Source organism: Cricetulus griseus, chromosome 3 (assembly GCF_003668045.3).
Source record: "Cricetulus griseus strain 17A/GY chromosome 3, alternate assembly CriGri-PICRH-1.0, whole genome shotgun sequence".
Classification (NCBI taxonomy): domain Eukaryota; kingdom Metazoa; phylum Chordata; class Mammalia; order Rodentia; family Cricetidae; genus Cricetulus; species Cricetulus griseus.
The window spans coordinates 59,068,562-59,122,737 of NC_048596.1; the positions used below are offsets into that span (position 1 = coordinate 59,068,562).

At 49.1% G+C, this 54,176-nt stretch overlaps 1 protein-coding gene and 1 non-coding gene across 2 annotated transcripts; both read left to right on the top strand.

Annotated features, from left to right (window-relative positions):
• The first annotated feature begins 21,413 nt into the window (after positions 1-21,413).
• Positions 21,414-38,372, top strand: Dusp8 (dual specificity phosphatase 8). Its single transcript, XM_027408901.2, has 7 exons — positions 21,414-21,755; positions 26,526-26,848; positions 28,314-28,452; positions 33,414-33,580; positions 34,176-34,335; positions 34,556-34,679; positions 34,886-38,372. The coding sequence occupies exons 2-7, from the start codon at positions 26,618-26,620 to the stop codon at positions 35,949-35,951; spliced, it is 1,887 nt and encodes a 628-aa protein (XP_027264702.1). The 5' UTR covers positions 21,414-21,755; positions 26,526-26,617; the 3' UTR covers positions 35,952-38,372.
• Positions 38,373-39,104: 732 nt separating this feature from the next.
• Positions 39,105-39,210, top strand: LOC113834982. The gene has a single exon (XR_003484047.1). It is a non-coding gene; the product is annotated as a U6 spliceosomal RNA (small nuclear RNA).
• Positions 39,211-54,176: the final 14,966 nt, after the last annotated feature.

Genomic DNA, 54,176 nt, shown 5'->3' on the forward strand with positions numbered 1-54,176 from the left:
AAACATATATTCACAGCACACAGAAGGACTTCCCCCATCTATCATCTAGGAGTCAGGCCTCCAGGCACACTTGTAAGGGACTGTTGAGATTGAGATTAACTTCTGTAAATGTCTGTTGGACTTCCTTTAACACTGTATTGATGTGGAGGACCCATCTTAATTGCTTGTGAGACCATTCTACGTGCAGGACATTCTGAGCTGTATAAAAGGTGTGTGTGTGTGTGTGTGTGTGTGTGTGTTTGTGTGTGTAACTTCTGAGTAAGTCTCAGAAAGAGAAAGCAAGACCACCACCACCAAAAAAATGCATGCCTTTATTCCCAGCACTCTCAGGAGGCAGAGGCAGGAATCTATGAGATCAAGGCCAGCCTGGTTTACAGAGCCAGTTCTAGGACAGCCAAGGTTACACCGAGAAACAGTGTCTCAAAACAAAGTCTTGAAGGGACCAGCTCCCCATTTCAGCAGCCATTACAGCCTGACCTTGCCTTGGTCACTAGGAGGTCACATGCCTGCCTCATGGCAAGGAACCAATCAGAATTTAGCTATTGTGCTATTCTTTAGGGCTCTGGTTGTGCTTTACGGACAAGTACACAGCAATGATGGGCAGAGCATAGCAACTGCCCTGGGAGGGCCCATTGGCAAAAACAACCAGTAGGCCAGTCAACACAGGAAAAGTCCTTCAAGCCCGGATGCACACCAGTCCTGAGCTTGTGTGTATCACTAGACACTCCCCTTACCCTGCCCTACAAGGCCCCTATCACGTGGCTTCTCAGCATCTTTTCTCTGCCATGATGAATGGATGAAAGGCCCGACCTAACACGGGGTTACCTCAATAAACAACTGCAATAAAAGACTCATTGTTTTTGCATCGAAATGGGCCTCTTGATGATTCCGGGATTCTGAATTTGGCCACAACAGTCTCTGAAGATCCATCTAAGAGAATGGGAAAGTAGAATCTGGTAGCACATGAGTGTAAAACTAGCATGGGCTACAAGAGAAGACCCTGACTCATAAAAGAAAACAAACAAACAAAAAAAGCAGAAAAGGGGTGGGGGTTCTGAAGAAATGGCTAAGTGGTTAAGAGTGCCTACAGATCTTCCCCAAGAACCCACGTTTGGTTCCTAGCATCCACCCTGAGCAGCTCACAATTGCCTGCAGTTCTAAGGGATCCAATGTCTCAAGCTAAGGGGCACACACACACACACACACACACACACACACACACTTAGAAATGAAAAAGGCTGCAGATAATGCCCAGTTGGTACAGTGTTGGCCTAGCATGTATGAAGAAGCCCTGGGTTCAATACCCATCACCTCATAAATTGGGTAGAGTAGGTCACACCTGTACCCCCAATAGAGGCAAGAGGATCAGGAGTTCAAGGTCATCCTCCACTACACAACAAGGTCAGAGCCTGGGACAAATTTGATCCAGTAGACAGACTGGGAGAGATGGGGAAGAAGAGACAAAGGCCAAGGGAAGGAAAAAGTTAGGGGTTGAAACTGAAATAGGACAGTTAAATGCAAAGAACTGTAAGGACAAATTGAATAGGGTCCAAAGGCCTCAGCTCACCAGGTAATCAGCAGAGACCCCAGCAGAGAGGTGAATTTTGCATAGCAGCTCTACCTGAGTCAGCTGAGGAGAAGCAAAGGCACAGGAATGAGGATGGGGCCGGGGTTGGGTGGACCAAAACACGTACAGCTTCACAGAATTCATCCACCCATCAACACAGCTCCAGGGAAGAATAAAGCTACAGGCATCACCTGAAAAGAGGACAAGGACATACTAAGTTTATATGTACATACTAACAGAGCCTTAAATTCCAGAATTAAAGCCATTTTTGTTTGTTTTGTGAAACAGGATCTTGCTATGTGGTTCAGGTAGCCTTGAACTCATCCTCTTCTAACTGTACTCTTCTTTTTAGATTTATTTTATTTTTTATTTATGTGTGCATACACACATAGGTGCAGGTGTCTTTGGGACTGGAAGAAGGTGTCAAACCTTTGGAGTTAGAGTTACAGGCAGATGTGAGCACCTAACATTGGTTGGGAAAACTAAACTCAAGTCTTCTTCAAGAGCAGCAAGTGCTCTTCACCACTGAGCCATCTTTCCAGTCCCTGAGATATGTTTCTAACTACTGCTATAACAAGTAACCACCAATTCCCTGAAAGTTGTTCTTCCTACTCCTCCACATAATGTGCTATGCTACACACATACACTGAAGGGACCAGCTCCCCATTTCAGCAGCCATAACAGCCGAACACTTGCATGCCATGTCCTTGCCTTGGTCACTAGGTCAGATGCCTGCCTCGTGGCAAAGAACCAATCAGAAGTTAGCTGGTGGTGCTATACTTTACGGCTCTGGTGTGCTTTTCAGACAAGTGCACAGCAATGACGCACAGAGCATAGCAACCACCCTGGCAGGGCCTATGGACCATAACAACCAGTTGACCAAACAACACAGGGCAAACCCTCCAAGCCTGGAGCCACACCAATCCTGAGCCTGTGCATACCCCTAGACACTCCCCTTATGCTACCCTATAAGATCTCTATGCAGACGGTTCCAGCTGTCTTTTCTAGCCATCCGCCATGGTGGATGAATGGAAGGCCCAAGCATGGGGTCAGCTCGTTAAACAACTGCAATAAAGCCTCATGCAGTTTGCATCAAGCTTTCGAATCCACCTGGTGATTGGGGTGACCTCGGTCCTGGGCTGAGATCCTGGAAGCCTGAGCTTCCAGGTGTCTTACAGTACCAGGATAGGCTCCAAAGCTAAACAGAGAAACCATGTCTTGAAAAACCAAAATACGAAAAAAAGAAAATTAGAATAAACAGTATTTAATCTTTAAAAGAAACAAATCAGGGGCTGGAGTAATAGCTCAGAAGTTAAGAGCACTTGCTGATCTTGCAGAAAACCCAGGTTCAGATCCCAGAACCCACATGTTAGATTACAACCATCCCTATCCCTTCTCCAGCTCCTGGGAACCAGAAACTCTCTTCTGAACTCTACAGGCACCAGGCATACATGTTAGTCACATACATACATGTAGGCTGACTATTCTTGGTTATCAACTTGATTACATTAGGAATTAGCTAAAACCCAAGCAATTGGATGCATCTGTGAGGAATTTTTCTTGACTGAAACAGTTGAGGTTAAATCTGGAGCCACATCTTTTGGTGGTAGCTTATATAAAAGACACAGAGGAAGGAAGTACTTGCTCTTGGCCAGCTTGTCCTTGCTCTCAATTGAAAGGTTCAGGTAGATACCTAGCCAGCTCAAAGGGCCCTGTGTTGCATGGCCGCATGACTACATCACTAATTATAGGGCTGGGTAGGGACTCTGCACAAGCATGAGCTCCCCCCCTTTTGGGGGGGGGTTTCCAAACAGGGTTTTTCTGTGTAGCTTTGGAGCCTATCCTGGCACTAGCTCTGTAGACCAGGCTGTCCTCGAACTCACAGAGATCCGCCTGCCTCTGCCTCCCTAGTGCTGGGATTACAGGCGTGCACCACCACCACCCAGCGAGCTCCCCTTTTAACCTGCACCCACATCCCTCTGCTCTTCACTGTTTCCAGTGGTCGACCACTAATTCTTCTCTCTTATTCTCTTCCCTGCTCTGTTCTTCCATTTCTCCCTCTCCCCCTCTCACTCTCCTGCCTGGTAATAAAACTATGATTAATGTACTCTATGGTTAGTGTTCCATCATGACAGTTTCCATCTCACAGATTCTTTCTATTTTCTAATTTTTAAACTTTTACAGAATTACAACATGGATGGCAAATCCATTCCTCTGCTGGTATTAGAACCTACTTCTTCAGGATTCCAGCATAAACTACAGACTGGTTGAGACATCCTGCCTTGCAGACTGAACAAATACTGGATTTTTAGACTTTCTGTTGGGAGACAGTCATTGTTGGACTAGCCAGACCACTATATATAGATTCATTTTATCAGATCTGCTTTTCTAGAAAACCCTGACTAATACACAGGTAAGATGCTTATACATATAAAATAAATAATAAAACCAAGAAAAGCAAAACGAAACAGAGCACGCTGGGAGATGACTCAGTAGTTGGTAAAGTGCTCACACACAAGCATGAGGATCAGAGTTCAGTCCCCAGAAACTACAAACAAAAGCCAAGCACCATGTCAGGTACCTGCAATCCTGGTGCTGGTGGGTTTTAGATGGGCAGGTCCCTGGAGCTCACTGGCCAATCTGCCTAGTTGAATCATCAAGCTCCAAGCATGTGAGAGACCCGATCTCAAAGGTGGGTGGCACCTGAGGAACAACACCTAAGTTGTCCTCTGGCCTCCACAGGCACATGTACATGCATGTGCACTCACAGCATGGGGGTGGGGGAAGAAAGAGAGGGAGAAAGAGAGAGGTGGAATCTTAGTTTAAGATATGTCACATTTGTTTATGCTGTGAAACATTTGTTTAATGATGCAGAGATGTATTGCATTCTTTATATTGCATTTAACTCTGTAAGGCTGTGTTACTTTGTCTGCCTAAAACACCTGATTGGTCTAATAAACAGCTAAGCAGCCAATAGCTAAGCAAGAGAAATAGGCTGGCAGGCAGAAAGAGTAAATAGGAGGAGAAATCTAGAGAAGTGAGTGAGGAACAAGAAAAAGAGAGGAGGACACCAGGGACAGCCACACAGTCACACAGCCAGCCACAGAGTAAAAAGGAAAGAAAGATATAGAATAAAGCCCAGAGACAAAACATAATTAAAGAAAAATGGGGTAACTTAAGTTAGAGAAGCTGGCTAGAAACAAGCCAAGCTAACTCTGGGCATTCATAAGTAAGAATAAGTCTCTGTGTATTTATTTGGGAGCAGGGTGGCAGCCCCCAAAAAAGAAAAAAAAAACTGTAAGAGACAAACAGAGAGAGAGAGAGAGAGAGAAGACAGACAGAGTGACACAGAGAGAGAGAGAGACAGCAAAATAAGAAAAGATTTGCTAACAACACTTAATGGAAAGTGTCACCCCCAATATATAGTCTGCTAGACACAAGACCCAAGAATAAGTTTCCCAAAATAACCCAGGACTGAGTAATTCCTGTCATGTAGAAACTTTTCCAGAAGTAGACAATTTGAGAGCAGGACCATCTTACCTGACTGGGAACTTGAGTGCACTGCACACTGAAAATGGCAGGAGAAACAGGAGGGATTAGAACGATAAAGCCCCCTGATATAGATGGCTACTCAAAAACCTGTATGCCATCAAAGCCAGTTTGAAATGTGTGAAGCAAAGCAAAACACCCTCAAGCAGTATGTAGTGCACACAAATAATGCCTGCACTCTGGAGGTGGAGGCAAGTAGACCACAAGTTTGAGGCAAGCCTAAGCTATATAGGGAGGCCTCTCAAAAAACTTACTGACAAATTATACAACATGCAAGTTATAATAACCTCAGTACCATGTGCCTCAGTAGGACTAGGGTTGTCCACATTTTAAAGTCTACCTATATTTCACCATACTGATTAAAGGGGGATACCAGAGTATAGAAAGCCATCCAGTCAAGTTGTCACCTCTTGAGGACAAAGTAAAATGATCAGCAAGTCAGAGACAAAAGGACCTTCCTTAAACTGATCAAAATTCCCACCCAAAAGGTATAATACTCATTTCACCTGATAAAGATTAGAAAATAAAAAATAAAAATCTGGAAGAAGGCAAAGCTGTCATTATGTGGGGAGGACACTGTCCAGGTCAACCACAAGCAAATGCTACAAAGATTTAAAGGGAACAGATGCTTTCCAATTTTCACTTTAAAAAGTGTCGACACAAAAATAGACTCTGCAGATAAATTGCTAATATTAAAAGTAAAACTTGAAGCTTTGGAGATAACTCTATTGCTAAAGTGCTTGCCTCACAAGCATGAAGACTGAAGTTTGATTCCCAAAACCACCTAAAAAGCCTGGTATGGTGATATGCACATACAGCCACAGCACAGGGGAGATGGAAGCAGCAAGATTTCAGGGCTCATTCAGCTAACCTAGCCTAATAGCAGAGTCCAAGGCTAGTGAGAGACCCTGTCTCAAAAACAAGGTAGACAGCTCCTGATGAATGCTACCTAGGTTGACCTCTGGTCTCTACATACACACACATACATACATACTCCTACACACACACACACACACACACACACACAAATAGAACTTTGAAGGGTGAACCTGGCAGCTCACCTAGAATCCCAGCAGGCCAAAGGCAGAGACAGAGAATCCCCAGCAAGCTGGCTAGATGCACTAGCCAGGATAGCAAACTCTGGTTGCCACAGGAGATATTAACTCAAAATATGCAGCAGAATGATTGAGGAAGACACTTTGGAGCAGCCACTGGCCATCACAAGTATGCAGACACCTGAATGCACTCCCACACGTGTTAACATGCATACACATACACGAATACATTGCATGCACATACGTGGTAATTTGAATGTGATTGACCCCTATAATCTCATAGGGAATGGCACTATTAGGAGATATGGCTTGTTTTAGTGGGAATGCCTTGTTGGAGAAAGTGTGTCACTGTGGGGCAGGCTATGAAGTTTCCTATGCTCAAGATACTTTCCAGTGTGTCAGTTGACTTCCTGCTGCCTGTAAGATGTGGCATTTTCAGCTCCAATGCCACATCTGTCTGTATGCCACCATGCTCCCCGTCATGATGATAATGGACTGAAGCTCTGAAACTGTAAACGAGTCACCCCAATTAAATGTTTTCCTTATAAGAGTTGCTGTGGTCAAGCCGGGCGTTGGTGGCCCACGCCTTTAATCCCAGCACTCAGGAGACAGAGGCAGGGGGATCTCTGTGAGTTTGAGACCAGCCTGCTCTCCAGAGCCAGTGCCAGGATGGGCTGGAAAGCTACACAGAGAAACCTCGTCTCGACAAACCAAAAAAAAAAAAAACAAAAAAAAACAAAAAAAAAAAACAAAAAAAAAAAAAAAGAGTTTCTGTGGTCATGGTGTTTCTTCACAGCACTAAAAATCTAAACTAAGACACATACACAAACAAAAAAAAAACTTAATTATTCAAATTTAAGTCAGTATTTTACCAAAATTAGCTAAGCCCTTGGAACTTAGCCAGTGTGCTGCTGCAAGCCTGTGTGCTGCTGCAAGCCTGTGTGCTGCTGCAAGCCTGTGTGCTGCTGTGTGCCTGCCTGTTCCTGCTCCAGCTGTGGAGGCTGCAAGGGAGGCTCTGGCTCCTGGGGACCTTGATCTACTCTGGAAACAAATTCAGCAATAGAGTTGGACTTATCAGGAACAAAATCAAAGACCAATGGATGGTACATGAGGGGATCACGACTGCAGGAAAACAAGAGAAGTGGCTCTAAAAATGGCACAAACAGGAACCAGGAAGTGACCATGTGCAGCCTCCCACCTGACTCTGGACAGGGATATAAAGGCCCCAGGCTCAGGGGACTCCACACCTGCACACTTCTCTCTACACCTGCTCCTCTGACTACTCCATCCTCAACCCAACACCAGAACCATGAGCTGCTGTGGCTGTTCAGGAGGCTGTGGCTCCTGCTGTGGGGGCTGTGGCTCCAGCTGCTGCAAGCCTGCGTGCTGCTGCAAGCCTGTATGCTGCTGTGTGCCTGCCTGTTCCTGCTCCAGCTGTGGGGGCTGCAAGGGAGGATGTAGTTCCTGTGGGGGCTGCAAGGGAGGCTGTGGCTCCTGTGGGGGCTGCAAGGGAGGATGTAGTTCCTGTGGGGGCTGCAAGGGTGGCTGCTGCCAATCCAGCTGCTGCAAACCCTGCTGCTGTCAGTCCAGCTGCTGCAAACCCTGCTGCTCTTCAGGCTGTGGGTCATCTTGCTGTCAGTCCAGCTGCTGCAAGCCCTGCTGCTGCCAGTCCAGCTGCTGTAAGCCCTGCTGCTGTGAGTCCAGCTGCTGCAAACCCTGCTGCTGTCAGTCCAGCTGCTGCAAACCCTGCTGCTCTTCAGGCTGTGGGTCATCTTGCTGTCAGTCCAGCTGCTGCAAGCCCTGCTGCTGCCAGTCCAGCTGCTGTAAGCCCTGCTGCTGTGAGTCCAGCTGTTGCAAGCCCTGCTGCTGCCAGTCCAGCTGTTGCAAGCCTTGCTGCTGCCAGTCTAGCTGCTGCAAGCCCTGCTGCTGTCAGTCCAGCTGTTGCAAGCCCTGCTGTTGCCAGTCTAGTTGCTGTGCCCCTGTGTGCTGTCAGTGCAAGATCTGATTTTTGGCTTTGCAGGGCTATTATCAGGTTCTATCCTTGCCCTAAGTTCTAGCCCAGGCTTTGCCTGTGTTTCCCAGTATACTGAGTCGGTCTCCTCCACTAGCTCCCTCTCTCATCACCCTTCCTTCCCAACATGAAAATTTTCTTTAGATTTCTTATTGGTCCACCTGCTACAAGTGTAGTTTTGGTTCCTGTAGTGGCTACCAGGCCAGCTTTTGCAAGCCTAGTTGCCATAGGCCTTGGGATCAAGAAGAATGACTTCCAAGGCTCCCCTGCCACCTCTTCACATCATCCTTGGTCATTTCTTCAGGTATCCGTCTCACCCTTTAGCATAGGGCTACCCCTGCAGTAAAGGCCTTCCTCAACCCACTCACCCTGAAGCCACCAGAGCTCTTACCTCTCTCTGCCTTTTAGACATCTAATAAAGTCATTGCTCCAGCACTCTGTTTCTGTGTTGTGTCTGTTTTTTTCTGGTTGGAGAAGGGAACTTTGGGATAGCATCTGTGACCACACTGCATTTCCAGTTACACCATGGGCCAATGGGCCAAGTGTCCCACCTTTCACAGCTCAGCCATTACTGTGTAACCCCGCCCCCCCCAGGCATCTGGGAAAACCAGAAAGAATTAAGGGGCCACATCACCATCTTTGCCAATTATCTCAGCTAATGCTGCTATCAAAAAATGTCCCAGACTCAGTGGCTTATCAACAAGAGAAGTAAATTCTTCTTATACATGGACAGTAATTAAAGTATGGTAGAATCAGTGCTCCTAGGTCTCTCTTTGAGATGTGTGTGTGTGTGTGTGTGTGTGTGTGTGTGTGTGTGTGCACAAGAATGCACATTTGTACTCAGGTGAACGTGCAGATGTATGTATATGCAGAGGCCAATGCCAGGTATCTTCCTTGATTTCTCTCCAACTTATCTTTTGAGCCAGGGTCTCTCTCCCTGAATCTGGAGCTCCCCAATTCCACTAGGCCCCAGCAAGCTCCAGAGATCCATGCTCATCCATATCCCAGTGCTAGAATCATAGGTGTCACAGCTACCACACCTGGCTTCTACATGGTTGCTGGGGATTGAACTCAGAACCTCATGCTTGTACAGCAAAAACATTTTACTGACTGAGCCATATCCCCAGTCCCAGGGGTTATCTCTGGTAAGATATAACCATCTGAGAGGCTCCGACTTCATGATCTAATGGCCAACAATGGTACTGTCTTCTGATACCATCACTCTGGGGAAAGTTCTCAACATACAGTTTTCAGGAACAAACCATTCAGACCTGATTCACCAGGGAAAATCCTGGCTTGGTATATTCATGCTGCTCTGCCCCTCCCTGCAGTGGCTTGAATGCCAAATATCTCCTCCTGCTCAGGAGTTTGAACACTGGGCCCTTAGTTGCTGGCACTGTTCTGGAAGGTTAGGCATGGAGCCTAGTTGGAGGAAATAAGTCCCTGGAGGTGTGCCTTGAGATATTACAGCCAGGCTCCACCTTCTGTCTGCTTTCTGCTTCTTGATGAGACACAGTGTGACCTCACACCTCTGCCAGCATGCTGGCCCCGCCCCTAGACTGGGAGTTAAAATAAGTCCTTCCTCCCTTAAGTTGCTTTGTATTAGTATTTGCTCACAGGAACATGTAAAGTAACACACTCCCAGTCCTGGAAACTTCCACTTCATTCTGCCGATTCTGGGAATGATATATAAAGGGTATTTAGTTATTTGGGATGTGGGAGAGAGAAGGTCAGAAGGATTAGTGAGGACGGTGGACCAGGAGTCCATTTGTAAGAGGGGGACCAGAAGACAAAGCTGAGAGGAGTTTGGGGGCAAAAGAGGGTCTGCTTTCTGGGACTGATCAGACTCCACTCTTGGTTCTGTCTCATGGTTTCTCTGTAGAATGTTAGAAATAACATGTGAGGAACCTTGGCAGATCCCACGGCAGGCAAGGGTGACCGAGACGGAGGGACAAACATGCCAGGCAGACAGGGCTTAAGTGAGTTTTGTTAGAAAGGGAAAGGGTGTGGGGAGAGGGGGAGAGAGAGAAAAGAGAAAAGAGGTAAAGAGACAGAGACAGAAAGAGGACAGAAGAGAAGGGGGAGATGGAAAAAGTCCTGTCTTCCCCAGGGGAACAGCAGGAAAGAGAATGTAAGTGGGCAGGGGTCTTTCTTTTAAAGGGGCTCTTTGGGGCTGGAGAGATTGCTCAGAGGTTAAGAGCACTGACTGCTCCTCCGAAGGTCCTGAGTTCAATTCCCGGCAACCACATGGTGGCTCACAACCATTTGTAATGAGATTTGGTGCCCTCTTCTGTCATGCAGGCATACATATAGGCTGAACACTGTATACATAATAAATAAATCTTTTAAAAAAGGAGGAGGTCCTTTGCACCTGTGTGCAAACTAAACAACCATGGAACCCTGGGCTGACCAGGACACTGCCTGAGTGCATTCTGCCAGGTGACAGGCAGACCAGCATAATGACTGAGTCCTTCAGAATGTCAAATCTCAACTGCCTCCATGAAGAACAGACTCTTATAATGTGTTCTATTCATGGTCCAGAGGATCTTTGCCAGGCAACTCTGTCTTTGCACCAAGTCCAGTCCTTAGAGGCTGTGTTCTCAACCTGTGGATTGTAACCTCTTTGGGGGTTACATATCAGATATCCTGCATATCAGATATTTGCATTATAATTCATAATAGTAGGAAAATTAAAGTTATGAGGTAGCAATGAAATAGTTTTATGTTACCACCACTGTCTGGTCCCCCAAGAAAGTTTTTTTCCCAAGGTCTGGCTTTTAGAGAAAAGCCACTATTCCCTCAGGGACTTGAAGAAAGTTCCTGCTTGCTTAAAAGTGACTCATTCTCCTTATCTCTGACAATAGGAACAAGTGGCTGTTCCCTTAACATTTGACTGTGGTTCCTATTACCTTGTCAAGGTCAATACTAGCCTCTAGGCTCCCTCAGTCCCTTCTCTCAAGCCTCACCCCAGCTCACAAGCCCCTGAACCCTGGAAATCTTTTCCTTGTTGCTTCTCCTTGCTTTCCTGGGAAATGGCCTTAGCAGTTGGAAATAAACCTTTCCCCTTTCACCCACTGAGAAGCCAATTTGGTTTCTTTACCTATTTTCATTTAGTAGGAGTCCACCTGTCCAAGATTCTCTCAACCCACAAATACCCGGGGCCACTGAAATCTGCTTTTCTGGAGGTCAGCTCCAAAAATCTACTGCCCCCAGGGGATTGATTTGGTTCTGTTTGTTTGCTTGTTTTGTGAGACAGGGTCTGGCCTGGAACTTGCTATGTAGACCAGGCTAGCCTCAAATTCATAGAGATCTGCTTGCTTCTGACTCCAGAGTGCTATAATCAAAAGCATACCAGTTTGTTTTTTTAAGATTTATTTATTTATCATGTATACAGTGTTCTGTCTGCATGTACCCCTGCAGGCCAGAAGAGGGTATCAGACCTCATTACAGATGGTTGTGAGCCACCATGTGGTTGCTGGGAATTGAACTCAGAATCTCTGGAAGACCAGCTAGTGCTCTTAACCACTGAGCCATCTCTCTAGCCCCCACACAAGTTTTGTTTTTGTTTTTGTTTTTTTAACTGAAAACATAAACTGGGTGTGGTGGTGCACACTTTTAATCTCAGCAATCAGGGGGCAAAGGCAGGTGGATCTCTGAGTTCAAGGCCACCCTGGTCCATCTACCGACTAAGTTCCATGATAGCCAGGACTACACAGAGAAACCCTCTCTCAAAAATAAAATAAAATAAATGTAAATGACTGAGCCTGGTGTGACTCCAGATATGGTTTTCTTTAGTAATAGTTTATACATGGGAAAATGTTAAAAAAAAATCAGGCAATGACTTTGGATCTATCACTTGTCATCATAACTAGCTACTACTTGTCATCCACACAATGCCAAAACTTAAGACAAACAGAACTGATGTCATCTTGAGTTCTTCTGTTTTGACAAGAATTTATTTAGAATGGAGGCATTAGTTCCTTAAAGAAAAGAATTCTTATGAATTGTCTAAAAATAGGGGCTGGAGAGGTGGCTCAGAGGTTAAGAGCACTAACTGCTCTTCCAGAGGTCCTAAGTTCAATTCCCAGCAACTACATGATGGCTCACAACCATCCATTATGAGATCTGGTGCCCTCTTCTGGTGTGCAGATATACATGGAAGCTGAATGTTGTATACATAATAAATAAGTAAAATCTTTAAAAAAAATAAAAATAAAGAGTATTTAAGCAATATAAACGAGAATACCTTAGTTGGGCAGTGGTGGTTCATAACTTTAATACCAGCACTCAGGAAGCAGAGGTAGGCAGATACCTGTGAGTTCAATGCCAGCCTGTCTACAGAGTGAATTCCAGGATAGCCAGAACTACACAGAGAAACCCTGTCTCTAAAAACAAAACAGAAAGTGAATATCTTAAGAAAATCATATACTGTGGCACAAATTTGGCTCCATACAAGAATGTGAGATTGGTTAAACATGCACAAAGCAACAATTATAAGAAGGAAAGATACAAATTATATGATCATCCCAGTAGACACAAAAGTGATTTTGAGTTCACTTTGATTGAATTCAACATCTCTTCATGATAAAAATCCCAAAGAAACTAAGAAGACCCTGAACATGATAAAGATTACATGAGACAGATCTGTAGCCAAGATTATATGAAAAGAGGTGAGGGGGAACAAAAGTATTTCCTCTAAAATTAGTAACGAGGTGAGGATGCCCAATTTCCACCTTATTTAATATAGTGTTCAAAATCTTGCCTAGAGCATTAAGACAAGGAACTACCCAGGGCTAGTGAAGTCTCGGATCTCAAAGAGAACCTATAACCACCAGTTTACTAAAAAAGCATAATGCCTAACTACAACCTAAATATCTGACCTTATACCCACAGAAAAGTGTAGTTGTCACCCTTCATCAAAAAAACTTCTCTTTGCAACAGATGGAGAACATTACAGAAAACCATAACTAATCAAAATGCAGAGTTGTAGAGTATAATCCTACCTAACTGATACATCTACAGAACAACTCCTGTACCTAAGACTTAAGGATAATTGAGGAAAGAGGGCAGTGAAATGGAATTTGCTATGAAACTGTGTCTCCTAGAAATATAAGAAGCTATGCCCAGGGAGGCAGATCCCTGTGAGTTTGAGGCCAGCCTGGTCTACAGAGTGAGTTCCAGGACAACCTCCAAAGCAATACAGAGAAACCCTGTCTTGAGAAAAGGAGAAGAAGAAGAAGAAGAAGAAGAAGAAGAAGAAGAAGAAGAAGAAGAAGAAGAAGAAGAAGAAGAAGAATCTAGGCCCATGAAGTTTTAGCCAACATGGCTACCTAAACATGACCTGAACAAGGATGACACTAATAGATGTGCTAATGTGGACAGTAAAAATCTCATAAGGCCTTAACCCTAGACAAAGACAAGAACTATAGACAATTATGGAATGCTGAGAGTGCCACAAATGGCCTTCCTCAGGAAACAGCACACAATCAGTTATCCAATATCAAATGCTCAGTCCTGAAAACATACATACAAGTAACATTATACAAAATGAGCAGGTTTTAGTTATTTAGGAATATGTACATATATGTTGGTCATGTATTTGAGAGAGAATAAGAAGAATGCCTGGGAGGGTTTGAAGAGAGGAAAGGGGAAATGATGTCATTATTTTGTGTCCTAGTTAGGGTTACAGTCAAAGAATCATGGCAGGAACCATAGAGGAATAGCTTGCTGGTTGGCAGGCAAGCAGGCATGCTCATGCTTCCTAGTTTTCTCTCTCTCTCTTTCTTTCTCTCTTTCTTTCTCTCTTTCTTTCTTTCTTTCTTTCTTTCTTTCTTTCTTTCTTTCTTTCTTTCTAGATAGGGTTTCATTGTGTAGCCCAAGAGCCTGAGCGGTCCTGGAACTTGCTCTGTAGACCAGGCTGGCTTCGAACTCACAGATATCCATTTGCCTCTGCCTCCTTAGTACTAAGATTAAAGGATTGTATCACCACTGTCTATAGACCAGTCCGATCTAGGCAATTCTTCAGTTGAAGTATTCTTCTCAGATGAATCTAGATTGTGTCAAGTTGACAGCTAAAGCTAATCAGGACACCTAGATAGCAACTGCCTCTGGACACCGTAGACTTGAGTGGTAGGGGGTAGTGGGGATGAGATCCTTCCTAATTGCTTTTCTAATCTGAAACAACAACAAAATAAAGAACCCAGAGTCAGATATTGGGGTACAAGCTTCAACCTGAATATCAGAAAAGCAAAGTAGCCAGCACTTAGCTCTCACTCTACCTCAGACTGAAAGGCGACCTGGCTCCACCAAACCTCAGACTGCGGCCTCTCCTCAACATTGCTGGAGAATCCTAAGACTTCAAAGTCTTCCTATTCTCAATGTGGCTGGAGAATGAATCCCTGATACTGACTGCTGAAGACCCTGCTCCTATCTTTTATACCCCTCTAGTGCTGGGATTAAAGGCATGTGATCCCAGGTGCTGAGATCATCTTTGTGTGAGCTGTTTCTCTTTAGAACTGGATCAGTCTTGTATAGATAGGGGTGGCCTTGGACTCACAGAGATCCGTCTACCTCTTAATCCTGAGTCCTAGGATTAAAGGTGTGTACCACCACCTCCTAGCTTCTGGCTGCTAGGATTAAAGGTGTGTATCACCACTGCCTGATCTCTATAGCTTGAGACTTACTTTGCTTTCTGAATCCTCAGGCAAGCTTTGATAAATCATAAATAATATATCACCACACAGGACAGTTTTGAAATTGCTGCATCTGGCAGCTAGATATTTGTTATTTTGTTCCCCGTGTTTATTTACAATTTTAATTGTGTCATAATTTAAAAAGAAATAGTCTAAAATGTGTACTAAGGGCACATGAAGGAATGACACTCACCATGCTGTATATACTAACCAAAATATGAATATAATCTAATATATAAAAATAGAAGGGGCCTGGGAAGGTGATTCAGTGGGTAAATTGCTTACTGTGCAAACTTGAGGACTGAATCCCCAGCATCCACACAAATGCCAGGGAGGCAATAGTAGCCTGGCTTATAATCCCAGCATGCAGGGGACAGAGACAAGGGTTCCCTGGAATAATCTGGTGAGTTAAACTAGCTAAAACAGAGAGTTCTATGTTCAAATGAGAGACCCTAGTCCAATATAAGTTGGCAAGCAACCAAAGAAGACACCAGATAATAACTTCTAGCTTTATGCATGCACTGCTACACATATATGTTCAAGCAACTATACACATGCAAACATGCATACACATGTACTAAGAAAAAATGTCTTAAATAGATAACCCAGAATTGTAAGCCAAATAAATCCCTTCTCCCACAAAGTTGCTTTTAGTCAGAGTATTTTTCATATCAACAGAAACTAGAATACCCGGTTTGTGGGTGTCCTCCTGTCCTGTGTTTGTAGTTTCACTGCATCTATAAGTCCTTGTGTGGAGTAGGTGTGGTGAGAGAAGCCTGTAATCTCAGCACTCAGAAGGCTGAGGCGGTAGGATTACCATGAACTCCATAGTGAGTTCAAGTCTAATGTGGGCTACAGACCAACATCTTGTCTCAGAAGGGGGAAGGTAGGGACAAATACTTATTCAAATACCACTGCAAACCTCCTGAAAATACAACACTCAGCCCTTGTTGTGGGAGAGCAACAACAAGAAAGCATTTCCCCAGCTCGAAGAAGCCAAACAGCAGAACACAGACCATGTTTCCATATTTGTGTCTGAGCACCAATGACATGAACCCATCAGAACAAGTCAGGGGCTGGTCTAGAAGGGAGTCTGGTTTCCTAGAAATATATACAGTTTTCAACGTATCAATTTTGACAGTGACTGTAGCAGTCTGCTTTCCCACCAGCAGAGAATAAGGGTTCCCTTTCCCTACGTTCTCATTACCATCTGTTGCTATTTGTTTTGTTTTGTTTTTAATTCGGACTGGGGTGAGATGGAATTTCATTCAAAGTGGTTTTAATTAACATTTCCTTAATGTATGGGTGTTTTCAAGCAAATAAAAATAGAACTATCATATAACCCAATGGTGACACTCAGTGCCATATACCCAATGGACTAGGTCCACATTCCACAGAGATACTTGCATATGCACTAGCTAGGAAATGGGACCACCCTAGATGTACATCAACAGATGAATGGCTAAAGAAAATACACACAAAAAAGTGGATGAAACTATAACACAAAGTGAACCATGTCAGACTCAGAAAAACAAATACTGCATGTTTCCTCTTATAAAGAACTATCTAGCTATTTTTAATAGTGGTGATGGTAGTTATGTGAAGAACATGAATCTAGAAGAGCTGGCTCAGGTGTTAAGGATGCTACCTGCCTGTGGTAGTTTGAATGTAATTGGCCCCCATAATCTCACAGGGAGTGGCACTACAAGGAGCTGTAGCTTTGTTGGAGTGGGTATGGCCTTGTTGGAGGAAGTGTGGCACTGTTGGGGTGGGCTTTGAGGTATCCCATGCTCAGGATAGCACCCAGTGTCTCAGTTGATTTCCTGATGCCTACTAGATGTATGTAGGACTCTCATCTACCCCTCCATCATTACACCTGCCTGCATGTCTCCACACTCACCGTCATGATGACAATGGACTGAACCCCTGAAACTGTAAGTGAGCTACCTCAATTAAGTGTTTTTCCTTTACAAGAGTTGCCGTGATCGTGGTGTCTGTTCACAGCAAGAGAAACCCTAACTAAGACACTGCCCAAGCATGGGAACAAAAGTTTGGATCAAAGCACCTATGTAATAATGTCTCATGGATGCCTGTGATCCCAGCACTAAGAGGAGTAAAGACAGAAGGATCTCTGGGGTTTGCCAGCTTCTATCGTAGCTAGAAAAGTGGGAGCTTTAGGTTCAGGGAGAGACCATGCCTCAAAGGAATGAGGTGAAAAGTGATGGCACACAACATCCTTCTTTGACCTCCACTTGTACACAAAGGCCCATAGACCACATGCCCATGTGAGCACACACGAACTAAAAAGAGATGAGAAGGGACCTTAAGAGATGCGGAAGGGGAGAAAGAGAAGAAATACATATGAGGGAAGCAGAGGAAGATAATTGGGGGGGGGGAAGAAAAGTTGCCAGCACCAAGTGGTGGTGGTGCATGCCTTTAATCCCAGCACTTGGGAGACAGCACTCTGTGAGCTCAAAGCCAGCCTGGTCTACAGAGCTAGTTCCAGAACAGCCAGGGCTATACAGAGAAATCCTGTCTCAAAAAAAAAAAAAAAAAAAAAAAAAAAGAGGGAAGGAAGGAAGGAAGGAAGTTGCCAGCAAGAGAGAGACAATAGTGGGGTGTGTGCATTTAAGTGTCACAATGAAACCCATAATTTGAAAGGGGTGGACAGTAGCAGGAGGACTGGAGAGATGGCTCAGCAGTATCGAACACTTGTTGCTCTTGTAGAGGACCCAGGTTTGGTTCCCAGCACCTACATGTCACTCACAACAGTCTACAAGTCCAGTTCCAGGGCATCTGTCATCCTCTTCTGACCTCTGAGGGCACTGTATGCACATGGTGCTCACCCATACATGCAGAAAAACTCATATACATTAAAAATAAATAAAAGCCATCTCAGCAGCTAAAAATAATAAAGTATAAGAATAAACCTCTTCCTCATACTGGGTTGCATTTCCCAGACTTAATATAAGGGGAGGAGCTTAGTACTGCCTCAATTTGATAGGCCATGCTTTGTTGACACCCATGGGAGGCCTGCCGCTTTCTGAACAGAAAGAGAGGAGGAGTGGATTGGGAGGAGTAAAGGGAGGAGAGAAGAGAGAGGAAACTGAAATCAGGATGTAAAATAAATGAATGTTTAATTTACAAAAAAGAAAGAATAAACATCACCCTTCTTAAAGTAAAAAAAAATCAGTTTGAATAGCAGTACATGGGGCTGAGGAGGATAAATTCTTGCAGGGACCACCCTTCTGTTTGTTAGGAAGACAAAGAGTTCTGCAAATGGATGGTAGTGGCAGTACACAGCAACCTGAATATTCTCAAGTTCTCTAGGTTGTGCTCTTCATCGTTGAAAGTGCAGATGTGTGTTTGTGCATAAAATATAATTTAAAAATAAGGATGGAGGGTGTGGCTCTGTGACAAAATGATTGCCTAGTATCCACAAGGCACTGGGTTGGATCCCTGGCACTGCCACACTAGCAATGATAATAATAAATTTTTTTTAAAAAAATTAGTAAAGGGCCATCTGCTGCATTAACATTTCATTTACTGTTCCTCCTCTTAGAAGTCAGGCTGGGCAGCCCAAGGGCACGGATGGTTCCCATGCCTCATAGGCTGAAACAAAGAGCTGAACATTCACTTTTCTTTGCCAGGCAGGGTGGTCAGCCTCTGGCGACCTTCTAGCTGCGCCTCAGGCGGCCAGCCCGCGCAGTGTACTGTTGTAGGCAGCAGAGGGCGCGCGCGGACAGAGCAGAAGGACTCCAAGCTAGCTGCACCTGCCGGACCCTGGTGTGAACAACTCACTCAGCACTCTGCGACTGCCGGGACTGCCTCGATCTGGGCAGGGCAAAGCACCTGTAGGGTCCTGTCAACATAGGGGACTCCAAAAGATGTGCTCAGGCCTAGGCCGGCGTGGTGCGCACACCTGCGGACTACAGCGCCCTCGTGGCTGCCAGAGGTTGGATCTTGTCCTCTCTTGACATGGAGGTCACTATTAGATCCAGTACAGAGGAGAGTAGCACCCTGAGACTGCTTTGCCGGCTTCAGACACTTCTAATCCCCACTCAGTTTGTGAATATATACTCTAGTGACCGGCATTCTAGAAGACTGCCTCACACTACTGGGGGTGTGAGGGAAGAAGATTGGGAGCGGGAGGAACCCAGCCCCCCACTGAGAAGGCACAGGTTTGCAGAGCAGGTAGTGCTGGAAGGGTACATAACTAGCACTATTTATATGGCACTCTAGCAAGCCCACCCACAAATTGTATGTCCACAAGTGTGTCCCAACACAAAACTATGAACTTACTTGAAATACTTTTGAACTTTTTGCAACCAAATTATACCGTTCACAATATTGTGCTCCAGCCTCAAAAGAATGGGGACAGACTGCTGGCCACCCCACCCTCCTGGAGTTTCCAGAAGGACCTGCAGGTCACCTGTGCCCTGCTGCTCTAACCTGGCTAGAATAACCAGAGATCTGATGGGCACATCAATCAGATCCCAGAGTATCAGACCATAACCTGCCATACTCCTCCTCACCTGGACACCCTCTTAGAGTCCCCACTGGGCTCCTCTTGGGCCTGGTAGGGTGAGAAGCCAGGACTCTCTCTCTCTCTCTCTCTCTCTCTCTCTCTCTCTCTCTCTCTCTCTCACACACACACACACACACACACACACACACACACACACCAGGAGACTGACAGCTCCTCTATCAGCCCCCACACCTGTAGACCCAGGCTCTTTCAGGTCTGTTGCTGCCTCCTCAGGAATCCTACATGCCCCACTTTGCCACCTGGACCTGTTCAGGTCTCAGCCTGAGTCGCTCCCCCTTCCCAGACCCCAGCCTCCCCTTTTCTTGGACTCAAAGTGGGCAGAAAGCCAGCACATCAGCAATCCCTATTCCAACACTGACCTGTGTAATTATCCAGCGGAGCTGGGCATCTTCAGCTTCAAGGGCTATCTCCAACAGGGCCCAGCCTGACGCAGGGAGAGAAAGATCTGAACCCAGTGCCAACCCCAAACATCCCTGGGGCTCCTCATGCTTCCTTCCTGGCAGCACTCCCAAGTTGTTTGTTTATTTTGTGCTATTTCTGAGCCAGAGACACCTCTTCCCTCCAACCTGTAGTAATCCCAAGCTAGACTCCCAGACTCCCCTTGGGCTACATAGGGAAATTTCTGCAAGCTGTTTTTAAAACACCCATGGTGAACCAAGCCAAGCAGGATGCAGCAGCGTAGAGGAGAAGGTCCCTGCAGAGCCTCGCCCAGCACCAGCACCCACTATTGTTTGTTGTATTCTTCACCCAACCACACTAACATAGGAGTGTTCCTTTGTGCCTCCTTCACTTTCTGTGACCTTTCATCCAACCAGCCTTCACCCAAGCTCTTTCTTTCACTTACAGTGAGAGGCAGCACTCCAAGGGTAAGTTCAGAACCCCCCTTTTCAGGAAATTCATGTTATTTGGTCACCCCACTGTTCACCCAGCGTCCTAGATAGGGGCACTCTTTTAAAATGTCTGAGGTGGCCTGGCATCGTGGTGAGTGCTTGCAATCTCAGCACTCAGAAGGCTGAGACCAGCCTGGGATACAATACAGAATCTTAGGCTAACCTGAGTTGTATAATGAGATCCTGGGGAGAGGGGAAACTAAGTGGTTCCTGCTTGCAGGACTAGGGTGGCCCAAGAATCCCCTTCCTCTTAGATCTGCCTGACCCCTGTGTATTTCTGCCCTAGTTGTAATTACCCATGTTTTGTTCTGAGTGCTCACGTGGTTGTGCTTGCACAGTGGGATGAGGCCGACAGTCCCCAGCGGGCAGGGGAGATGTCGGGTGGGAGCAGAGGACTGTTTCCAGGCGGCTTTTCATTGGAAGCGTCAGGGACTGGATGTCATAGGTAGGGGGGAGCGCCTGGAGCACCGCCCCCGAGTTCCCGGGATGAGTGACCTGAGGCAAACCACTTCGCCTCAGAGCTTCTCTCGCAAGGTGGAGAGCTGGGCTCCCACCTCCAGGGGTCGTGGAGAGGACAAACGTGGACACCGCAGGTAAGGCGCTTTGCGGATGCGGCTCTCCGTGAGCGCGTGCCCGGGCCGCACCGGGGCTAAGGAGGCGCATTTTTGGAGGGCGTCCCCGCGTGAACAAAGGCTAGGGGAAGGAGAGAAACCGACGACAGCTCCAGTCCAAGCGGACCGGGAAGGGAAGACCCTCGCACACAGGGGCAGTAGGCTCGGGTCAGAGTGCCGCGAGGCTAAGGGCTCTTGGGGTCACCAGGACCCCTTGGCTAGGAAGGCTTCCTGGAGGTGGGGAGTCGCGGCATGCGTGGCCCCTTTAAGAACCGGTGCCCGAAGATCGCCGGGTGTGGGGGACCGAGGGCGGTGGCAGAAAGACCCACGGCTGCCGCCAGGGCTCCGCACCCAGCGCCCGCTCCGCTGACGTCACCTGCCCCCGAGCGGCCCATTCTGATTGGCTGCAGGTGACGTCAGGGGCTTTTTCGCTCGGCATGACCTCATCCCCGCCGGCAGCCCCGCCCTCCGCCCCGGGCCTGTCACTCGCGGTTCCCGCGGTGGCCGAGCCGGCTCCGCGGACCCCCGCCCCACCCGGACGCCGGACGCCGGACTCTGAGCCGGGCCGGAGGCAGCCGCGCCGCCGAGCGCGGGCTGGGATGCGCGCCGTGAGCGCGCGTGCCCGACCGCAGTGCGCGCGCTCCGTCCCGAGTGAGCGCTCCCCGCGGTGGCGGCGACGACGACGGCGGCGGCGGCGACGCGCCCCGCGCGCCTCTCCGGCCCTTGCCCCGGCTGCGCGGGCCCCCGACGGGCCCATGGGCGGTGTGACAGATCGGGTGCCCTGAGCGCGGCACCGACGTCGGGGGCACCCCCACGGCAAGCGAGAGCCAGGTGAGCCGGGCGCGGGCACCGGTCCGGTTCTGAGCCGGGTGTGGGCCCGGGGCATGCGGGAGGTTTCAGCGGGCGTGCGCCCTGAAGGAGGCTCTTTGAAGAGCCAAGGAATGGGTAGATGGCTCTGCCCGCGGCCGGCGTGCGCTGAGAATCCGTGGGCGCACTGAGCGGTCTTTCTCTGCGCATTCCTTCTTATCTGGAGGGACACACATTAGAGCCCTAGAGATTCGTGGGGGAGGGCTGAGATCCAGCACAGATTGGTGAGACTCCCTGCAAGGCGCCCCCGCTGGAGGTCAGAATTGGAGAAGGTCGTCCGCGGCTGCAGCCGGCGGCGAGATGCTAAACCTCCGACTCCAGAAGGTCGGCTCCGGCCTGTGGTAGGCTCCTTGTCCGGAGGGGAGGCCCTAGGACCCCCGCTCTCCTGCTCTCTGATGCTGTCTGGCCACCCCCACTTCAGGGTGCTCCACTGGCCTCTGCGGATAAAGAACATCCTTACCCGATGCAGAGGCATCAGGCGCGATGCTGGGGGAGGGGCCGGCCACAGCCGCCTCCTGCAGCTTGTCTCCCTAGCCTATCTGCCCACCTTGGGAAGGAGCGGTCAGTCAGCCACCGCGGGTACCTGTGGGCCAAACCTTGCAGGTAGAGGGAGGGATAAAGACAGGCCCAGATTCCAGACCTCTTTGGTAAATTTGCCTTTGACTCGTTGTTGACAGGTTGTGCTGCGTCTGCAACAGAGATGGGGGCCCTGATGATGCAGTGATGGGGGTGGGGGACCAGTGTGGCATCTGCAATGCTCTGTTGTGCAGCTTGGGGTGGGGGTGGGTGTGCTTCAGGCCACGGGCACAGCTTCTTTCACTGTATGAATGGGTTCAGAATGGAAATCCAGTGACCTGAAAACCCACCCTCACACTTGCTTGCCCCCTCCCTTCGGGGGTAGCTGGATAGGTGAGTGTAGCCTACAGTGCCAGGCTCTGCTCAGAGAGGTCAGAGTCCCCGTGCATCCACTCCTTGGTTAACAAGCACCTGCTACAGATGAGCAGATCATGTGACCAGGAGCTGTAGGTTCATCGTTATGTCTGACTGCTGCAGTCAGCTTAGGGATCTCGAGGGTTGCTGGGCAGGTTCTCTTTCCCCCTTGCCCTGTGCCCTTGGGGAGACTTGAGGCTGCCTCTGGGGACTTAGCACTGGATACAGATGCAGAAAGATGCTTCAAGTCAGTGTGTCTAGGACTCCTGCCAGCATCTCTCTTCTTGGACTGATACTGATGTCCCAGCCCATAAGTTTCAACTGGACAGGTGTTCAGTGGGGGTATATCTGTGGATTTGGAGTGACTTAGATATGCAGCTCACAGAAAAAGCAGGGACAGAGGCTGAGTCCCTGAGTCCAGAGGCAGAAGAGATAGTTATGCTGTGGTCCTAAGAACCATAGGAGCCAAAGAACCTCTGACTGGACCTCTCAGGACCACAGCTCTCTCAAGTCTCCACTGTCTCTTCTTGACCTGGCCGTGTGCCACGTTTCTCTCCTCTCTCCCAGGGGCAAGGGTGCAGGGGAGCCTGCCCAGAGAAGCCACGGGCTCAACTGCCATGCAGGAGCATTTGAACACCCTAGGAGATGGTCTTTGTCAATCTCCAGAAGTGCTCTGTGTGACAGTGAGCTGGCATTTCAGTATCTTGGGCCTCTTATTGCTGGCTCTTTGCTGAGAGCCTGCCTGACTGTGGGCAAGGATGATCAGGCTAGACCACTATGAGAGGGACCCAGTCTTACAGTGGCTAGTGGTCCTGGAAGCCGTCTCTGGAAGTAGGGAATTCCTTATTACTAGGCACTGAGCAACAATTAGCTTGGTGAGGTTGCCTCCCAGGACTTGGGCTTTTGTTGGTCACATAAGGACTTAGGGACCTGAACATGCTGTGTGGGAACCCCGGTGTGAAAGATAATGATAATGGGCTGGCACTTGGTATATGGGCACCAGGAGCTTTGGTGTACAGAAGACAAGGTTGTGTGTACAACTGTATACTTCAGTCATATACTCCAGGAGACTGTAGCGCCGTATGTATGTGCAGATGGACACATTGGCACATGTATAATTGCACTCAGGGACAAGCTGGATTGTCAGCAAGGCATGCATCTGTCAATGTGCAAAGGGGTGTGTTCCTGTGTTCAGGGAACAGTTTCACAAAGGTTGAGCTGTGGACCTGGCCTCCAGCAATGGGGGGGGGCGGCGAGGGGGGCCTGTCTGGGACCTCTCTGAGGGGCGTGGCCATTGGTTGAGCCTGGGATAGGCCTCCTCCTGACTTTGGACTTAGGAATGCTTGCCTTCTGGCTCAAAATCCTTTGATGAAGGTCTCCAGACTTTGCACAGAGGGTCTTGACCACCCCTAACCCCATTCAAGGCTCTGGAAGAACAGGCTGATAGCTGTTTTCTCTGGGAGTACTTGAGAACATATGCTTTGCTCAGATTTTGCATGGTCTATCTGTGCCCTGCTGACCCTCTCAGAATTGACCCTACATCTCTATTTCTAGCCCCAATGAATTCTAGGCCTGATGCCCAGCACTGAGGAAGCCAGGGGTGAGTGTACAAAGAGGTGCTGTCAGGATGTGCTACTGAAGACCAGCAAAGCATAGGGTTTCCTGTGTGAGGGGGCTCATCCAAATCTTTGCAGTGCAGTGTACTGATGGCCTCAGAGGAATGAGGAGCCAGTGAGCTGCAGAGTGGGACTGGGTCCTGGGAATTAGAGCCAAGTAGGACAGGGTTGGAATAAGGGGCCTCATTGCTGTCTTTGAGCAATAGGTCAGAGCTACTGGGCACCTGCCATGGAGGAGTGGGAGCATAGAGGAGGAAGACCTGCCTGTTCTGCAGTGCAGCCTGCTTAGTGGCTGCTGCAGTAGGAGCAGCCGTTGCCTGGCACCTCTGCTGTTGCCATGGCAACATCGGAGGTGCTAACTTGCTAATGAGTCCCCCTCTGCTGCAAATAACAATACTGTAATGGTTAATAGGGCCCAGCTCCAGTTCTCAGGGTTTCCTAGGAGGTAGAGGAAGGGACAGGTAACAGGCCTGAACAAAGCTGCCCCCATCCCACCTGCAACCAACCTGCCTTTCCCTCTGGCTCTCAGGCTTCCCTTCCCTGCCATCCCCAGCCATAGCCCCTTGGTGGTGCTGTGATGAGGATCTTCAGAGGGGGCATCCCCAGCACAGCTTCCTTCAGGGTGGTTCAAGGGCTGCTGCAGAGAGGGTGGGGCTGCGCCTTCTAACTCTCTGGACTAGTCGCTCTCTGCTTCTCTTGATGCAGTTAGCTCATTCCACTCAGTTGGGAGGAGGTGGAAACTGTGGGGTGGCAGGACCAAGGGACTACTAGCAAAGGCCCTTTGTACCCCAGCATCCTGCACTATGGTCCTCAAAGACCTGGATCTTTTTAGTCCCACTGTCCAGTCCTGCTAGTGGGAGGGCCTGCTCCTTCCTCTGACCCAGGTCCTAAGCATTAGCCTGTTATTCACTCATGCAAGATCCTGGTTAGAACTCAGGGAAATGTCCCCAAACAATGCTTTCATCAGACAGACAACCCCTTGCATAATAAGTAGGTCTATTTTCTGTTGAGCTTCCTTGGTGTGACTGTTCCAGGCCTGGCTCCCCAGTGAAGGACTTGCAGAGAGGCCTAGGATATATGTAGATATCAGGGATTAGCACCCCAAAGTCCCCACTGACTGTGCACTGCTCAGGTCCTGGAAATTGTACCCTTACACCAGCATCACTGGTGGCTCCTTGTAGGCTGCCCCAGGAAAGCCAGAAGACACTTCACCCCAGGATCCTTGACTGCCATGGAGGAGTGGGAATAGGCCAAGCCAGGCAAGGGCTCAAGGGAGTGTCTAAAGAGCCAAGTTCCTTCCTGTCCCACTACATTTGTGAGGTTAGATGAGGGGAGGAGGGGCTACTATTTCACCTCCCACTGCCTCAAGCTTCAACTTTCCCATTTTAAGGCAACACTGCAGGTGTCCTGGGAGCTGCAGTGTTGTCAAGCCTGCTTGACAGGGCTTCTAGGTCCCTTGATGCCATCTATCTCCAGTTCCTCCACACATTCTTCAGCCCAAGAACTTCTGGGGCCATGCTGAAGGTCCAGCAGTTCTAAGCATCCTAAGTACCTCAACCTTCATCCTAGAACTGACAACCCCCATCCATTTGTACAATAGGTAGAGTGCACCAACCTCAGCCTGAAGCATACAACAGTAGCAGTAGAACAGGAGCTCCCTGGCACCTGGCCTTCAGCTTCTGGGAATCCATGAGTGGGGTAGGGGTGGGGTGGTCCTGCCCTTGTATCTACCAGCATCCAGATTATGGGCTTAGAGAACCTTTCCTGGAGATGGAGTCTAGGAATTAGCTATGCAGCACTGTGTCAAGAAAGGGAGGTAGGTGTGAGAGTGCCTAGCTGGGAAAAGAGCAGAGACTAACTTTGTACCCTAGGGTCCTGAGGAAAGGAAAATGCAGAGACCATTAAGACAGAGTTTCTAGAAACTGCAAGTATAGCTGCACCCTAGAGCCCATAATAAGAATTCTCCTTTGGGGTCCTCATTTGTCCTTTGCCTTATACCAGAACCCAGGCAGAGTAGGGGGTGGTCAGGGTCTCTTCTGTGTACTCACCCTACTGGGTAAGGTGTTGATTCATCCATCCAGGAGGAAGGGCCCAAAGGACATGCCAGCTGTCAAACATAGTGCCTGCCTGGAAGTCAGCTGTAGCTACCCAGATCCCACCAACTTCTGACCATTCGCCTTTCCCTCAGGTCTGGCGCCATGCACTAGGGTACCCAGAACGCTGCAAGGCCACACCCTCCTCACTTCAGGGGTCACTGTCCCCACTGCCTACCACCCCACCATGGCTGGGGATCGGCTCCCGAGGAAGGTGATGGATGCCAAGAAACTGGCCAGCCTGCTGCGTGGCGGGCCTGGGGGACCTTTGGTCATTGACAGTCGATCCTTCGTGGAATACAACAGCTGCCATGTGCTGAGCTCTGTGAATATCTGCTGTTCCAAACTGGTGAAGAGGCGCCTTCAGCAGGGGAAAGTGACCATTGCTGAGCTCATCCAGCCAGCTACACGCAGCCAGGTACCTGTGTCCCACCCTTGCATACATCCATCCCTGGTGCTGACCATTCCTGGGCAAGCATGCACATGTCACCTCTGAGAAAGACTGGAGTTCCTAGGCCTGGTGCCCAAGAATCCTCTAATCAGTCACTTCCCCTTCTTTGTCCCCTAATTCCAAATTGGGTTCCTTGGGGTCACAGCTGGAGGTGCTGTAGAGCAGTCCCCTCTAGTGAGACCTTCCTCTAGAACTGGCAGGGAGCCCCTTTGTCTTTCCATCTACAAGGAATGCTGAATGGGTAAGGGAACTGGGGTTGCATAGAGGGTAGAACAGGGTAGATGCAGCAGGCTGGTGAATTCTGAGGACAAGGACAGCTGGGTCTGGCCACTCTGACTGTAGTGAGGCCAGGAGGGGGGTGAGAAAAGGGATTATACTAGGCAGACCATTTCACTAGCCTCCCCTTTCCTCCTCCCACCTCCCAGAGTCTTCAGTAGCCCAGAATGCTCTCTGTGGCCCCCAAGAAGGACAATCCTTCCAGGCAGGAAGGGACAGATTTCTCCCCAGTACTATCCAGTGAAACAGCGGGGGAGGGCCTAGCCTATCCAGGAGCATGTATGGCCTGGGATAGCACCAGCTACCAACTTCTCCCCCCTCCTTTGGGTTAGAGGAGCATGCCAACAGAACCAGACAGAGGCTTTAGGAGGGGTTCAGTCTCCAAACTGTCTGACTCCAAGCTATGATGTGAGAGAACCCAGGTGGGATGCCGCTTGTCGGGAGTCCCCCATTCCAAGGCCAGAACCAGCTCCCTGTGGTGCCAATGAAGGGAATCCAGTGATTAATCACCCCCAGCGAGGACTCCAGCCAGAGTGCAATTCTATTGGCTGCTGATGACATCATCCAGCCTGGGGTTGACAGCTCAGCTGGCTTAAAGGCTGAGTGTGCTTGGGAGGCAGGGACATCAGCCTGTCTGAGCAAAAGCCCCTCAACATCTGGCCCTAAGGCCACCACAGTGGGGAGAAAGGCAGGAGGAACCCCAGCTTCCAGCTTCTTTCTTCCTCCTGACCTGGGGGTGTTTAGGTAGGGGAGGGTCCTCTTGTAGCATCCATTTTTCCATCAGGGCTGGGAGAGGGGGTGACAAATAAGAAAAGAGAGGTACTAGCCTTCCAGAAGCTTAGGAGCCAGCTCAGGCTATGTGTATGTGCTCTTGGGGCCCCATTATACCCACCTGTGCTCTTTAACACTTCTGGTTCTGGTAGTTTTACCTATGAGGGGCGTGGCTACCTAGAACTGAAGCCATCCCCATCCCATCCCACCCCAGTCCTTGCCTGGTACAAAGCCTGTTAGTGGAGCCATGTTTTTTTTTTCTTCTTGTTCTTTTTTCTTCCCATCCAAGGGAGTGCAGGGGAGGATGACAGCAGCCTCCTGCCTCCTGTCCTCTGGCACCTTGATTTTTCCAAATGTCCTAACTTCTGCCCTTATGGCCCCCCAGGTGGATGCCACAGAACCACAGGATGTGGTAGTGTATGACCAGAGCACTCGGGATGCCAGCGTGCTGGCAGCAGACAGCTTCCTGTCCATCCTGCTCAGCAAGCTGGACGGCTGCTTCGACAGCGTGGCCATCCTCACAGGTGAACTCCAGGGATGGGCCAGGGCTATGGGATACCTTCTCTTCCAAACACCCCTGCCCATGCACTTGGCTAGGACTAGGAGTGTCAGAGGAGAAATAGAACTGCAGGGACAGGAGGGGGATCCTAGCATCTCTGGATTTTTCAAAACAGCAGAAGAGGTAGACAAGCAGGAACTTCCCAAAGCCACGTTTTTTTGGTAGAGAGGGAGCCAAGGACCCAGGCCACAATCTGTCCCTGTCTCAAGGAGAGGGAGTGGAGGTTTTACCTCCTGAAAAAGTCGGCCTATCCCAGAACTGGTCACACAGCAGGGACCTTACTCACAGAAGGTGCCAGCTGGCCACAGGTTGCCTACTCCATTGTGGCTGCTACTTGAGGGACCAGCAGAGTATCACTCTGGGATACCTGTGCTCCAAAAGCAGTCTGGCCAGCTGGCCTCCAGTCCCTACTCAGAGTCACACACACCCGCTGACTAATGTCGAATACTCCCACTCTCAACCATGTGCTAGGCACACTCACCCTCAGGCCACAGCTGAAAGGGCTTTTGTAGAATCTGCCTCCCTGGGAGGCAGCCTAGATTCCTAAATAGCTGCTAGAGTGGGCTTGTTCCAGGATGCCTACTCTGGCCGGCTGGAATCTGGGCTCTTTGCTGATGCCCTCTACCCATGCTGAAAGCCTCTGCATAGCACAGAGCTGATGGAGTGTCCTCTACACCCACTGCATATGGAGTGAAGTAAGTGAGTGAATGGCCAGCCTAGTTCAGTGGCACCAGAATCCCATGAGTACCATGACATGTAGCCCAACACAGAGAGGGAGACTGAAAGAGCTCAGACTGCTTTAGCCAGACGTCTGGGTAGATGAACCCAACCTGAGGCTCACCATCATGGGTAGAATGAGTGTCTATTTGGATATGAGTTATGTCCCACCATGCTCTAGGCCAGTATAGTCCAAGGATATCTGTGTGTCTATGTGCCCTGAGTATCTGTACAGATGTTCAGCCTGTCTGGGTAGGACTCATGATTTATTGTGCGTGTGAGAATTCTTGGAACCAGAAGCCACATAGTTGTACCATAGCTCCAGCCGCCTGGGCTTAGTTTGGGAAGAAGAGGAGTTTGAGCCTTCTTACAAGCCCACTAGGCCTACAGGAACACCTCCAGGACCCCAACTCACCACCCTAGTCATGACTGGAAGCATGAAGTTCTTTTGAAAATAAAAAGGGTTCCATAGCAGCGCCCTTCCTGGCCCCAGCAGGACAGCTCAAAACTTGGCAGGGCCTGTCTCTTGGGCAAAGGGCAAGGGGCAAGGACAATATTGGAGGCTGGGGGTAGTCCTGGGCTGGGATCTTCCTAAAGGTTTCACCTGGACCTGGGTGTGCTCTACCCAGCTCCCTCCAGTTTGAGATGTCTGTCTTGCCAAGTTTGAGTCCTTGTCCCATTCATCCAGATATTGAGCCAGGGAGTTCTCCTGATCAATGCAGTGTGAGACAGGCTCAAAGTGACAGCACATTGGCACAGTCCCTGCTGAGCTAGTATAGAATCAGAAATAGACTACTGAGCAGGGGCTAGAGGTGATTTCATAGCACACACATAGTTCTTTGGCCTCCTGGCCAAATACAACAGAGGCCAGGCCTTTAAATATCACCTTCTGACTCGTACTCACCGAAAGCTCGGGGAGATGGGTATGGCTAGTGAAGGGACTCTGGAGAGGGGACTGGGAACTCAAGCAGTGCCCCCAGTGGTGTTATCTGGGGTGGGGGGAGGATGCCTTAGGGTTTCTTTTTTGTTATTTGTTTGGTTTTTGAGACAGGTTTCTCTGGGTAGCCCTGGATGTCCTGGAACTCTCTCTGTGTAGATTAGGCTGGCCTTAAATTCACAGAGATCTGTCTGCCTCTGCCTCCTATATGCTGGGAGTAAAGGCTACCTGGCTAGTTAGGATTTCTATTCAAATGAAGACACACCATGACCACAGCAACTCTTATAAAGGAAATTATTTAATTGGGACTGGTTTACAATTCAGAGGTTTAGTCCATTATCATCATGGCAGGAAGCATGACAGCACGCAGGCAGACATGGTGCTGGAGAAATAACAGAGAGTTCTACATCTGGATCTGCAGGCAGGAGGAAGAGTGAGACTCTGAGCCTGCCTTGAGCATTTAAAACCTCAAAGCCCACCCCCAGTGACACACTTCCTCCAACAAGGACACACCTCCTAACAGTGCCACTCCTAGGAGCCTATGTGGGCCATTTTCATTCAAACCACCACAGAGGGTAATGAACTTAGTCCCCTTTTTCCTTAAGTAAAGTTAGAGTTTATTAAGAAAGAGCTTTAACCTAGATGTCAGTATGCTTTAGTTCCTTTCCTCTGCTGTGATAAAATACCTAGTCAAAGGTACCTTCAGAGAGGAAGGGTTTATCTGGCTCACAGATAAGGGTGTAGCCATCATGGTGGAGAAATTAAGATTGCAGGAGCCTGAAGTAGCTGATCACATCACATCTACAATCAGGAACGGAACAGTAAATGTGGGTAGACTGCTGCTCAACTCACTTTCTGCATTTTGTACCATCCTGGGTCCCCTACCCAGGGAATAGTTATGTTCACATCAATTAACATAATCAAGATAATTTTCCACAGGCTTGCCAGAGAAGCCTATCCTAAGTGAGTCTAGATTCTGTCAAGTTGACAGTTAACATTAACCATCACAGTATGCATTTTTAGAGAAAGGGGGAGGAAGGAAGGGGCTTTACCCTTTTATACAGCAGGCAGACCCTTAGCCAGGAGCTGGTGCAACCTATAGTTGTACTATCACTGTGGGATGTGAGCCAGTGATGTCACAGCTATGTCTGCAGCCTGGAAATGCTGACATTCCCCACACCCTGGTGGGTAGCTGGCTATAATAAGAGCAGAGAAAGCCTGACCATCAGTAGCCTGGGCTGTGCCAAGTCCACTGACAAATAAATGCATGTTTCTGTATGTGTCTCCTTGTAAACATTAAGCTTGATAAGGGTACTAATTGTGGTCTCCCAAGTACAGGTGGTAGGAGCAGTAGACGGGAATGTTCTATAGGAGAATGAGATTCAGGGATGGCCAGAGCATTTTCTAGACCTCCCAGAGACTTGCAAATAGCTGAGGTACACTCACTCAACCTCCATTTCCATCCACCCACCTAGCCTGGAATAGCCCCCCAAATTCCTATAGCCTCAGGCCTTGGAAGGATGGAGTCCATAGGAGTGATCTGGAAGGGTGCTCAAGGGCCTCAGCTTAGCCTGGGAGCTTTCTAAGCTGCTGAGAAGTCTGGGGTGGCTATACTTTTGGAAGCATTTGAACCTCCCTCCTGTGGGTAGGGTGGGCATGGGTCTCTGGTACAATGCATGACCTCCCTTGGGCAGGCTGTGGAGGAAAGACTGAGACCCAAGCTTCTGGCAGAGTAACAAGAAGACAAAAGGGGCTGTAATCTATGGAAGAGGCTATGCAGAAGCACCATCCCTCTAGGGTTGAGGCCTGAGAGGTTACAGACCCCACAATGCCCAACTCAGCCTCCCCTTGGAGTGCCTCAATGTAAGCCGCAGCATTACTGGTACCACCACAACTACCTGTTCCTCCCTGTCTAGCCTTCCTGAGGAAGGGACTGCTTCTCCTCTAAGGCCACCAAAGATAAGATTTCACTGAGGTAGTAGGTAGCAGCCACAACAGATATACTGGTTGAGGGGTTGTGCATACTGTCTGTGAGCTGGGGCAGTGTGAAGGCAAAGGTGGAAGCTTTCCAGGTCCCTGGCACCTGCTTTTCAGGCTGGGAAAAAGCTCTCTGTGCTGTGCTGTGTGTGTGTGTGTGTGTGTGTGTGTGTGTGTGTGTGTGTGTGTACACCTGTGCCCAGAACCCTATCCTCACTTCCTCCCATGGGGCACATTGGGTCTTAGGCCAGGTGTTCTGTGCTCTGGATGGTATGATTGAGACTAGAAACCGAGCCCACTTGCTTGACAGAGCTTGTCATTGTGGAGCATAGGAAGTCCATTCTGCTGAGCTCACCTCACCATGCTGAGAGCTGGTTTCTGGATGAACCCCAGCCAGGCTAGATGTGGCTAGCTCTATTTTCACACCTTTATAATTGTTTTTTTTTTCTTTCTTGAGTCTGTCAACAATGCTGTGTGGCAGGCAAATAAGGAAACTGAGGCCAGAGGCGTGCCTTGCCTGTGGTCACTGAGTCAGACGTACCAGAGGAGCCAGCTTGGGTATCTCAAACTGGTGAAGGGTTTCTTCCCCAGCCAAAAGTCTGGATCTTAGATGTATCTAGACAGTGGCCACAGGGAGCAGGCTGTTTGTACCCTGTGTGCAGGCTTCCCTGCTTCTCTGTCATCTCCTGTTGGGTAGACTGGAGCCATGACTGAACCACAAATGCCCTGTGGGCTGTGGCAATTCCAGTGGGTGATGTCATGCCCAAAGAGGCCCCACCTCAGAAGCCCTTTCCTCCTAGGCCTGGCACTAGAGCACAGGCCTGTGGCTTCCAGCCAACTGGAGTCAGGGAGGGATTGCATCAGCATGGAGAGAGGCTAAGAGCCAGCCTGGCCGAAGGCCAGTCATGTACTGGGGCTGCGAAAGGACTTACCTTGCCATACCTGGGGAATAAGAGACCCTTGATGAGGTCTCAGCCATTCCCTGCCTGGTTTCCATGTGCTGTGATGACAGGCCACCTTGACCCCATATTTATGGGCATCAAAGCAGTGACCCTGAGCCAGTCCCTAATTAGCCTGAGGAGGAATGTGGGCGTAGGTGCCTGCTCTAAATGGGCAGTAGCACACCCCCCACCCCCAGTGCTGCAGAGAAAAGCAAGTAGCCTGCCAGCAAGAGTCCAGGTGCTGGGCCAGAAGCAGGCTGGGCTTGGGGTCTACAGGGTGTGGCTAAGCCCAGAGGAACTCTCCTGCTCTGGCTGGGCAGCCTCCTTAAGAGCTTTCTGTGTCTCCTCCCACAGGGGGCTTTGCCACCTTCTCCTCCTGCTTCCCAGGCCTCTGTGAGGGAAAACCTGCTACCCTACCATCCATGAGCCTCTCTCAGCCCTGCCTGCCTGTGCCCAGTGTGGGCCTGACCCGTATCCTGCCTCACCTCTACCTGGGCTCTCAGAAAGATGTCTTAAACAAGGTGAGTGCACAGGGTGTCACCGCTGATGGTGTAAAGAGGGGGAACCTGGAATCAGGTCCTAAGGTAGTCTGAAGTGAAGAGCAGGTGATAGATGAGTATGAGGTGGGAGCACAGGAGGAACCAGAGCCCCCAACTCACCGAACCACAGTATGGCCCAGGGAGGAACCCAGCGAGGCTAGGTGGAAAAGCAGGCTCCTGAACTCTTCTGTGGTGGGGCACTGGAAGCCTGCATGCCAAACTGTTTCTGTCACTGGGCCACTGGCCAGCTCTGAAAGAATCCCGTGTTTTAAAAATGGTGAGGAGGGAAAAGGATGAAGGCACCGCCCAGGCAACCATAAAATTCCTGGGAGCCCAGTACAGGCTGTAGGTGTGGCTTGCAGAAGCCATCCTTCCTGTGCCCATCCAGTGGTCTCAAAGGTTGAGATGGAGCCAGGCTTTTCCATATAGCAAGACCCTGAACAAAATCTGAGACTCAGAAGACTTTAGAGGCCTGTTCTGCAGAGGGGATGAGAGAGACAGACTTTCAGCTCTTCCTCTAGGGGGTGTTTTGCTTTTCTCTGCTACCCCATTCTGACCCATCTTCCTATCCCTCTAGGATCTGATGACCCAAAATGGAATAAGCTATGTTCTCAATGCCAGCAACTCCTGCCCTAAACCGGACTTCATCTGTGAAAGCCGTTTCATGCGTATCCCCATCAATGACAACTACTGTGAAAAGCTGCTGCCCTGGCTGGACAAGTCCATTGAGTTTATTGGTGAGGGAAAGGGAGGATGTGTCTGTCTCTATGGTGTGGGGGAGGCTGACTAGAGGAAGACTGGATAGAGGCAGAGGGAGTACCATGTTTGGGGCCATCCAGCTCTGGGAAGTCACCCACACTGTCTGTCAGAGGGAGGGAGGGTAGGAGCCTACCTTGGGTAGAAGGAATAGTGCAATCTCAGCCCTCACCTAGTCCCCCACCATCCACCTGTCCCCAGATAAAGCCAAGCTGTCCAGCTGCCAAGTCATTGTTCACTGTCTGGCTGGCATCTCTCGCTCTGCCACCATCGCCATCGCCTACATCATGAAAACCATGGGCATGTCCTCTGACGACGCATACAGGTACTCTTCCCCTCCCGGGCTCTGGGGACCTGGAACTCCTCAACCAATGGCTAACAGCATTGCCCTCCCTTCCTTTCTCCACCCACTTAAACGGTACAGCCTATTGCCCTGGCAGGGAGGGAAAACTGGAGCCCAACACAAAGCTTGGGTACAGGGGGAAATCGGTCACAAGCCTGTTCTGACAGGAGTTTCTCTTGCTTGCCCAGGTTTGTGAAGGATCGGCGCCCCTCCATCTCGCCCAACTTCAACTTCCTGGGCCAGTTGCTCGAGTATGAGAGGAGTCTGAAGCTGCTGGCTGCCCTGCAGAGTGATGGACCTCACTTGGGGACCCCTGAGCCCCTCCTGGGCCCGGCAGCAAGCATCCCACTGCCCCGGCTGCCACCATCTACCTCAGAGAGCGCTGCCACTGGGAGCGAAGCAGCCGCTGCAGCCAAGGAGGGCAGCCCAAGTGCTGGAGGGGATGCTCTAATCCCCAGCACAGCTCCAGCCACCAGCGCACTGCAGCAGGGTTTACGTGGCCTGCACCTCTCCTCCGACCGCCTCCAGGACACCAACCGCCTGAAGCGCTCCTTCTCCCTGGACATCAAGTCGGCTTATGCACCCAGCAGGAGGCCTGACTTTCCCGGCCCACCTGACCCTGGTGAAGCCCCTAAGCTCTGCAAGCTGGACAGCCCGTCTGGGGGCACGATGGGCCTGCCTTCTCCCAGCCCCGACAGCCCGGACTCCGCTCCAGAGGGGCGCCCACGACCACGCCGGCGACGTCCCCCCGCCAATTCTCCGGCCCGCTCCCCGGCTCATGGCCTGGGTCTGAACTTTGGAGACACGGCTCGGCAGACTCCGCGGCATGGCCTCTCGGCCCTTTCGGCACCCGGATTGCCCGGCCCTGGCCAGCCGGCTGGCCCCGGAGGCTGGGTGCCGCCACTGGACTCCCCCGGCACACCGTCGCCGGATGGACCCTGGTGCTTCAGCCCCGAGGGCGCTCAGGGCCCGGGCGCCGTGTTCTCTGCCTTCGGCAGGGCGAGTGCTGGTGCACCTGGACCCGGAGGTGGCAGCAGCAGCGACCTGCGGAGGCGGGAGATGCGGGCTGAACCCCGGGACGTGCGGACCGGCTGGCCTGAGGAGCCTGCTTCAGATACACAGTTCAAGAGGCGGAGCTGCCAGATGGAGTTTGAAGAGGGCATGGTGGAGGGGCGGGCGCGTGGCGAGGAGCTGGCAGCTCTAGGCAAGCAAGCCAGCTTCTCGGGTAGCGTGGAGGTCATCGAAGTATCGTGACCCTTCAGGAGTCCCTGAGCCCCCGCTCCAGCCAGGCCAGGTATAATATATATTATATATAACACACAGAAAGGTAAATGGTTTTACTGCATTTTTATCAAGAAGTAAATATTTCGATTTTTTTATTTATTTAAGATAGTGATCTGGCAACTGTGCGGGGCGGTCCTCAAGCTCTGTTTTTACTGTCTGGTATTTAAACTGAAACAGGTTTCTAAGCAATATGAGGCCACCTTCAACCCCAAGCTGGGTTGACAGGCCCGGGCCCCTCTTCGCCCCTCCCCTCTGGAAATATTACTGACCTTGCAAAGAGCTGCCCAGCTTTCCTGCACTTTTTACATAAGAAGGGGGGAGGGGAGGGAGGAAAAAAAAACCCTTATTTGCCACAAACTGAGCCGCAGATCCTTTGCCCTTTCCTTTCCTTCCTCTCCTGGTCTCTCCTCTCCCGTCTCTCATGTCTGGGCTCTGTAGCAAAGCCATAGGTAGGGGAGAGGGAGACCCTAGTGTCCCTGAAGAAGGCCCCACCAGCAGCCCCACCCCACCTCAAGTCTTAGTGGCATAGGGGTACCCTCTCTGCTGGTCCATCACCCCAGGGCTGTTCCTTGGCAGGTGTTGGTGGGCACTGGGCCCCATGGACCAGAGTTTTCAGGGAGACTTGAACAAGGAGGTGGGTTCCTGGAAGCCAGATGAGGTAGCCCCCAAGGCAAGGATGGAGTAGACGAAAGAGCTCACACTCCTGCGAGAGTGAGGTCCAGTTCCTCAAAGGGGCCCAGGAGGCCATTCGGAGGATTCTCTCTTTCCTTTGCAGGTGCTGTTGCCCCGTGGGAAGCCCAAGAGACTCCCCAGCATGGACTGGGGAAGTGTCCAATGCTGGTGGGGGGAGCTAGGCTAGCTAGGGCTGGCAGGGGCTAGCTCTGCTGGTCAGAGGGGAGCTCTGAGTCCAGTATAAATGGGAGTAGATCCAAGCTTTCATTCTGGGCTCTTCCTGCCCCTGGCAGGACTTGGAATTCAGGTGCACCTCCAGGTCGAGTGGCCTCTGGATCAAGGCTCCTTACAAATGGAGTAAAGCACCTACCAAGCCCTTGGGCTTCCAGGAAGTGGGAATCCTCAGCTTTGAGAGAACTATCATCTCCAAGCAGAGAGAGACCCCATCTAGGGACAGAGATACTGGGGAAGTCCTCAGTGACTGCCCCATCCCCACAGGGGCTTCTCAGAAGAGAGTCCCTTTGTGTGCTCCCTTCCCAGGGTACTTCCCAGTGTTTTCAAGATGATATGCTAGCCTCCACCCAAGGTGGCTTTTTTTTTTTTTTTTTTGAACTTGGCTCAGAGCCAATCTAGGAGCAAGGACAGGAGAAAAGTACTAGCCATCCTTGCTGAATATCCTCTTGGACCATTTGGGACCCAAAGTTTTTAGGAAGAATAGGGCTCCTTGCCCTCAGATGTCTAGGAGTGAACTGTCCTCTTAGAAAGAAGCCAGGGGCTTGGTACCAGGCAGCTGGGGTAGGACAGAGTCCTGGAGAAGACCTAAGGAAGCACCTTTCTGCCCCACCTCCCTTGCTGTGTCCTTCTGTTTGTTCTTCTTTTGACCTACTGCCCTGTGTTTCTGTCATCCTCCTTCTTAAGCAAAAGTCCTGTTCCAGTTCTCTTGACCCCACCCATCCTGATCCCTGAGAAAATAAGCTATTGTTGTATTTGCAATCTATGGATTAGAGGTTTAAGTATTTATTATTATTATTGGTTAATTATTATTATTATTATTATTAATTATGTAAATTTGCCTCCTGTCTGTCATTGGATTTCTAAGGTGACCCTGGGTGTGGAGGATGCACTGGCTTCCCCTTCCTTGCCCCCACCCAGCTGCTGTCCAGGAGACAGTAGTATGTGGCCACCATTTGGACCCTAAAGATCCCCCTTGGGTCTGGTCCCTCACCTCTCTTGGTGGAGGTATGGCATCTATCCTGGACACATGGGGCCCATTAACCTCAGTCTGTCTCTGTTCTCACTCACTCATGACCTTGGTCATCTCAAAAGTGAGAAGACAAGATGGAGGAGAAGGTCCCAGCTGCCTGCTCCTGTGCAGGGTAGGGAGAGATGGAGCACAGGCCTTCCCTGGTGGCTTTTCACCTACTGTCCCAGGTGTGGAGGGTATAGGGTCCTCTCTGAGCCTCTCACTCTCTCACTCCTCCTACTGGTCACTGCCTGGCACTGGAATGACCCAGAATGCGCCTGGCCCCCTCCTGTTGTTTTCTGGAAAGTCCAGTATAGGAGAGGAGGCTGGTCCCTTGCCCAAGGCTTCTGGTCCCGGAGGACCAGGATGCCAGCTTCCTCCTTGGGACCTTGCCCCACGAGGCCGCACTTTCCCATCCCTCCTTTTGTATTTGAAACAATGTGTTGTAATAAATCATGAGAACGATGTTTTCCCCAGGCCTCTGCTGCCTCTTTCTTAGGGCTGGTTGTGGGTGAGGTTGGGCACTGGGGGACAGTCTGAGGGCTCCTTGAGACAAGGGCCTGGTAGGTTGTGCCTGCAAAGCTCACTTGCTAAGTGAGCAGAGAGAAGAGTCTGAGATTTATTCTTGGTAGGCCAGGAATAGAGGAGGGGGATAGAACCTGGAATGCATTCCCAGGATGTAAAATATCCACTTTTTTAAAAAATCTAGTCTTAAAATAACTGAAAACTAGGTAACTTTCAATATCAGTTTGCAGGCTGGGGAGATGCTTCTGTCAGTACGGTATTTGTTGGGCAAGCATGAGTGCCTGAGTTGGATCACCAGAGTCAGGTATGGCGGCATGCACTTGTAATCTCAGTGCCAGGAGGCAAACACAGAAGGACCTTGATGCTTCCTGGCCAGCCAACCTAGCCTACTTGGTGCCCCAGGCCAACGTGTATGTGTCTCAGAACACAAGTTGGATGGCTTCTGAGGAATGATACCTGAGGTTTACCTCTGACCTCTACACACATGCACATGTAAACCACATAGATGTGCACACATGAGAGCTCAAGGTTCACTTGTCAACCCTCCTCATAACACAATCCTCCTGTAAACAGCTCATGTACTCCAGGCTTGTCTTTTCACATACACATACCTCGCCACTGTATTTCCAACAGACTCGGGGTTTACAAGTAATTCTTGTATGTGACATGAGCACCAAAAGCTCATGACTTCTGAAGCATACATATTAAAACTGAAACAATGTGGAGGAGAAGATCAGCATGGCCCTGTGCAAGGGTGATACATAGATTCATGATGAATTCCATATTTTTGAGACCCTCTGGTACATCTACCAACTCTCATCCCCACCACAGATCTTTTGATTGGACAATTTCTGATGTCTTCATTTTTTTTTTTTTTTTTGCTTGTTCTTTTGTTTTTCGAGACATGCTTTCTCTGTGTAGCTTTGGAGCCTATCCTGGAACTTGCTTTGTAGACCAGGCTGGCCTCGAATTCACAGAGATCTGCCTGCCTCTGCCTCCCAAGTGTTGGAATTAAAGACGTGCGCCACCACTGCCCAGCCATCTTCAATTTAAAAAAAAAAAAAGTTTGTTTTGTTAAAAAAAAAAAAAATCAAGCACTGGGCGTTGGTGGCGCACGCCTTTAATCCCAGCACGCGGGAGGCAGAGGCAAGAGGATCTCTGTGAGTTCAAGGCCAGCCTGGTCTACAGAGCGAGTGCCAGGATAGGCTCCAAAGCTACACAGAGAAACCCTGTCTCAAAAAAACAAAAAAAAAAAAAAATTAAGCAAAAGCATACTAGAGTGCCTGGTGTGAGCCCATCCTTGTCTCCAGACACAGGGCTCCTCTGTCTGAACAAACTACCCTACACCAGTGCAGACCAGCCAGTGCCCAGGTTTACCTATCATGTGTTGTTACAAGTCGTGTGGCTGTGAGCATCCATGTACCATTCCACAGAACAGACTTCCAGATGTGCCTTTTCCGAGTCACTTCAACATTTGGTTCTCATCTTAACAGTCTGTGTGTGGACTACCTTTGATGCCTTATGGGAATTCCTAAGTGGACTTCTTGGGGGATCTTAATTCTCATCCCTGCCCCTGGCTAATGCACCATTCTCCAGATTTGTCCATCCTGTTCAAGAGACCCTTTGTGTTTTCATGCAGACAGTGACATTGGCCACTCATGTGAGTAGAAGGGTGTGTGTGTGTGTGTGTGTGTGTGTGTGTGTGTGTGTGTGTGTGTGTGTGTAGGCCAGAATATAGAGGAGGGAAGAGGATGTGGCTAGCCCCTCTTTCAGCAGATCTTGAATTCTGCATCCTCAAGAGCCCTCAAAGAAGCTGAAAGCCAGCAGCATAGTCTGCCTCTAGCAAGGCTATTTTTAGCTCAAGAACATCTATTTATATCCCTGGCAGCCCCTAGGAGTCAATAAAACCAAGGACTGGAAAAAGCTGATGGTTGTCTCAAGCAGGCCGGCACTCCTTCCACCCTCAGTGCACATGAACACCTGCAATTGCAAAAGGTGAGTGACCGCACTTCTGGGAGGCCAGCTGGGAGCACTGGCCTCCAGATCCTGGAGACAGTATAAGATTCCACATGGGAGTGAAGGAGGTGCCATTTACCAACTCATCCAGACTTCTAGAGGTCATCTCGGCCAAGGACTGCACAAGAGTGGACTATGCTGAGCTGGCCCTCTGTTCAATTCCTATACTGTCATACCTAGATACACAGCTTCCCCTAAAGACCTGACCCCATCTTGCACCTCTCTCCCCAGCCTAAGTCAGCCAAGAGCTGTTGATAGTAGTGAGAATGGCAATGAGAGAGAGAGAGAGAGAGAGAGAGAGAGAGAGAGAGAGAGAGAGAGAGAAAGAGAGAGAGAGAGGGCAGACAGAGGGAGTGTGTGTATTTGTGTATGTGCACATGCATGTGTGTCTTTGGAGACAGGGTATGACACATAGCCAAGATAACCTCAAGACTAGCCTCAGACAAAGGGTAGAACAGATGGGAAGGTGGGAGAATAAAGGAATAGAATGGATAGGTGATGAATAAGAAGGGTGGAAGGGAGGATCAGTGGATGGATTGATGGAAGGGTGGGTGAGTGGGTGGATGGATGGATGGATGAATGAATGAATGAATGAATGAATGAATGAATAGATAGGCAGGTGGTTGAGTGGATAAGAAGTGAATGGATGGCTTAAAGAGAGAGGGAGGGTGAAAGTGTGCATAGGTAAATAATGTTCTATTGTGACAGAGCTCTTTTTTGTTTTATTTTGTTTTGTTTTTCGAGACAGGGTTTCTCTGTGTAGCTTTGGAGCCTATCCTGGCACTCGCTCTGGGATTAAAGGTGTTCACCACCAACAGCCGGTACAACAGAGTTCTTACATCTTATATTAAAGGCATGTGTTCAGCCATGCCTTGATGTGGGAGGTCTTTCTGTATGCTGCAAATATGTGTTGTTTTTATTGGTGGATGAATAAAGCTGTTTCTGCCAATGGCTTAGGATTATTATTGGCTAACTCTCTCTTAAATATTAACTCATTTCTATGAATCTGTGTATCACCATGTGGCTGAGCTTACTGGTGATGCCCTGGTATCTTGCATCCCCAGCAGCTACATGGCGTCTCCTTGACTCTGTCTTCTCTCTGTCCTTTTGTTTGGATTTCCCACCTAGCCAAATTCTGCCTGTCCATTGGCTGAAACAGCTTTATTCATCCACCAATAAAAGCAACACATATTTGCAGCATACAGAAGCCCTCTCACAACATCTCCCCTTTTCTGTCTAAATAAAAAGGAAGGTTTTAACTTTAACATAGTAAAATTATATGTAACAAAACAGTTATCAAGCAAGAATTATAGTTACAATATGAGTCCATTTATATTTGGCAAAAATTTAAAGAAAATATTCTATCATCTATCCTATCTTTGTGAGTCTAAAGTTTTATATCTAATTTATCTTTTGTCATAACTAAGGAAAACTATAATTATAACTATCAAGTCCTCAATTCCATCAAAGACCCCAGAAGGATATAATATTAGCTACATAAACAGGAAGTGCATTGTAAACAACTTCCAAAACTCTAGAATTGACAGTTGCCTGGACAGTCTTGCTGCCTGGACAGTCACCCAAAGTTCCTCTGCAACGTTGGGGCATCCATCTTCAGCCCACAGGTCCATAGGATCTGGCAGACCTTTTAATGAAGCAGGAAATTTGAAGATCTGTTCTGCCTTGTGCTAGCAAAGTTTGTCAGTTGCTTTCTTCTGTGTTCTGTAGAATGTCTGGCAGATTCCTCTGTGAAGCAGGAACCCTTGAAGGACCATCCCATCTTGTCTTGGCAAGTTCAGCAGTCATTTTTCTGTGGATCCTGCACATCCAGTTCACACAGCATATAGTCAAGCAGTTCAGGCAAGAGCAGTTTCCTGCCCAAATGGCTAGCCCTGCTACACTGGAGGCACACTCTGTAACAAGTTTTTTCGATGCCCATCATCCTCTCTGACATAATTGGTGCTGCCAGGAGCAGATGTGACTCATGTCAACAGAATTCTAAATTACTGAAACATTTAAATGCCGTGTTCTGTAGGTCTTATTTATACAAAAAGGGGGAATTGTTGTGGGAACTCATTCAACCAATAGCTTTTGAGGTACCAGTCCCTTCTATGTGTGGTCTCAGCTGCTATGTGTCGTAGTCAGAGATCTGATCACAGTTTCCTGTGCCCCCAGGGCAGAAGACTGAGGTGGCTCTCTACCTTTATTGTGTGACTATTCCCCAAATAAATATTTGATATCCTTCTATTAGGACTTTTGCGGGCTCTCTTATTCATGCCTGCAATTCATGGTGGCCCAAGTCTGTAATCCTAACACTCAGCTGAGGCAAGAGGATTGTTTAGAGTTCAAGGCCAGTCTGAGCTACATGAAATCTATGTCTTAAAAGCAATCAAATAGGGGTCAGGGAGATGGGTCAACAAGTTAGGGCACTTGCTGTCAAACCTATTGATCCCAGTTCAATATCTGGGACCCACATGGTGGAAGGAAAAAAAATCAACTCCCATAGGTTGTCTTCTAAATTCCACATGCAAGTTGTGGCATCGATATGCCCACAAATATGCAGATGCATGGTCATATACATAATAAGTAAATGTGAAAAAAACCCAAGCAAATGGCAATAATAATAACGAAGGTGTGTGATTCTCCCCATTCTACATTGTGCTATAGACAGGCACTAACCTTAAACTTAGAGGGCACCCAGCGAATGTCCTCTGAATAAGCCACACATTAGAAGTTCTAAGGCTGCATACCGCCATAGGGCCCAATTTCTCTCCTGGGCCCAGAGAGAGGAACAGTTTTGTCCAATGTCCCTCAGCAAGTCAGAGGCAAAATGGGCTGGACTAGGCTCCCCATTTGCTCCATTGTCATTCCTTGAAAGACTGTGAAAAAATCCCTGAAGATGTCCTAGGAGGCTGTTGTCAGTGGTCTTATGTGACCTGTGCTGTCCTGGGTGGATTTGTTAGAGCATGTCTCTGCTCAGGACTGGAAGGACTTGGAGAGTGATTCGGGAAGTCAGTTCCCAGGAGGGCATCTGCTTCCAAAGGCTGGGAGAAGCTGGGGGCATGTATAGGTAGGGGGCATTGCAGAGGGTCACCAGGCAGGAGCAATGCATAGGATAGACAGCTAGGAGCCATAGAGATGCTGGAGACCTCTGTCCAGGCAGGGTGCTCAGGAGATGGATTGAACCTACCTGGCTCTGAAGAGCAAATGGGGTGTCGAGTACAGAGGATTCTGCAGAAAGGTAGCTCATCTCAGGATGGTGGCAGGGGGTTGGGACCAAGCCCTGCAGAGAAATCAAATCCTATCTAGAAGTGAAAGCAAAACCAGGGAGGCAGAGAACAGCTAAGGCCCACTCCAGGCCCCAGAGCATTGGTCTCTAGATGTAAGGTACTTTCTGGAAATAGAAGCAGGTACCTTGAAATGAAGATATCTTTATGAAGGGATTGGGCCTCCCTGTGGATCAGGAGGAGAACCAGTCTTGCCCAAAGAAGAGGGAGAGAGGAGGCTATCTGGGCCAATTTCCAAAACTGTCCTGAAGGGTTGGGGGGGGCATAAAAGTGCTCTCTCTTCTGCTACCCCCTGCTCAGGCCACAGAGAAGGATGCTGCAAAGGACAGGCTTAGGCCAAAGACCAGACAGATGTCTGGTGAGCTCTCTCCAGGTTTTCCAAGTAAGACAAGGCTTGTCTGGCTTTAACATCTGCCAATGCACCCCTTCCCTCTCCAGGAGCGCCTGCAAATAGAGGTGATCCTAGAAAGGGGAGGGTCTAAGGCAGAGGACTTGGACTTTCCCTAAGTTTAGAAGGGTACTAAAGGTACAGATGTAGCCTAGAGATGTGTCTACATCTTTGCAAACACCAAACTAGGAACTAGATCACTAGCCAAGGGAAGTGCAGGCAGCCAAAGACAAAGTTTCCTCTAGCCCTTCTTCCCTCACCAGGAATCACACCAAGGTATGGGGGTCGGTGGTACCATTGGCATCTGTAGAGGAAGCCTGACTCAGGGTGATGCAATAAGTGGACATGACTATAAATAGCGAAGGAGAGCTTTAAATAGAAGCAGTGAACCGGGCGTTGGTGGCTCACGCCTTTAATCCCAGCACTTGGGAGGCAGGGGCAGGTGGATCTCTGTGAGTTCGAGACCAGCCTGGTCTACAAGAGCTAGTTCCAGGACAGCCTCCAAAACCACAGAGAAACCCTGTCTCGAAAAACCAAAAAGAAGAAGAAGAAGAAGAAGAAGAAGAAGAAGAAGAAGAAGAAGAAGAAGAAGAAGCAGCAGCAGCAGCAGCAGCAGCAGCAGCGGAGTGAGTCCCTGAAAGGCTGTTGGAGAGGAGATTCAACCTGAGTGCCCAACTCCAGAGAAGGCAACAAAAGCAGTCCTGGGTCCTCAGTCTCCCACTGGCCCTCTCAATCCAACAGAATGTTTCAGGGAAGAGGGTAAAGTCAGGAATCCAAATAATCCCAGGAATGTTTCAGGGGAGAGGGTAAAGTCAGGGGCTCTTCCCATCTATACTAGGGTGGTAACTCAGCATCACCTGGACCTGGGGAGGGACAGGGAGGTGGGAACCTGTGTCCCTCCAAGCTCCTTTCCCACAGCAGCTCCTGGCCATAGGCTTTCCTGGAAAGCAGGCTCTCCTCCTGAGGACTGAAGGACTAAGTAGAAAGGACAGACTGCCCTACCTTTCTCTGTCCTTTTCTAGTCATGTCCTTGAACTTGACTCCTCCCACACCTCTTAAGCACGCTGGTTAAGGTCCAGATGGATTGGCACTCCACTTTCCCTGAGTCTGTCCAGTCAAGTCTCGTTCCTGAACGCCTTCATCTCCTTCTCAGAGGCTCCCCCAGGTCTGAAGTGGATCTGGGTGAGACAGCCCACATGTCCAAGAGGGCACTACAGCTAATGAAAAGCCAGGCACAAACTTTAGGCTCCAGGTGCCTGTCCTACTTGCTCAGGCTCCTCCCCATGTCTTGTTCACTCATATAAGTGTTGTACACCTAGGCCCAGGCCAAACACCAGCAGGCAGCCACACTAGGCTGAGTCCTGGAAAGAGAGAACCCTACAGCCAGTAACTTCAATCCAAGTTCTCACTGAGGACATGCCCTGCCTGGGATTCCTCACCCTTTGATCTCTGCCGATTGTCACAGGTGGAGAGGGTAAGCTGGGGCTTTCGACATGAGTCAGTGCTAACCTGAACCCCAGGATTTAGAATAGTAGGACAAAGTGGGAAGAGAAGGGGGCGATTGGTCCCCACTCCTCCCTGGGCCAGTGGCTAGCGCCCCTCCCCCCCCACTTCAGCATTCTGGAATGGATAGAGCTGGGAGGGGAAGCGCTTTGCTGTGCCAGTGGGGGGGGTGGATGCGGCAGAGTTTTGCAGGAAGTCCTCAGCCCCTGGCTGGGCGTCTGCTTGGCCAAGAGGTGCCCACGGTAGTGGTGGCTAGCGAAGGAAAAGCGAGTGAGCATGTCCCAGGGAAGAGCTCCCTCCCGGGGCCCCAGATGGTGTACAACAGCGGACGCAGTGAATGCTCTGGGGCTAGAAGGCCGGGCAGTGTGAGTGCAATGCCCTCGGGTGGCCAGGGTGCGTCCATTCTTCTCAGCGCCCTTCTAGGCGTTGCTGCACTGTGCACTGGAACTCCACCTGCGCTTCTAGGAGCCCAGAGACAATGGAGCACGGGTGCGTTGAGTACCTGCTTGCTCTGGGGTCTGCACCTAGCGCAGCTCGAGATCCTTGGAATAGGTGAGCAATGGTTGCCTGCGTTTCTCCTCACACAACCTGTCCTGACTAAGGTATTACAATGCGTGTAGGTGACCTGCCACTCACCTCCCCTCCATCCTGGAGCTTACGCAGGGAGGGTTGCGAACAGCCCGCTAGCGCCACCTGCTGCCTGTATTTGAGCAGACAAGGGCTGGGCCCGGTACGTGGGTGATAGCCATTCAACCCAGTGCTTCCTAAATAATGTCTCTGAGCTGAGAAAGGAACACTTGACTAAGACTTCCGAGGTCTCTAGCCCCGCCTCCTTCTTACCTTCCATCTGAGGCCCTCCCGTTGGCCTGTCTGTAGCTTCAACTGTGCCTGCATCCTGCACCTGCGCTGCACCTGCACCTGCTGTTGGCTCTTTGGCTTCTCTCAGAAACGTCCGCCACACCCCTGGTTTCAACCGTCATCTGTGCCGATTGTTTTCCCAACCAAATTTCCTCCTGGACTTTCAGACCTGGAATGTCAAGCTCACCTGGATGGTTTTTACCACCATCCCTCTGTTTGCCCAGCCACCCTTGCCAAGCCTCCCACTCCCAAGCTATCTACAATTCCTCCCAGAAGGTGCTTCTCTCCCTGGCCTGCTGCCAGCCTGTGCATGTGCCAGGCTGGCACACCCATTCCCTGCCCAAGGGCAAGATGATGCCAAGTTCAAGGCTTCACTTAAACCCCATAATATTGAGTGGACAAGTCTTGGGATGGGAGTCTGTTTCCACCATCATACCCAATAGGGCCTACCTGGCATTTGAGAGTTCCCTCTAAAGTACCGTGTGCTTCTTGGGGCTTCTATAACAAGCCTCATGAACTAGGTGGCTTACACAACTGGAGTTTCTTTCTGAATTCTGGCTAGAAGTCAGAAATCAATTGTTGCTTAGTGGATGGAGGAGTGCTGAGAGAGAAAACCCACCCTGGGCCTCATTAGCTGCAGTGGGCTCCTAGAGCCAATCATTAAGTCACCAGTCACTTTGGATTGACATCCCCATGTATTTCAAAGTGATCTCATCTAAGTTATATGGCTAAGGACTCAGGTTCAGTAAGATCACATTCTGAGGTCCCAAGCATTAGATTCAGATATGAATCTAGGGGGATACAAGTCAACCAATAATAAACACTGGAGTGTGGCTGCACACACATTCTGTAGCTGTGGTCATGAAAGCCACTTGGACCACTTGAACTTCCATCACTAGCTCTGATGGAAGTTGTAAGCAGGAGGTTGATTAAAGGAAACCACTAGTGGTCACATGGCCCTGTGGATCTCCATTTCAGCATTTTCTGGAAAGTCTATAAATGCAGATCCCTCGGGCCCCACCCAGAACTTCAGGTTGAGACCTAAAGAAAAGGGCCTAGGGATGTATCCCCGGAGATTCCCCATATTCCCTCTTGTTTGGTGGCCCATCGGATAGGGGATGGACGAGAGTGAACCCCTGTTAGTCAGCATGGAGAAGGGCAATCTTTGGGCTTCCTCCAAAACTTCTTCCTGCTCTCATCTTAGTGGGTCATCTCCCAGAAGTGGCTCGAATACCAGGTACTCATGCTTGCTGAGGCACAGACTATGCCCAGTTCAACACACTTAGCTGAAATGCTGAGTGCCTCCCCTCCCTTGACACCCTCCCCGTGATAGTTGATTTTTGTTGTCAGCTTGATTGCAACTAGCATCAACTAAGAGAAAAGTCCCTGGACAAGTCTATGAGGGTATTTCCTGGAAGCATTAATCAAGGTGGGGAGATCCTACCCCAGACTAGATGAACTCTCCAGCAGAAGCCCAGATATAGATGGCCAAGAGGAATGTAGTGCTACCTTTGCCTGCCCGCCTGCCCGCCTGCCCGCCTGCCCGCCTGCCCACCTGCCTACCTTTGCTCCTTGCTTATGAGTGCATCAACTATGTTGCTTCTTCTTCTTCTTCTTCTTCTTCTTCTTCTTCTTCTTCTTCTTCTTCTTCTTCTTCTTCTTCTCCTTCTCCTTCTCCTTCTCCTCCTCCTCCTCCTCTTCCTCCTTCTCCTTCTGCTGCTGCTGCTGCTGCTGGTGCTGACCACTGCCATCCTTTGCTGATATTACAACCTAGTTACTTTGACCTTCCATTAAGGGTTGAAAACTCTCCAGGAATCCTCCAGGCCTTCAGCACCAGATTTAGACATCTGAGTCATCCTGCCCTGTAGACTGAGCATCGACTGGGGTCTCAGCCTAGCCATTGTTGGACTACCTCGTCCAGATTATATAAGCCAATAAATCCCCTTTGTAGTTATATTTATATATTATATTTATTCTAATAAATGTATTAATATAATGTTTAATAGTGTCTTATATAATAAATATAAATTTTATTAACATATCTATTCTACCAATTCTGTTCTCTCTAGAGAACCCTGACTAATAAATAGAGCCTTTAAGCCTCAGCATTGTATGAAGACAGAGGCTGAGCTATGTGTGTGCAGCAGAGAAATACCAGGAGTTAGTGGAACTAGGAAGAGGCCACTGTAGTCCCTTGACCTCCTGCTTCTGGCTTCCAGGATTGGGAGGGAATCCATTTCTGTTGTTTGAAGTCAACAAGTTTGTGATCCTTTCTAGGACATTCCCCAGAAAGCTTACAATCCCCTAACCAGTCACTTCAGGGACTCTCCAGCCTAACATAAACTTGGGAGTGACAACCAGTATCCTGGGGGCAAGCATAGCCTCTTGAGTTGAACTGTAATGGCCTCTGGGAACAGAGAACTTGATGTACATCCTGCTTATTGATGGGCCTACCAGCTCTGCAGATGGCTGCAGCTCCCCGTTAAAGGAATAAGAAGTCTTTCAGGAAACAGAGATGCTGACTGGCATTTGGACTTTGGCTGGCAGGAACTGTAATGAGCTTCCTAGGATTCCCTTTAGATGTCAGGCAAGCCCTTGGTGAACAGGGCCAGGTACATCCCAGGATGCAGGCCTCTGCTTCGAAGATCTTAGGCAGCACAACACACAGTGTGGGGCCTGGGACAACCTCCCACTGTGCTACCTCAGCCAGGTATCTTGGCTGCAGCTACGTGGAGTATAGTGCCAGGCTGCCCCAGGGCCTGCTTGTGATACATTCGCCAAGCTCCTAGTGAGTACTTGGAAATGATCCCTACTCATGAGCATGCCCCACCCTGAGCTCTGGCTAGCCCAGGAGCAGAGCATATGCCCTGTGTGCCACAAAAAAAAAATTTTTTTGGTGTGTGTGTGTGTGTGTGTGTGTGTGCTCTGCAGAGGGTGACATGGGAGTCTCTAAAGACATCTCAGCCCTTCCTCTGCCACTGGGCTGAGATCCTGCTCCAGCTGCTCCTGTGGGTAATGACCTCGACTATCCTTTTGAACCTGGGGAAGAGTCTCTCTGGAAAGCAGGATGGCATAGGCAGATGGAAGCATGTGGTCTGGGATCCCAGCTCCTATCCTGAGTTGACACAGGTAAGTATCTGGCTACTGGGGATCCTCAGTCTCCACATGAGAATCACTGCCTAGAGCACCATAAGAATACGATGGAGGCACAGAATGGGCTGCAAGGGGACATCTGAGGTGCTGACTGAAGCCACAGGAAAGCAATGCCTCACAGGGCTGGGGGAGGAAAGGTCACAGTCCATTGCAGCCTACAGGGTTTGGATCTCCACAATTCTTCCCCAAAACAGATCCCTGGACTTACAGAAGATGAAGTAAATACTGTCCTTCATGGGTGGTGAGGACAGAGGGGCCCTCTCTCCTGTCTAGCAGGCACTAGCAGCTGTGGGTGCCCTCTGCTTCACTTGGGACAGTCCCAAGCACAGAGCCAGCTCCCGAGGTGAGAGGGAGCCATTGTTCCCAGTCTCCCAAGGGCAGGAGAATGTGTGTCACATGGTCCACTCTGTGCCAAGACCCCATCCATGGGGGTGGCAGTGAGAAAAAGGAGATGTTTTGCACCCCACCCTGGCTGTGCCTCTGACTCAGGGTGAGGCAGGGCAGGGAGTGGACCCCAGGGAAAGGAGCAGTCAAACTTGAGTTGTGAGAGGGGAGGAACCCAACAAACCCAGGAAGTATCTACTCAGGAAGTGTCTCAGAGCAGGGGCGGGGTCATCCTTACCCTCTGAAAACCTGGCCACTTGGTTTGTGTCATCCTGAAGGTTTCAACCCTCCACTCCACAGGGGAATAGCTGCCTGGATTAGGAGTGGGAGACCCATAGATCTGGATTTGAGGGATTCCTAGTATGGGGTGGAGACCAGCCCCCAGTCTGCAGACACCTAGCCCCACCCTTCCTGACCCAGGGACCTCTCAAAACTGGACAGAAGGAAGGGATGTGGTAACAAAGGTGGGATCTAGGACAGACCTGTGTCTGTTAGTTGACAAGACTGCCATCACAACGTGCCACCAAACAAGTTGTTTATAAGTGCAGGCACGTGTTGTCTTAGCTCTGAAGGCTTGAAGTCCTGTCTTCAGTGCCCTCAAATCCTAGGTGTCTTAGGATTTCTATTGCTTTGACAAAACACCATGACTAATAAGCAAGTTGGGAGGAAAGGGTTTTTAGGTTTATACTTCAGCATTGCTGTTCGTCACTGAAGGAAGTCAGGACAGAACTCAAATAGGGCAGGATCCTGGAGGCAGGAGCTGATGCAGAGGGCATGGAGGAGAGTTGCTTACTGGCTTGCTTCATGTGGTGACCGCCTAGACCAGCAAGGAAGACGAAACGCTGAGACTCTTCCTTAAGCAGTTTACTCAGGAACCTTGAACAATCTTCTGACCCCGGGGAAAGCCCGCCCACAGCTTAAAAGCACTCTTGCCAGCCAACCCCAGAACGCCATGTGGCTAAGGCGGATAGGCTCGCATTTGCTGATGCAAGTTTGAATCTTAGACCAAGCCAAATAAGGAGTTGTTTATTCCAGAGAGCGCTCACCCTCGGGATGGTGGAAGGCGGAAACTGGCACCATCTTTAAGGGCGGCGCATCGCAGCTCTCCACAGCTTCACATGACTTGCTCAGTCCACCTTCTTACAACCCAGGACCAGCAGCCCAAGGATGGCACTACCCACCATGGGCTGGGCCCTCCCCCACTGATCAATAATTGAGAAAATGCCTTACAGCTGGATCTCATGGAGGCATTTCCTCAACTGAGTCTCCTTCCTCTGATGACTAACATGTCAAGTTGGCTCAGAAAGCCATCTAGGACACTTGAGCTGCAAGGAGCACCTGCACTGGGTTCCTCTGTGCCTTGTTGGTGGCGGTCTCATCACACCCCTTCCTCTTCAATGTCTAATTGAATTTTCCCTTTATATAAGGGCACTGGATTAGGCCTCTACTCCACAGTGACCTCATCTTCAGTGAATATACTCCAATTTCCGTTTCATATATGGTCATGAGCTGAGGTACTCAGAGTCAGGTCTTCACAATGGTTTTTGTTTGTTTTTTGGATGTCATGCATCAATCTTCAACAGCCAGCATTCTCTGCCCTCTGTGAGCAGTGGCTTTATTCTTCAGTGTGCCCATTATTTCCTGACATACATATCCCCACCTTTTCTCATCAATTAGTACTTCTGCCAGCCAACTGCTCTTCCAAGGAAAATTTTTGTGTATTTTTCCACTTCTGTTTTCCAAGCACCTTAGAAGTGCCTGGTACGTATTTGGCACTTCAAGCTTGTTAATGAGTGAGTGTGTGCAAAGAATGAGGGACTACATGGAAAGCCCTATGCTCCACCTTCTAGGTAAAATGGTAAGCCAAACCCAAAATGTCATCTCCAGAGAAACCCAGAGGTTGCTGTCACTCTCCCAGTTCTGACAGATACAGAAGAGGGGCTTCTTGCATTACAGTTTGACTTCTGTTTTTCATCCCTGAACAGGACAAGGAGTGTTGTTAATAAATGGGAATGTCGTAAGTTGGAAAACATAAATGAGTCCAATTGTAGCTGTTTCCCCAGATGTGGGGAATCATATTGGCATATCAATAGTTTTAACCCACAATCCATCAGTGTATCTGAAGGAACTCTAGATAGCCTGAGCACAGCAGACACAGCTCTGGCAGTGGCAGGCCTTGCCCTTTCCCTACTTTCCCTATTCCCTCTGCCTTGCTTTAAAAAAAAAAAAAAAAAAAACTGTTAGATTACATTCCGAAAGCTAGCCACCAAGTTCTATTTTCTTATTTGGCCACTTCCTCCTTCTGAGGCTGACTACCAAGGTCCAGCAATCAAAAGACCCCTTATGGCCACCCTAATAAACATTCCCAATCAAAACAAACCAACTCATCCTAACATGGTGTTTCCTCTTTTACCTTTATAAACTTCCATTTGCCTATGGACCAGTCTGTCTCCTCTCTATACAGAAACAATCCTTTGACCCTCTAGGACAAATATAACTTCCCCCTCTCCCTTGTTCTTTTCCCCTTCTCTCTCATCCTGTCTCCTGTTTTTGACTCTTATTCCCTGTCCCTCATCCTTCTGGGGCAAATAAATCTCCTTTGTGCAGAGAACTTGGTCTTGAGGTGTCTTATGCTAAATACTGGTGGTCCCTTCAGCAACACTGAGCTTCTAGTCACTATTATACAATATTGGATCCAGGCTAACTTTGTAAAGGAGGTTTGTTTAGCTCACAGTTTTGTGCACACATGGTTCAGGCTCTGGTACAGGTCCTCCTTGGCTATAGAACTTCATGGTATATAGCAATGGTGAGAACATGTGTTTTTGGGATCAAATCCCAAAACAGTGGTAGAGAGAGCTGGGAAGGGCCAGGTTTGCGTCTTTTATAACAGTTACCTTAAAGCAACCCCAAGAATTACCTTAGTCTTTTCAGAGCAGGGCCAAAGGACCCCCCCTCCCCACCAAATGGCTCTTAAAGTTTCTGACACCTCCCCACCCTGGGAATTAAATTTCTAACATTTGATCCTCACTTCAATAAATAAAGTGTGCCAGAAATAGCATGCTGTCTCTTGAAGGGAGAAACTTCTTTCCCTTACCATCTTGCCTCAGAAGTAAACCAGTTCAAATGCTAGTCTCTTCAAGTTGTGTCCACACAGATGGGTCCCAGCTTGTTCAGGATGTCACAGAATTCCATGATATAGATAATGTCCCATGTGTAGTTCCTTGAGTTGAGGTACTAGTGAAAGACTAGATAAAACACATATATAACACAATCTTGCCAAAGGATATCCCTAACCTGTCTTAGTCACTGTTCTATTGCTGTGAAGAGACACTATGACCACGGCAATGCTTAAAAAGAAAGAAAGAAAGAAAGAAAGAAAGAAAGAAAGAAAGAAAGAAAGAAAGAAAGAAAGAAAGAAAGCATTTAATTGGGAACTTACAGTTTCAGAGGTTTAATTCATTAAGTTCATTACTATCATGGCCGGGGAACATGGAGGCAGATGCTGGAGCAGTGGCTGAGAGCTACACCCTGCAGAGAAAGAGAGAGAGAGAGAGAGAGAGAGAGAGAGAGAGAGAGAGAGAGAGAGAGAGAGAGAGAGAGCACCTAGGCCTGACATGGGCTTTTGAAACCGCAAAGTCCACCACCAATGACATACCTACTCCAACATGGCCACACTATTCCAACAAGGCCACATTTCCTAATCCTTCTAATCTGTTTAAAAATTTCTAATCCCTGGTAACTAAGTATTCAAATATATGAGCCTAGGAGGGTCATTCTTATTCAAATCACCACATTGTAACAAGACTTTTCCTGTCCTGCCAGCCAGCTCCCAAATAATGACACAGAGACTTAATTTCAGTTATGAAAGGTTGACCTTAGCTTAGGCTTGTCCCACTAGCTCTTATAACTTAACATATTTATTTTAATCTGCGTTGTCATGTGGCTTGTTACCTCATCTCTCCATACTGCTAATGCTGCTTCCTCCATGTCTGGCTGGTGACCCTGCCTTCTTCTTCCCAGAGTTCTCTCTCTGCCAGTAAGTCCCACCTATACTTCCTGCCCAGCCATTGGCTGTTCAGCTTTTTATTATACTAATCACAGCAATGCATTTTCACACAGTGTACAAATATTTCATAATACCACATACCCCAGGAAAGTTTAGGAAC

Excerpts from the sequence above, each read along its gene's own strand:
- Dusp8 (XM_027408901.2), top strand. The coding sequence starts at position 26,618 with ATGGCTGGGGATCGGCTCCCGAGGAAGGTGATGGATGCCAAGAAACTG. Across the intron at positions 26,849-28,313 it reads AGCCAGCTACACGCAGCCAG|GTGGATGCCACAGAACCACA; the intron begins GTACCTGTGTCC and ends ATGGCCCCCCAG. Across the intron at positions 34,680-34,885 it reads TCCTCTGACGACGCATACAG|GTTTGTGAAGGATCGGCGCC; the intron begins GTACTCTTCCCC and ends TTGCTTGCCCAG.